Source organism: Hordeum vulgare, chromosome 3H (assembly GCF_904849725.1).
Source record: "Hordeum vulgare subsp. vulgare chromosome 3H, MorexV3_pseudomolecules_assembly, whole genome shotgun sequence".
In the NCBI taxonomy this organism is placed as follows: domain Eukaryota; kingdom Viridiplantae; phylum Streptophyta; class Magnoliopsida; order Poales; family Poaceae; genus Hordeum; species Hordeum vulgare.
The window spans coordinates 540140763-540212851 of record NC_058520.1 but is presented as its reverse complement, the minus strand read 5'-3'; positions in this window follow the sequence as shown (position 1 = coordinate 540212851).

Here is a 72089-nt window from a genome sequence, read left to right as displayed (position 1 = left end):
TGTTATCGCTCAGTTTCCTTAGTATCTTAGGACGAGGATGTTCGAAATTGCTTCAATACTATATGTGGCGCAAAGAGTGTGGCGGAACCCAGTACTAGGGAGCGGGATCACATGTACTACTATAAGCAGTATCGTTGTAATTACGAGGGTGTGAGGTAAATGAGTTTCTGAGCTTTTTGTGGTTATCTGTTGAAAGCACAATTGATCCCTAAGGTTGTTTTGGTAATTAATCACAACATATGCATCATTGGACTAATGAATTTGTCGTTGTTTTCTCACAACATATGCGAGGGGGTAGCTAATCGAGGTGAGAGCAAAGCTGTTGTGGAAGATCCAGGACGGGATAGGTTAGTATCACGCGGTGGTTTACCAAGGTTCGGGGCTCTCCAGAGAGATAATACCCCTACCCCTGCATGTCTGTATATGAGGTGTGTTTGCAATAGAGAGTTGCTCCTAGAGTTGTATGGGAGAGGAGAGTCATGGGCTTCTTGCCTCATACATGAGTGGGTGAGGGGATCCCTTGCGTGGTGGGCATGAGGCCGCTTATATGGGCATGAGTGTGTGGGTGTGTGGCTTGGGATGTAAGCTACAGTGGGTAGCTTACATGCCAAGCTGCTTGAGATGTAAGCTACAATGGGTAGCTTATATGCCAAGCTATATGTAGCTTGTGAGCTAGGCTATGATTGTCCCCTAGGGCGCTTTATATATCAACGCCCAGAGGAAAAGCTACACTGTAGGTGATACTGCATTGCGCGTGTACAACACACTGCTACTCCTCAACGGTGCACCGCCGAAGGGTATGGTCGTCTCCTCCGCGCGTGTCCGATGGGGCGTCGTAGCTAGCTCTAGGCAGCCGGTTGGCTGGAGCAGCCGACCACGGGTGCGAGTCGGAGGAGCCGACCTGGGCGTGCGGGCATGTTGGGGAACGTCGCATGGGAAACAAAAAATTTCCTACGCGCATGAAGACCTATCATGGTGATGTCCATCTACGAGAGGGGATATTCGATCTACGTACCCTTGTAGATCGCACAGCAGAAGCGTTAGTAAACGCGGTTGATGTAATGGAACGTCCTCACGTCCCTCGATCCGCCCCGCGAACCATCCCGCGATCAGTCCCACGATCTAGTGCCGAACGGACGGCACCTCCGCGTTCAGCACACGTACAACTCGACGATGATCTCGGCCTTCTTGATCCAGCAAGAGAGACGGAGAGGTAGATGAGTTCTCCGGCAGCGTGACGGCGCTCCGGAGGTTGGTGGTGATCTAATCTCAGCAGGGCTCCGCCCGAGCTCCGCAGAAACGCAATCTAGAGGTAAAACCGTGGAGATATGTGGTCGGGCTGCCGTGGCAAAGTTGTCTCAAATCAGCCCTAAAACCTCCGTATATATAGGGGGAAGAGGGGGAGCCTTGCCTTGGGGTCCAAGGACCTTCAAGAGGTTCGGCCGAGCCAAGGGGGGGAGTCCTCTCCTTCCAAACCGAATCCAACTAGGTTTGGAAGGAGGAGTCCTTCCCCCTTTTCCCACCTCCTCTTTTTTTTCTCTTTGATTTTCTTCCTATGGCGCATAAGGCCTTCTTAGGCTGTCCCACCAGCCCACTAAGGGCTGGTGCGCCACCCCCAAGGCCTATGGGCTTCCCCGGGGTGGGTTGCCCCCCCGGTGAACACCCGGAACCCATTCGTCATTCCCGGTACATTCCCGGTAACTCCGAAAACCTTCCGGTAATCAAATGAGGTCATCCTATATATCAATCTTCGTTTCCGGACCAGTTCGGAAACCCTCGTGACGTCCGTGATCTCATCCGGGACTGCGAACAACATTCGGTAACCAACCATATAACTCAAATACGCATAAAACAACATCGAACTTAAGTGTGCAGACCCTGCGGGTTCGAGAACTATGTAGACATGACACGAGTGACTCCTCGGTCAATATCCAATAGCGGGACCTGGATGCCCATATTGGATCCCACATATTCTACGAAGATCTTATCGTTTGAACCTCAGTGCCAAGGATTCATATAACCCGTATGTCATTCCCTTTGTCCTTCGGTACGTTACTTGCCCGAGATTCAATCGTCAGTATCCGCATACCTATTTCAATCTCGTTTACCGACAAGTCTCTTTACTCGTTCCGTAATACAAGATCCCGCAACTTGCACTAAGTCACAATGCTTGCAAGGCTTGTGTGTGATGTTGTATTACCGAGTGGGCCCCGAGATACCTCTCCGTCACACGGAGTGACAAATCCCAGTCTCGATCCATACTAACTCAACGAACACCTTCGGAGATACCTGTAGAGCATCTTTATAGTCACCCAGTTACGTTGCGACGTTTGATACACACAAAGCATTCCTCCGGTGTTAGTGAGTTATATGATCTCATGGTCACAGGAACAAATACTTGACACGCAGAAAACAGTAGCAACAAAATGACACGATCAATATGCTACGCCTATTAGTTTGGGTCTAGTCCATCACGTGATTCTCCTAATGACGTGATCCAGTTATCAAGCAACAACACCTTGTTCATAATCAGAAGACCCTGACTATCTTTGATCAACTGGCTAGCCAACTAGAGGCTTCCTAGGGACAGTGTTTTGTCTATGTATCCACACATGTATATAAGTCTTCATTCAATACAATTATAGCATGGATAATAAACGATTATCTTGATACAGGAATTATAATAATAACTATATTTATTATTACCTCTAGGGCATAATTCCAACAGTCTCCCACTTGCACTAGAGTCATTAATCTAGCCCTCACATCATCATGCGAATTACATTGTAATAAATCTAACACCCATACAGTTCTGGTGTTGATCATGCTTTGCCCGTGGAAGAGGTTTAGTCAGCGGGTCTGCTACATTCAGATCCGTGTGCACTTTGTATATATTTACGTCCTCCCCTTCGACGTAGTCGCGGATGAGGTTGAAGCGTCGTTTGATGTGTCTGGACTTCTTGTGAAACCGTGGTTCCTTTGCTAGGGCAATGGCACCCGTGTTGTCATAGAACAAGGTTATTGGATTCAGTGCGCTTGGCACTACTCCAAGATCCGACATGAACTGCTTCATCCAGACACCCTCCTTAGCCGCCTCCGAGGTAGCCATGTACTCCGCTTCACATGTAGAATCTGCTACGACGCTTTGCTTGGAACTGCACCAGCTTACCGCACCCCCATTAAGAATAAATACATATCCGGTCAGCGACTTAGAGTCGTCCGGATCTGTGTCAAAGCTTGCATCGACGTAACCCTTTACGGCGAGCTCTTCGTCACCTCATACACGAGAAACATCTCCTTAGTCCTTTTCAGGTACTTCAGGATATTCTTGACCGCCGTCCAATGATCCACTCCTGGATTACTCTGGAACCTGCCTACCATACTTATGGCCAGGCTAACGTCCGGTCCAGTGCACAGCATTGCATACATGATAGAACCTATGGCTGAAGCATAGGGGACGGTGCTCATATGCTCTCTATCCTCATCAGTTGCTGGGCACTGAGTCTTACTCAATCTCGTACCTTGTAAAACTGGCAAGAACCCTTTCTTGGACTGTTCCATTTTGAACCTCTTCAAAAGTTTATCAAGGTATGTGCTTTGTGAAAGTCCTATCAGGTGTTTTGATCTATCCCTGTAGATCTTAATGCCTAGAATGTAAGCAGCTTCTCCTAGGTCCTTCATAGAGAAACTTTTATTCAAGTAATCCTTTATGCTCTCCAAAAACTCTACGTTGTTTCCAATCAGCAATATGTCATCCACATATAATATTAGAAACGCCACAGAGCTCCCACTCACTTTCTTGTAAATACAAGATTCTCCAACCACTTGTATAAACCCAAATGCTTTGATCACCTCATCAAAGCGTTTGTTCCAACTCCGAGATGCTTGCACCAGTCCATAAATGGATCGCTGGAGCTTGCACACCTTGTTAGCATTCTTAGGATCGACAAAACCTTCGGGTTGCATCATATACAACTCTTCCTTAAGGAAACCGTTAAGGAACGCCGTTTTGACATCCATCTGCCAGATTTCATAATCGAAAAATGCAGGTATTGCTAACATGATTCTGACGGACTTAAGCATCGCTACGGGTGAGAATGTCTCATCGTAGTCAACTCCTTGAACTTGTGAAAAACCCTTTGCCACAAGTCGAGCTTTATAAACGGTCACATTGCCGTCAGCGTCCGTCTTCTTCTTAAAGATCCATTTGTTCTGAATAGCCTTGCGGCCCTCAGGTAGTACTTCCAAAGTCCATACTTTGTTCTCATACATGGATCCTATCTCGAACTTCATGGCCTCTAGCCATTTGTTGGAATCTGGGCCCACCATTGCTTCTTCATAATTTGCAGGTTCATTGTTGTCTAACAACATGATTGACATGATGGGATTACCGTATCACTCAGGAGCAGCACGTGGTCTCGTCGACCTGCGTGGTTCGACAGGAACTTGAACCGGAGTTTCATGATCATCATCATTAACTTCCTCCTCAACCGGCGTCACAATGACAGAGGTTTCCCCTTGCCCTGCGCCACCATCTAGAGGGATGAGAGGTTCGACAACCTCATCAAGTTCTATCTTCCTCCCACTCAATTCTCTCGAGAGAAACTCCTTCTCGAGAAAAGCTCCATTTTTCGCAACAAACACTTTGCCCTCGGATTTGAGATAGAAGGTGTACCCAACTGTCTCTTTTGGGTAACCTATGAAGATGCACTTTTCCACTTTGGGTTCCAGCTTTTCAGGCTGAAGCTTTTTGACATAAGCATCACATCCCCAAACTTTAAGAAACGACAACTTTGGCCTTTTGCCATACCACAGTTCGTATGGTGTCGTCTCAACGGATTTTGATGGTGCCCTATTTAAAGTGAATGCAGCTGTGTCTAATGCATAACCCCAAAACGATAACGGCAAATCGGTAAGAGACATCATAGATCGCACCATCTCTAATAAAGTACGATTACGACGTTCGGACACACCATTACGCTGTGGTGTTCCAGGCGGTGTCAACTGTGAAACAATTCCACATTGTCTTAAGTGAGCACCAAACTCGAAACTCAGATATTCACCCCCACAATCAGACCGTAGGAACTTGATCTTCTTGTTACGATGATTTTCAACTTCACTCTGAAATTGCTTGAACTTTTCAAATGTTTTAGAGTTGTGCTTCATTAAGTAGACATAACCATATCTACTCAAATCGTCAGTGAAGGTGAGAAAATAACGATATCCGCCGCGTGCCTCTACGCTCATCGGACCGCACACATCGGTATGTATGATTTCCAATAAGTCACTTGCACGCTCCATTGTTCCGGAGAACTGAGTTTTAGTCATCTTGCCCATGAGGCATGGTTCGCACGTGTCAAGTGAATCAAAGTCAAGTGACTCCAAAAGTCCATCGGCATGGAGTTTCTTCATGCGCTTTACACCAATATGACCTAAGCGTCAGTGCCACAAAAGTATGGCGCTATCATTGTTAACTCTAACTCTTTTGGTCTCAATGTTATGTATGTGTGTATCACTATCAAGATTCAATATGAGCAATCCTCTCACATTGGGTGCATGACCATAAAAGATGTTACTCATAGAAATAGAACAACCATTATTCTCTGACTTAAAAGAGTAACCGTCTCACAATAAACAAGATCCAGATATAATGTTCATGCTCAACGCAGGCACTAAATAACAATGATTCAAGTTCATAACTAATCCTGATGGAAACTGAAATGAAACTGTGCCGACGGCGGTTGCATCAACCTTGGAACCATTTCCTACGCGCATCGTCACTTCATCTTTCGCCAGCCTTCGTCTATTCCGCAGTTCCTGTTTCGAGTTGCAAATATGAGCAACAGAACCGGTATCGAATACCCAGGCACTACTACGAGAGCCGGTTAAGTACACATCAATAACATGTATATCAAATATACCTGATTTTTCTTTGGCCGCCTTCTTATCAGCCAAATACTTGGGGCAGTTGCGCTTCCAGTGACCCATACCCTTGCAATAGTAACACTCTGTTTCAGGCTTAGGTCCAGCTTTGGGTTTCTTCGTCGGATTGGCAACAGGCTTGCCGCTCTTCTTTGAATTACCCTTCTTGCCTTTGCCGTTTCTCTTGAAACTAGTGGTCTTATTCACCATCAACACTTGATGCTCTTTACGGATTTTAGACTCTGCGACTTTCAGCATCGCAAACAACTCGCCGGGAGACTTGTTCATCCCTTGCATGTTGTAGTTCAACACAAAGCCTTTATAGCTTGGCAGCATTGATTGAAGGATTCTGTCAGTGATAGCCTCTTGCGGGAGTTCAACCCCAGCTCAGCTAGACGGTTTGAGTACCCAGACATTTTGAGCACATGTTCACTGACAGATGAGTTCTCCTCCATCTTGCAAGCATAGAATTTATCGGAGGTCTCATACCTCTCGATCCGGGCGTTCTTCTGAAAGATGAACTTCAACTCCTGGAACATCTCAAATGCTCCATGACGCTCAAAGTGACGTTGAAGTCCCGGTTCTAAGCCATACAAGACTGCACATTGAACTACTGAGTAGTCCTCCTTACGTGTTAACCAAGCGTTCTTAACATCCTGGTCAGCCGTAGCGGTTGGTTCATCTCCTAGCGCAGCATTAAGGACATAATCCTTCTTCCCAGCTTGTAAGATTAGCTTAAGATTACGAGCCCAGTCTACAAAGTTGCTTCCATCATCTTTCAACTTAGCTTTCTCTAGGAACGTATTAAAATTCAGGGTGACTCTCGCGTGAGCCATGATCTACAACACAAATATATTCAAAGTGGACTTAGACTATGTTCAAGATAATTAGAGTTTAACTTAATCAAATTACTCGCTAAACTCCCACTCAAAAAGTACATCTCTCTAGTCATTTGAGTGGTTCATGATCCACTTACACTAGCTCAAGTCCGATCATCACGTGAGTTGAGTATAGTTTCAGTGGTAAGCATCCCTATGCTAATCATATCATCTATATGATTCATGATCGACCTTTCGGTCTCATGTGTTCCGAGGCCATGTCTGCACATGCTAGGCTCGTCAATCTTAACCCGAGTGTTCCGCGTGTGCAACTGTTTTGCACCCGTTGTATGTGAACGTTGAGTCTATCACACCCGATCATCACGTGGTGTCTCGAAACGACGAACTGTAGCAACGGTGCACAGTCGGGGAGAACACAATTTCGTCTTGAAATTTTAGTGAGAGATCACCTCATAATGCTACCATCGTTCTAAGCAAAATAAGGTGCATAAAAGGATTAACATCACATGCAATTTATAAGTGACATGATATGGCCATCATCACGTGCTCCTTGATCTCCATCACTAAAGCACCGACACGATCTTCTTGTCACCGGCGCCACACCATGATCTCCATCAACATGTCGCCATCGGGGTTGTCGTGCTACTCATGCTATTACTACTAAAGCTACATCCTAGCAAAATAGTAAACGCATCTGCAAGCACAAACGTTAGTTTAAAGACAACCCTATGGCTCCTGCCGGTTGCCGTACCATCGACGTGCAAGTCGATATTATCTATTACAAGCATACCCTGCAAAAACAAATATATCATATCATGTGTTTGGCCATATCACATCACAAGCATACCTTGCAAAAACAAGTTAGACGTCCTCTAATTTTGTTGTTGCATGTTTTACGTGGTGACCATGGGTATCTAGTAGGATCGCATCTTACTTACGCAAACACCACAAAGGATATATATGAATTGCTATTTAACCTTATACAAGGACCTCCTCGGTCAAATCCGATTCAACTAAAGTTGGAGAAAACTGACACTTGCCAGTCATCTTTGAGCAACGGGGTTACTTGTAGCGATGAAACTAGTCTCTCGTAAGCGTACGAGTAATGTCGGTCCAAGCCGCTTCAATCCAACAATACCGCGGAATCAAGAAAAGACTAAGGAGGGCAGCAAAGCGCACATCACCGCCCACAAAAACTTTTGTGTTCTACTCAAGAAGACATCTACGCATGAACCTAGCTCATGATGCCACTGTTGGGGAACGTCGCATGGGAAACAAAAATTTTCCTACGCGCACGAAGACCTATCATGGTGATGTCCATCTACGACAGGGGATATTCGATCTACGTACCCTTGTAGATCGCACAGCAGAAGCGTTAGTGAACGCGGTTGATGTAGTGGAACGTCCTCACGTCCCTCGATCCGCCCCGCGAACCGTCCCATGATCAGTCCCACGATCTAGTGCCGAACGGACGACACCTCCGCGTTCAGCACACGTACAGCTCGACGATGATCTCGGCCTTCTTGATCCAGCAAGAGAGACGGAGAGGTAGATGAGTTCTCCGGCAGCGTGACAGCGCTCCGGAGGTTGGTGGTGATCATCTAATCTGAGCAGGGCTCCGCCCGAGCTCCGCAGAAACGCAATCTAGAGGTAAAACCGTGGAGATATGTGGTCGGGCTGCTGTGGCAAAGTTGTCTCAAATCAGCCCTAAAACCTCCGTATATATAGGGGGACGAGGGGGAGCCTTGCCTTGGGGTCCAAGGACCCTCAAGGGGTTCGGACGAGCCAAGGGGGGGAGTCCTCCCCTTCCAAACCGAATCCAACTAGGTTTGGAAGGAGGAGTCCTTCCCCCTTTTCCCAGCTCCTCCTGTTTTTTCTTTTTTCTTTGATTTTCTTCCTATGGCGCATAGGGCCTTCTTGGGCTGTCCCACCAGTCCACTAAGGGCTGGTGCGCCACCCCCAAGGCCTATGGGCTTCCCCGGGGTGGGTTGCCCCCCCGGTGAATACCCGGAACCCATTCGTCATTCCCGGTACATTCCCGGTAACTCCGAAAACCTTTCGGTAATCAAATGAGGTCATCCTATATATCAATCTTCATTTCCAGACCATTCCGGAAACCCTCGTGACGTCCGTGATCTCATTCGGGACTCCGAACAACATTCAGTAACCAACCATATAACTCAAATACGCATAAAACAACGTCGAACCTTAAGTGTGCAGACCCTGCGGGTTCGAGAACTATGTAGACATGACCCGAGTGACTCCTCGGTCAATATCCAATAGCGGGACCTGGATGCCCATATTGGATCCCACATATTCTACGAAGATCTTATCATTCGAACCTCAGTGCCAAGGATTCATATAATCCCGTATGTCATTCCCTTTGTCCTTCGGTATGTTACTTGCCCGAGATTCTATCGTGAGTATCCGCATACCTATTTCAATCTCGTTTACCGGCAAGTCTCTTTACTCGTTCCGTAATACAAGATCCCGCAACTTACACTAAGTCACATTGCTTGCAAGGCTTGTGTGTGATGTTGTATTACCGAGTGGGTCCCGAGATACCTCTCCGTCACACGGAGTGACAAATCCCTGTCTCGATCCATACTAACTCAACGAACATCTTCGGAGATACCTGTAGAGCATCTTTATAGTCACCCAGTTACGTTGCGACGTTTGATACACACAAAGCATTCCTCCGGTGTCAGTGAGTTATATGATCTCATGGTCATAGGAACAAATACTTGACACGCAGAAAACAGTAGCAACAAAATGACACGATCAATATGCTACGTCTATTAGTTTGGGTCTGGTCCATCACGTGATTCTCCTAATGACGTGATCCAGTTATCAAGCAACAACACCTTGTTCATAATCAGAAGACCCTGACTATCTTTGATCAACTGGTTAGCCAACTAGAGGCTTGCTAGGGACGGTGTTTTGTCTATGTATCCACACATGTATATAAGTCTTCATTCAATACAATTATAGCATGGATAATAAACGATTATCTTGATACAGGAATTATAATAATAACTATATTTATTATTGCCTCTAGGGCATAATTCCAACAGGGCACCCCATACGACTCGTAGCCTTTGGGGTACCCAGGGGTCATCCCCGACAGTAGCCTCCGAGCCTTCAGGCGACTCTAAGAGTCGGCGTAGGGTTTTCATATTAGTTGTTGATGATGGTAGGCTTCGGGCCACAGCCCGCATGGCTTGCTTCAAGTGGGGCCCTATGTGGTGAGGGCGCGAGTTCGCGAGCTGATGGGCGTGGGGCGCTGCCGGGCGTAGACGCGGAGTCCGCTGGCTCGCTGTTTCTAGCGAGGGTGCGTCAGCGCGCCCGCTGGGTGTAGCCTCCGGGCGACTCGAAGAGTCGGGCGAAGGGTTTTTGCTCTTGGTGAACACACGATAGCGTTGAGGTTGTCGGGTGCGGAGACGAAGTCCATCGAATGACGGGAGCGGGGCCCTGCCGGACATGGACGTGGAGTCCGCCAGCCGATGGGCGCGAGGCGCTGCCGGAAATGGATACACGGTCCGCCAACTGCTGGGCACGAGGCATTGTCGGGGGCGGATGCATGGTCCGACGGCTGATGGGCGCGACGCGCTGTCGGGGACGAACGCGGAGTCCGCCGGCTGGTGCGCGCAAGGCGCTGCCAGGGATGGACTCAGAGTCCACCGGCTGGTGCGCGCGAGGCGTTACCGGGCACGGACTTGGAGTTCGCCTGATGGAGTGCGCGAGGTGCTTGCCGGGCGCGGACGCGGAGTCCGTCGGCTCGCGTGCACGAGACGCTGTCGAGGACGGACGCGTGGTCCATCGGCTGATGGGTGTGAGACACTGCCAGGGGCGGACACGGAGTCCGCAGACTGGTGCATGCGAGGCGCTGCCGGGGGCGGACGCGGAGTCCGCCGGCTGGTGCGCGCGAGTCGCTGTCAGACGCATACTTGGAGTCCACCGACACATGCGCGCGGGACGCTGATGCGGACGGACGCGGAGTCCGCCGGCTGGTGCTTTCAAATCCATGCCGGCCGCGGACTTGGAGTCCGTCGGTTGATGGACGCGAGGCGCTGCCAGATGCGGATGCGGAATTCGTCGGCTGGTGCGCGTGACGCTGCCAGGTGCAGACCCGTGGTCCGCCTGCTGCTGGGCGCGAGGCGTTGTCGCAGGGGCGATTTTACCGTACCGGCACCCTGGCACGTGCCCGCGCTCGACCCTGCCGATATCCTCTACTTTTATGAGCAGTCGAGTCGTCACAATCACAACGATTGCTGAAAACATACAGAAATACGATAGAAAATACATGAGCTTCACGAACTGGCTTAGTTTAGACGCCCCCCTTTCCTTTTTGGGCTAACTCACGCAAAACTAGGAACATGGGGAATGTCTTCCTTATTTTCTCCATGGGCCACAACAGGGTCAGCCCATGCATCTCCGTGCCTCAATGTCTCGAAAAACAAATTCTCTCTGGCTAAAAAAAACTCGTGCATCTCTTTCGATCCGGCCAGACGGAAAACGAATGTCAATCTATAATCTGCATCTATAGCGTGTTTGGCTGCCTTTTTCGTAGGCAACAAATTTATGATTATAATTCAAATATTAAGGACATGGTGAGAAGAGCATATATCTCTCCCTAATAATAAAGCAAATAGGGTTTATGGTCGTCCGTCATGGAAATTACCCCTAAAGTTTGCATAAATTACCCACCATGCCACCGGTAAGTAATAGAAAACGTTTCACAAAGCAAAAAATCTTGAACTGGGCCGGGCCATGTAAAAACTTCCTATATTACGCTCTGCACGCTGGGAAAATATCCAGCACACCGTATGGGCCGGCCCATGCACAAGCGCCTGCTTTTAGTTCCATTTATTTATTTATTTTCAGTTCCGTTTTATTTTTTTATTTTAAATAATTTAGAACTTCAAATAATCTTTAAAATTTTAATAAACTGGAAATTATAATTCAACATATTTAAAAAATAAAATGCTTGTGACTTCAAAAACTGCCCGGAGTTTTGTATAAAATGCTCGCATATACGATAAAATGTTGCAATTTTAGAAAAATATTTGTACAATAAGAAAAGTCCGTGATTTCAAATACAATTCCATGTATTCAAAATTATTAAAGGCATTTAACAAAATGCTTTCTAATTGAAAATATGTTAATGCATTTAAGAAATGTCCTAAAATTTTAAAAATAGCAAATGCCTATTTTTATAGTTTCTTTTTTTATTTAAAATTTTCCATTCCATTTTTGTTTATTTCTAATTTAAATAATTTAGAATTACATAAACTTTTCCATATTAAAAAATGCTGACGAAAACATAATGTCCATGAATTTAATAAATATATTACTGATTTATAACAATGTCCATGAATTTAATAAATATATTACTGATTCATAAAAATGCTTGTTTATTTAGAAAAACTTCATGCATTTCAAAAAATGTTTGTGAATTTAAAATAAAATCCTCCAACATAAAAAATTATGTTCGCCTGACCAATTCAAAAGAAAATATTTAAACCGTTCAAAATATAAAAATTATTCATGATTTTTAGTAAATGTTTGCAAATTGTAAAAAATGTTCTCGATTTTAAAATTGTTCCCATATTTGTAAAATTGTTCCCGAAAGATCTAATGTATGTAGTTAAACATTAATGCTTCTAAGTCTTTGTGACAATATAACTGTGTGAATTTTGAAGAATTAACTGTTGGATGGATCGAATTATTATTGTATGTTTTCTATTTTTTTTATTGAAATTCAGAATAAATCTTTGAGTTACCAAGATTTTTGACAACCATGATATATATTTTTTGAAAATGGAAAGATTGCTTCAACTTGTGAATAAATTTAAAAGAAGAAACATTTTCTTGCATTTGTGTATAAAATTTCAAAATCAAACGATGATATGTGAATATAATGTGGTCACCATCATTAAAGATTATGTTTTTTTTTCGTGACAACGCACGGGCCATTTTGCTAGTATGTATTAAAGGGTCTAACACAACTACTAGGCCCAACAACTAAGATAAACCAAAGTAAATTTTAGTTACGATGTGCCCAGGCTTTGACAATTTTCTAGCTCCGCCACTGCGTTGTCGGGGGCGGACACAAGGTCTGCCGGTTGATGGACATGATCCAAGTTGTTGGAGTGGTGACGTCCGGATCTACGGAGTCGGACGAATTCGGGACAGAGCCAAATGTTAACGGATGAAGCTTGGAGGGGCGGAGCCGGAAGTGACCGACTAGCCCGATTCCCTGAGGTAGCGGACCAGTCTGCAGCCGGACGGCTGACCTAGAAGTCGGCTGGCAGCAGCCCAGCAGCCGGGCAGCCGGCTGGCAGCAGGCCGAGCTGCCGACCCAGCATCCGGCCAAGACATGCCAAAAGCCGGTGATGCATGTGGCCACGCATGGAGTCAGCATGCAGCCGGACGGCCATGCATGTGGCTGCGTATGCCCCTTGGGCATGCATGCATGCACTTACGATATGCACGTGTGAATTTTTCTTTTCTTCTTCTCAGATAGGTAGGACAACCGTCAGACGGAGCAGCCGGCCGGTGCACACAGCGGCGCGCGCGGGGAGCAGGCAGTCTGGAGGCGCCAGCATGGCGGGTGAGGACGACAGGCACGGTGCACGCGCAGACTCTTGGAGGCCGGGCGGGCAAAATTGATAAAAATGACTCGTGAAGCGAAAGAACTCACGAATTAACTCGAAAGCAAAAAAGTTCACGCGTCTGACGTTTTCGTGTGGCGTCCGACAGCTAGACGCCACACTACACTGTGTGACGTCTAAGTCGTCGGTGCCACACTCCCGGCCACCTGGCACAGCGGGTCCACCCCTCAGGTAGTGCGACCTGTAAAGTGTGGCGTCGAAGGCTTAGGCGCCACGCTGCGACTTATCCGGCCGCGGCCCAGCCCCCTCCTCATTTCCCTCCCATTCGTTTTTCAAACCGGCGGCTAGCTCTTCTCCTCATCCGAATCTCCTCTTCTAAATGCTTCAGATCTGGTGATTTCTCCCGTGGATTGATTCCCCAAACTTGTCTACGAGGTAATCTCTTCCGTTTCCCATCTATCTTTCTAAATATTATTGCTTATTTTTCAGATTTGGGTTAGTTAGGTTGAGAGTCATATTTTGATTGGATTTGAAATGTACATGAGGAGTTAGTCCTATTTTATTAATCCTAGATGAGTAGTTGTGTTCTATGAATATTCCTATGAGTAGATGGCGTGGATTTTATGAGGATATGAGTAATATGAGTATTTTTTTAAAGATGAGTAGATTCATATAAGTATTTTTTTAGTAATATGTAGATGAGTGGATGAGTAGATGAGTAGATTCATATGAGTATTTTTTTGAAGATGAGTACATTCATAAGTTTATTTTTTTGTAATGTGTAGGATGGTGTGACTTTTGAATGATGTCTATGACGTTGAACACCGGGCCTATTTGATGTCGGAGAAGGAAATGGTAAGTAGATCATATGTTAAAAAATCATGTATTTATTTAATAAGATGAAACTGTAATGATATCACTCCTATGTGTTTGCAGGAGCTTATGCCCTTGAATATTCGGTCTCACAGAGCATCGACTATAATGAAGTACGATGAGCGGTACACACCATATATCGAGATGACAGGACTCCTTTCATTCATTCAGCTTGTGAGTCGATCAACGCCCAACCTGAATGATGCGGCAATCACTGCACTTATTGATTGGTGGAGGCCGGAGACCCATAGTTTTCACCTCCGGACCGGAGAGATGACAGTGACTCTTCAAGATGTTTCCATGATCACCGCACTTCCGATCGAGGGGAAGCCTCTTTATATGAGCACTGACTCCGAGGGATGGCGGCACCAAATGGATGCCCTTATTGGTATGTCACCTCCAGAGCCGGAGGTAGAAGATGGAGGGAAGAAAGATAGAGTCCCGGCTAGGGCTCCTTTCACTTGGATTGCCGCCAACTTTGCTCATTGTCCTCAGGACGCAAATGACGAGGTGATCCAGACATATGCTCGTGTGTACATGTGGTATGTGATATGTAGGACTATATTCGCTGACGGCACTGACAAGAATGCTCCATGGATGTGGCTGAAGGCATTGACTGTTTTCGACAACAAGTTCAGTTGGGGCTCGGCCGCACTGGCCTACTTGTACCGGCACGTAATAAATTGTTAATAGTAAGTTCAGTTTTATACTTTTCTGCTAAACTGATCCATGTTTGTTGTTACTTGTAGTTGGATGATGCTTGTCGCAGGTCCACAAAGGACGGTGGAGTTGGTGGTTGTATGCTCTTACTTTTGGTATGGAGCTGGGAACGCCTTCCTATTGGACGCCATAAAGCCGCAACGTGGAAGACCTGGGATGACCACGACAACCCTGTACGGCTTCCTACCTGGTCTTACAAGTGGGACGTGGTATCAGAGGTGGCGAGCGATGTGAATCTATTGTACAAGCAATACACCAATGAGATGGATTCGCTTACCGCCGAGCAGGTAACCATCTCATAGTTGACTCCCAGCTTTTGTTGTGAGTAAAATGAATTGTGCCTTTTATGCTGTGCTGTAGGTGGAATGGCAACCATATGGTGTCGGGCCAAGCTTTGGTGATGCACACAAATTCCAGCTCAATCCAATATGCCAGTAGGAAAAACATCTTTGGCTAATGCGTTGTCCCCTTATATGCAATTGGGCGGTTGAGTTTCATCTCCCGCATCGTGTGATGCATCAATTTGGGTTGTTTCAGCCACATCCGCCGGAGTGGGTGGACACCGATACACAGCTTCACAGGTAACAAAGCATGCACAATAAAGAACTATGTTTGAGTTTAGTGTTGAGCGAGCTACTGATGGGTTTTGTAAAAGGCTGGTTGGATAGGAGGAGGCGGCGAAAGATCAAGGATTGGCACAAGCATCATAAGAACTATGTCATCATGTTCGAGCAAAGTGTGCACGCAGCTACGAGTACGCAAGGAACCCAGCCCCGCGAGCATTGTCCGCTTGCATTCAACAACTACGTAAGATGGTTTCAGTAGAGTACTTGTGTCGAGATTTGTTCGTCGGCTTACGAGGAGGACATATTGGAAGAACCCACTGAGTACGATGCACTTGCCCATGGCGAATACAACAAGCTAATTCGTGAAGGGTACCAAACTTCTTTCGCCCCTGTCCCGAACTTTGTGGTAAGTGTGTCCCCCTATGTTAAGTATGAATTCTAGTACACATATGCACTTGCCTTACATGTCATTTTCTTGTGATCATAGCGCAAAGAGGTCAAGAAACAAGCTGATGAAACCGAAGCTATTCTAGACAAGACACCTGGAGGAAAAAAAAGGAGAATCTGCACTTCGACTTTTCATAAAGGTGTTGTGTCATTATTCAGATTTTGCCGACGAATGCAACATACGGTACCTTATATCTGTCATTTATCTTTCAATCTAACAGAAACAGGGCAAGAAGTTGCGGCGCCTATCCAACATTTTAGGTTGCCGTGACCCTGAATATGTTTCACCTTCGAGATCCGGTTCATCCCAAAGAAATAATCTAGACGATTCAACTCCTTCGGGAGCTCATATGGACGATGGTGACATTACCTCGACAGCTCATTTAGAGGATGATGTTGACACTCCAGAGGTATGACATAGCCATCATACATTGTGCACTTTCAACCTTCATATGTATGACGATATCGTTTTCGCATCATAGGTTGAGGACGAAATGACGTTGAAGGCTTTCCAACGCTCCGCTTACATGTTGAAGCCTAGGAAGGAATTTAAGCGGTACTCACCGGATGATTATGCGCACAAAGGAAAGAACCCGGTCGCCGGGGGCTCTTGTTTGTCAAGGATGAAAAGCATGGACGATGAGGATGACGATGACAATGACGATGAGTTGAATGAACCGGAGCCTCTTGTGAGAAGAAAGAAGCTAGCTTCTAAGAGGGGACGAGGCCCCAAGATGTGAACCGGAGCCATTTGCACTTGTGGATGTTGTGAACCATTTGCACTTGTGGGTGTTGTGAACCATTTGCACTATTTGTGGGTGTTGTGAACCATTTGCACTATTTGTGTTTTAATTCTATGAATTATGTGCTTCTATATGAGTGTCTTAAGTTCTGTTAATTTCTTTGCATCAATGTGCTGTGGAAAACAAGTGTGCAGAAGTGCTATGGAAAATGTTGTGAAATAAGTGTGCAGAAGTGTTGTGGAATACAAGAGATGCTGGCAGTAGAGCATGTTTGGCGCCTAAGACTAAGGCCATTGTGATTGGTCAAAGTATGGTTCAAACCTAGGAGCCCATGTATGCTTCATGGTCATGATCGAGAACTCGGACTCCCTCACGGTTAGTGGATGGTTTACGTCCACATTCCTAGTGCGGGCTGCCGTGTACAAATGCAAGCATGCGAGATGAAGCAACGTTGGTCTCCCACAAGAGCAATCACACAATGATAAACATACCTTGAACGCCCTGTTTCCGTGTTGCTGGCCATCGTTTGTCGTTCCTCTGGGCTCATTCACTTGGTATGTCCAATCCTCGTTGTTGTACAACGTAGCCCTTTCGGAGTCAGCCTTACGTGATTGAAATACCATCCATTTGTCAACCTTTGGTGGGAACTGGTACTTGTACTTTGTCTTGTTCTCTCCCGCAATCTGATCATCCGTTTCTTGCGAGTACTTTAGAAAGTATGCTCTCAACTTGTCGAGTGTGTATTGAACTATTGCCGTCACCGGCAACGCACGGACACCCTTCAGCACCCGGTTGAAGCATTCTGCCATGTTACTTGTCATTTGACCATATCTTCGGCCATCTTCGTCATAAGCTCGTGCCCACTTGGGCCGAAGTTAAATGGGCCTGTTGAGAAACTCAAGCCCTGTTGGGGAACGTCGCATGGGAAACAAAAAATTTCCTACGCGCACAAAGACCAATCATGGTGATGTCCATCTACGAGAGGGGATGAGTGATCTACGTACCCTTGTAGACCGTACATCAGAAGCGTTAGTGAACGCGGTTGATGTAGTGGAACGTCCTCACGTCCCTCGATCCGCCCCGCGAACAATCCCGCGATCAGTCCCACGATCTAGTACCGAACGGACGGCACCTCCGCGTTCAGCACACGTACAGCTCGACGATGATCTTGGCCTTGTTGATCCAGCAAGAGAGACAGAGAGGTAGAAGAGTTCTCTGGCAGCGTGACGGCGCTCCGGAGGTTGGTGATGACCTTGTCTCAGCAGGGCTCCGCCCGAGCTCCGTAGAAACGCGATCTAGAGGAAAAACCGTGGAGGTATGTGGTCGGGCTGCCGTGGAAAAGTCGTCTCAAATCAGCCCTAAAACCTCCGTATATATAGGTGGGAGGGAGGGGGCCTTGCCTTGGGGCTCAAGGAGCCCCAAGGGGGTCGGCCGAGTCCAAGGGGGAAGGTTCCCCCCCCCAAACCGAGTTGGACTTGGTTTGGTGGGAGGGAGTCCTTCCTTCCCTTCCCACCTCCTCTTTTTTTTTCTTTCTCTTTGATTTTCTTCTCTAGGTGCATAGGGCCCTCTTGGGCTGTCCAACCAGCCCACTAAGGGCTGGTGTGCCACCCACGAGGCCTATGGGCTTCCCCGGGGTGGGTTGCCCCCCCGGTGAACTCCCGGAACCCATTCGTCATTCCCGGTACATTCCCGGTAACTCCGAAAACCTTCCGGTAATCAAATGAGGTCATCCTATATATCAATCTTCGTTTCCGGACCATTCCGGAAACCCTCGTGACGTCCGTGATCTCATCCGGGACTCCGAACAACATTCGGTAACCAACCATATAACTCAAATACGCATAAAACAACGTCGAACCTTAAGTGTGCAGACCCTGCGGGTTCGAGAACTATGTAGACATGACCCGAGAGACTCCTTGGTCAATATCCAATAGCGGGACCTGGATGCCCATATTGGATCCTACATATTCTACGAAGATCTTATCGTTTGAACCTCAGTGCCAAGGATTCATATAATCCCGTATGTCATTCCCTTTGTCCTTCGGTATGTTACTTGCCCGAGATTCGATCGTCAATATCCGCATACCTATTTCAATCTCGTTTACCGGCAAGTCTCTTTACTCGTTCCGTAATACAAGATCCCGCAACTTACACTAAGTCACATTGCTTGCAAGGCTTGTGTGTGATGTTGTATTACCGAGTGGGTCCCGAGATACCTCTCCGTCACACGGAGTGACAAATCCTAGTCTTGATCCATACTAACTCAACTAACACCTTCGGAGATACCTGTAGAGCATCTTTATAGTCACCCAGTTACATTGCGACGTTTGATACACACAAAGCATTCCTCCGGTGTCAGTGAGTTATATGATCTCATGGTCATAGGAATAAATACTTGACACGCAGAAAACAGTAGCAACAAAATGACACGATCAACATGCTACGTCTATTAGTTTGGGTCTAGTCCATCACGTGATTCTCCTAATGACGTGATCCAGTTATCAAGCAACAACACCTTGTTCATAATCAGAAGACCCTGACTATCTTTGATCAACTGGCTAGCCAACTAGAGGCTTGCTAGGGACGGTGTTTGGTCTATGTATCCACACATGTAAATGAGTCTTCATTCAATACAATTATAGCATGGATAATAAACGATTATCTTGATACAGGAATTATAATAATAACTATATTTATTATTGCCTCTAGGGCATAATTCCAACAGTCTCCCACTTGCACTAGAGTCAATAATCTAGCCCTCACATCATCATGTGAATTACATTGTAATAAATCTAACACCCATACAGTTCTGGTGTTGATCATGCTTTGGCCGTGGAAGAGGTTTAGTCAGCGGGTCTGCTACATTCAGATCCGTGTGCACTTTGCATATATTTACGTCCTCTCCCTCGACGTAGTCGCGGATGAGGTTGAAGCGTCGTTATATGTGTCTGGTCTTCTTGTGAAACCGTGGTTCCTTTGCTAAGGCAATGGCACCCGTGTTATCACAGAACAAGGTTATTGGATTCAGTGCGCTTGGCACCACTCCAAGATCCGTCATGAACTGCTTCATCCAGACACCCTCCTTAGCCGCCTCCGAGGCAGCCATGTACTCCGCTTCACATGTAGAATCTGCTACGACGCTTTGCTTGGAACTGCACCAGCTTACCGCACCCCCATTAAGAATAAATACGTATCCAGTTTGCGACTTAGAGTCGTCCGGATCTGTGTCAAAGCTTGCATCGACGTAACCTTTTACGGCGAGCTCTTCGTCACCTCCATACACGAGAAACATCTCCTTAGTCCTTTTCAGGTACTTCGGGATATTCTTGACCGCTGTCCAGTGATCCACTCCTGGATTACTCTGGAACCTACCTACCATACTTATGGCCAGGCTAACATCCGGTCTAGTACACAGCATTGCATACATGATAGAACCTATGGCTGAAGCATAGGGGACGGAGCGCATATGCTCTCTATCTTCATCGGTTGCTGGGCACTGAGTCTTACTCAATCTCGCACCTTGTAAAACTGGCAAGAACCCTTTCTTGGACTGTTCCATTTTGAACCTCTTCAAAACTTTATCAAGGTATGTGCTTTGTGAAAGTCCTATCAGGCGTTTTGATCTATCCCTATAGATCTTAATGCCTAGAATGTAAGCAGCTTCTCCTAGGTCCTTCATAGAGAAACTCTTATTCAAGTAATCCTTTATGCTCTCTAAAAACTCCACGTTGTTTCCAATCAGCAATATGTCATCCACATATAATATTAGAAACGCCACAGAGCTCCCACTCACTTTCTTGTAAATACAAGATTCTCCAACCACTTGTATAAACCCAAATGCTTTGATCACCTCATCAAAACGTTTGTTCCAACTCCGAGATGCTTGCACCAGTCCATAAATGGATCGCTGGAGCTTGCACACCTTGTTAGCATTCTTAAGATCGACAAAACCTTCAGGTTGTATCATATACAACTCTTCCTTAAGGAAATTGTTAAGGAACGCCGTTTTGACATCCATCTGCCAGATTTCATAATCGAAAAATGCAGCTATTGCTAACATGATTCTGACGGACTTAAGCATCGCTACAGGTGAGAATGTCTCATCGTAGTCAACTCCTTGAACTTGTGAAAAACCCTTTGCCACAAGTCGAGCTTTATAAACGGTCACATTGCCGTCAGCGTCCGTCTTCCTCTTAAAGATCAATTTGTTCTGAATAGCCTTGCGGCCTTCAGGTAGTACCTCCAAAGTCCACACTTTGTTCTCATACATGGATCCTATCTCGGACTTCATGGCTTCTAGCCATTTGTTGGAATCTGGGCCCACCATTGCTTCTTCACAATTTGCAGGTTCATTGTTGTCTAACAACATGATTGATAAGACGGGATTACCGTACCACTCTGGAGCAGCACGTGGTCTCGTCGACCTGCGTGGTTCGACAAAAACTTGAACTAGAGTTTCATGATCATCATCATTAACTTCCTCCTCAACCGGCGTCGCAACGACAGAGGTTTCCCCTTGCCCTGCGCCACCATCAAGAGGGACGAGAGGTTCGACAACCTCGTCAAGTTCTATCTTCCTCCCACTCAATTCTCTCGAGAGAAACTCCTTCTCGAGAAAAGCTCCGTTTTTAGCAACAAACACTTTGCCCTCGGATTTGAGATAGAAGGTGTACCCAACTGTCACTTTTGGGTAACCTATGAAGACGCACTTTTCCTCTTTGGGTTCCAACTTTTCAGGCTGAATCTTTTTGACATAAGCATCACATCCCCAAACTTTAAGAATCGACAACTTTGGCCTTTTGCCATACCACATTTCGTATGGTGTCGTCTTAACGGATTTTGATGGTGCCCTATTTAAAGTGAATGCAGCTGTTTCTAATGCATAGCCCCAAAATGACAACGGCAAATTAGTAAGAGACATCATAGATCGCACCATCTCTAATAGAGTACGATTATGACGTTCGGACACACCATTACACTGTGGTGTTCCAGGCGGTGTTAACTGTGAAACAATTCCACATTGTCTTAAGTGAGCACCAAACTCGAAACTCAGATATTCACCCCCACGATCAGACCGTAGGAACTTGATCTTCTTGTTACGATGATGTTCCACTTCACTCTGAAATTGCTTGAACTTTTCAAATGTTTCAAACTTGTGCTTCATCAAGTAGACATAACCATATCTACTCAAATCATCAGTGAAGGTGAGAAAATAACGATATCCGCTGCGTGCCTCCACGCTCATCGGGCCACACACATCGGTATGTATGATTTCCAACAAGTCACTTGCACGCTCCATTGTTCCGGAGAACGGAGTCTTAGTCATCTTGCCCATGAGGCATGGTTCGCACGTGTCAAGTGAATCAAAATCAAGTGACTCCAAAAGTCCATCAGCATGGAGTTTCTTCATGCGCTTTACACCAATATGACCCAAGCGGCAGTGCCACAAAAATATGGCGCTATCATTGTTAACTCTAACTCTTTTGGTCTCAATGTTATGTATATGCGTATCGCTATCAAGATTCAATATGAACAATCCTCTCACATTCGGTGCATGACCATAAAAGATGTTACTCATAGAAATAGAACAACCATTATTCTCTGACTTAACAGAGTAACCGTCTCGCAATAAACAAGATCCAGATATAATGTTCATGCTCAACGCAGGCACTAAATAACAATGATTTAAGTTCATCACTAATCCTGATGGTAATTGAAGTGAAACTGTGCCGACGGCGATTGCATCAACCTTGGAACCATTTCCTATGCGCATCGTCACTTCATGTTTCGCCAGCCTTCGTCTATTCCGCAGTTCCTGTTTCGAGTTGCAAATATGAGCAACAGAACCGGTATCGAATACCCAGGCACTACTACGAGAGCCGGTTACGTACACATCAATAACATGTATATCAAATATACCTGATTTTTCTTTGGCCGCCTTCTTATCTGCCAGATACTTGGGGCAATTGCGCTTCCAGTGACCCATACCCTTGCAATAGTAACACTCCGTTTCAGGCTTAGGTCCAGCTTTAAGTTTCTTCGTCAGATTGGCAACAGGCTTGCCGCTCTTCTTCGAATTATCCTTCTTGCCTTTGCCGTTTCTCTTGAAACTAGTGGTCTTATTCACCATCAACACTTGATGCTCTTTACGGAGTTCAGACTCTGCGACTTTCAGCATCGCAAACAACTCGCCGGGAGACTTGTTCATCCCTTGCATGTTGTAGTTCAACACAAAGCCTTTATAGCTTGGCGGCAGTGATTGAAGGATTCTGTCAGTGATAGCCTCTTGCGGGAGTTCAATCCCCAGCTCAGCTAGACGGTTTGAGTACCCAGACATTTTGAGCACATGTTCACTGACAGACGAGTTTTCCTCCATCTTGCAAGCATAGAATTTATCGGAGGTCTCATACCTCTCGATCCGGGCGTTCTTCTGAAAGATAAACTTCAACTCTTGGAACATCTCAAATGCTCCATGACGCTCAAAGCGACGTTGAAGTCCCGGTTCTAAGCCATACAAGACTGCACATTGAACTATTGAGTAGTCCTCCTTACGTGCTAACCAAGCGTTCTTAACATCCTGATCAGCCGTAGCGGGTGGTTCATCTCCTAGCGCAGCATTAAGGACATAATCCTTCTTCCCAGCTTGTAAGATTAGCTTAAGATTACGAGCCCAGTCTACAAAGTTGCTTCCATCATCTTTCAACTTAGATTTCTCTAGGAACGTATTAAAATTCAGGGTGACTGTCGCGTGAGCCATGATCTACAACACAAATATATTCAAAGTGGACTTAGACTATGTTCAAGATAATTAGTGTTTAACTTAATCAAATTATTTGCTAAACTCCCACTCAAAAAGTACATCTCTCTAGTCATTTGAGTGGTTCATGATCCACTTACACTAGCTCAAGTCCGATCATCACGTGAGTTGAGTATAGTTTCAGTGGTAAGCATCCCTATGCTAATCATATCATCTATATGATTCATGATCGACCTTTCGGTCTCATGTGTTCCGAGGCCATGTCTGCACATGCTAGGCTCGTCAAGCTTAACCCGAGTGTTCCGCGTGCGCAACTGTTTTGCACCCGTTGTATGTGAACGTTGAGTCTATCACACCCGATCATCACGTGGTGTCTCGAAACGACGAACTGTAGCAACGGTGCACAGTCGGGGAGAACACAATTTCGTCTTGAAATTTTAGTGAGATATCACCTTATAATGCTACCGTCGTTCTAAGCAAAATAAGGTGCATAAAAGGATTAACATCACATGCAATTCATAAGTGACATGATATGGCCATCATCACGTGCTTCTTGATCTCCATCACCAAAGCACCGGCACGATCTTCTTGTCACCAGCGCCACACCATGATCTCCATCAACGTGTTGCCATCGGGGTTGCCGTGCTACTCATGCTATTACTACTAAAGCTACATCCTAGCAAAATAGTAAACGCATCTGCAAGCACAAACGTTAGTATAAAGACAACCCTATGGCTCCTGCCGGTTGCCGTACCATCGACGTGCAAGTCGATATTTTCTATTACAACATGATCATCTCATACATCCAATATATCACATCACATCGTTGGCCATATAACATCACAAGCATACCCTGCAAAAACAAGTTAGACGTCCTCTAATTTTGTTGTTGCATGTTTTACGTGGTGACCATGGGTATCTAGTAGGATCGCATCTTACTTACGCAAACACCACAACGGAGATATATGAGTTGCTATTTAACCTCATCCAAGGACCTCCTCGGTCAAATCCGATTCAACTAAAGTTGGAGAAACCGACACTTGCCAGTCATCTTTGAGCAACGGGGTTACTCGTAGCGATGAAACCAGTCTCTCGTAAGCGTACGAGTAATGTCGGTCCAAGCCTCTTCAATCCAACAATACCGCGGAATCAAGAAAATACTAAGGAGGGCAGCAAAACGCACATCACCGCCCACAAATACTTTTGTGTTCTACTCGAGAAGACATCTACGCATGAACCTAGCTCATGATGCCACTGTTGGGGAACGTCGCATGGGAAACAAAAATTTTCCTACGCGCACGAAGACCTATCATGGTGATGTCCATCTACGAGAGGGGATGAGTGATCTACGTACCCTTGTAGACCGTACAGCAGAAGCGTTAGTGAACGCGGTTGATGTAGTGGAACGTCCTCACGTCCCTCGATCCGCCCCGCGAACAATCCCGCGATCAGTCCCACGATCTAGTACCGAACGGACGGCACCTCCGCGTTCAGCACACGTACAGCTCGACGATGATCTCGGCCTTGTTGATCCAGCAAGAGAGACGGAGAGGTAGAAGAGTTCTCCGGCAGCGTGACGGCGCTCCGGAGGTTGGTGATGACCTTGTCTCAGGAGGGCTCCGCCCGAGCTCCGCAGAAACGCGATCTAGAGGAAAAACCGTGGAGGTATGTGGTCAGGCTGCCGTGGAAAAGTCGTCTCAAATCAGCCCTAAAACCTCCGTATATATAGGTGAGAGGGAGGGGGCCTTGCCTTGGGGCTCAAGGAGCCCCAAGGGGGTAGGCCGAGTCCAAGGGGGAAGGTCCCCCCCCCCAAACCGAGTTGGACTTGGTTTGGTGGGAGGGAGTCCTTCCTTCCCTTCCCACCTCCTCTTTTTTTTTCTTTCTCTTTGATTTTTCTTCTCTAGGCGCATAGGGCCCTCTTGGGCTGTCCCACCAGCCCACTAAGGGCTGGTGTGCCACCCTCGAGGCCTATGGGCTTCCCCGGGGTGGGTTGCCCCCCGGTGAACTCCCGGAACCCATTCGTCATTCCCGGTACATTTCCGGTAACTCCGAAAACCTTCCGGTAATCAAATGAGGTCATCCTATATATCAATCTTTGTTTCCGTACCATTCCGGAAACCCTCGCGACGTCCGTGATCTCATCTAGGACTCCGAAAAACATTCGGTAACCAACCATATAACTCAAATACGCATAAAACAACGTCGAACCTTAAGTGTGCAGACCCTGCGGGTTCGAGAACTATGTAGACATGACCCGAGAGACTCCTCGGTCAATATCCAGTAGCGGGACCTGGATGCCCATATTGGATCCTACATATTCTACGAAGATCTTATCGTTTGAACCTCAGTGCCAAGGATTCATATAATCCCGTATGTCATTCCCTTTGTGCTTCGGTATGTTACTTGCCCGAGATTCGATCGTCAGTATCCGCATACCTATTTCAATCTCGTTTACTCGCAAGTCTCTTTACTGTTCCGTAATACAAGATCCCGCAACTTACACTAAGTCACATTGCTTGCAAGGCTTGTGTGTGATGTTGTATTACCGAGTGGGCCCCGAGATACCTCTCCGTCACACGGAGTGACAAATCCCAGTCTTGATCCATACTAACTCAACTAACACCTTCGGAGATACCTGTAGAGCATCTTTATAGTCACCCAGTTACGTTGCGACGTTTGATACACACAAAGCATTCCTCCGGTGTCAGTGAGTTATATGATCTCATGGTCATAGGAATAAATACTTGACACGCAGAAAACAGTAGCAACAAAATGACACGATCAACATGCTACGTCTATTAGTTTGGGTCTAGTCCATCGGGTGATTCTCCTAATGACGTGATGCAGTTATCAAGCAACAACACCTTGTTCATAATCAGAAGACACTGACTATCTTTGATCAACTGGCTAGCCAACTAGAGGCTTGCTAGGGACGGTGTTTTGTCTATGTATCCACACATGTAAATGAGTCTTCATTCAATACAATTATAGCATGGATAATAAACGATTATCTTGATACAGGAATTATAATAATAACTATATTTATTATTGCCTCTAGGGCGTAATTCCAACAAGCCCACCTGCATCAAGTTTTTTGTTTGCAAGCAAAGCGTTGTACAATCTTGCAAATCGTTTGTCCGAAAATGCTTGACAACAATCTTGAAGATCATCCGCCAACTCCTTGCTACCACAGGACCGGTAGAAGTTTGCACAAAAATGCCTCATGCACCATCGATGATGCAAAGGAGCATGGCCGGGAATGACAATGTCAACCGCGTTAAGTATGCCTTGATGGCGATCCGATATGACACATATTTCCCTTTCAAACGGTAATACTTTGGTTCTCAAAATATGCAAGAACCATTCCCAATTAACATTGTTCTCTGCCTCAACCAAAGCAAAAGCCAAAGGCATCAATCGATTATTGTCATCACTTGCTATTGCAACCAACAAAGTGCCCTTGAATTGTCCGGTCGAAAACATGCCATCCATGGAGATGATCGGCCGACAGTGCTGAAAAGCCCTCACACATTGCTCAAATGCCCAAAATGCACGGCCAAATACGCGGACCCTATTTCCATTGAGAATCCTTGTTTTCTCCCCATACGGCTCGGCCACATGAACCATGCCCGGGTTAGTGGCGGCTATAGCTCCCAACAACCTAGGTAGTCGGTTGTATGCTTGCTCCCAATCACCATAGAACATCTTGAATGTGGCTTGCTTCGCTTTCCATGTCTTCCCGTATTTCACCTCATAGTGAAAGAGGGCTTCCACAAGGTCGTGTACGCTTTTTATGCTCATTGTAGGAAGAGAGGAGATGGAGTTAGAAAGCCTATAAGCGATGAACTCGGAGGTGAGTTGTCTATGGCTTTGCGACGAAAGCTTGCCATCAATCCTCTTGCCTCGACACGTATGAGGCATACAACTAACAATGTTCCATCCTGGCCCTCCTTTCCATGGTCTTGCACGGACAATCCAAGGACACCCTGTATCCTCACATGCAACCGTGTAACGCAACTTCATGTTTGAATGAACAACTTTTGTGTGGCCTATACTGCGTAACAGAATATTCATCTAACCACATCTTCAGTTCAAGGAATGTTTGGAACTTTGACCCCGCCAAAATAATATTCTTCCCATTTTTGTCCCGGTGATAAGGTGGCCTAACTCCAAACAATATGCCTTCGCCTCCATCAACCACGGCTTCATCCGCAAGGCTAAGATCCTCGAACAATGGTGTCCGGTGATCCCGCCCTAATACCTTCGTGAAAGCTTCAACCTCCTTTGTCGTGAACCCTTCCTCTTCAACTTCTTCATCGGGACCCTCATCGTGCGACTCGGATGCATAGCCACGCGAGTACGGAATAGAATGGTCCATTGTCTCTTGCAAATTATATTTGTCCAAATCACCAAGGTTGTTGTCATGAAGAACAGTACCATCATTCTCATCATCATCGTGCTCATCATTATCCTCTAGCAATGGTTCTTGTTGGATACAAGATTGTTGTGCTGAAAGAGGTTCAATATTGGCCTCTTCGTTGATGTGTGGAGGACTAGCTTCAACAATCGGAGAGGCAACCCGGTTCAAATCCAACTGCAAGTTAGGAACATTTGTTTTGATGGAAAATAACTCTAGAGCCTTGTCTAGTGATTCGGCCACCGTATCCTTGTATGCAAGCCAATGTTGCTCGGAGTTGACACGCATGGTCTTGCAACGAATGTGCATTCCGAATCCCACATTATGCCTACCATCAAACTCAACTACATCACTAGGGTCCATCCAATTCAAATCCTTTCGGACTTGTTCCAACAATTCAGCATAGCTAGGACAGAAATCGAACACCATGTCAAGCTCATCCGGGTCTGAATCAATATTGCCTTTTAAAAAAGGGATCCTTGTCCACGTGAGGAACATAAACACATGTTCTTCCCATCCCTAAACAACACAACATACAATATTTTTTATAAGCAATCATCCAAATACTACAATATCTACTTAATAAAAATAAACCATATTCCTAACTTCCAAACATCCATAACACTAACCCTAACCCAATCCTTACACTAAGACAACCATAATGCAAACATCCAAACAACCCTAATCCTAACCCTAGCCTAACCCTAAAACAACCATAATGCAAACATCCAAACAACCCTAATCCTAACCCCATCATACCCCTTATCCTAACATACAAACAAATACAACAATATTATATGCATCCCACATTTCATGAAAAAGTAGGGTTTCCTCAAATTTGCATCAAAATGACCAAAAGAGATTTTTGTTTGGATGAGAATGAGGGGATAGGGGGGGATTACCTTAGGGGAGGGATTGGACAACAAATGCCCGGTACAAACCTTCAGATCTGGTAATTTGGAGAGGAAATTGACGAAGGGGCGACTTGAACACAAAGTTGTGAAGTGAAGTGAAGGGAGGGGAATGAGGAGGGGGAGGGGGCTGGCCCATGGTTGGATAGTCGCAGTGTGGCGCCTAAGCCTTCGGCGCCACACTTTACAGGGTGCGACGCCTGAGGCTTAGGCGTCGCACTACCTGGGGGGTGGGCCCGCTCTACCAGGTGGCCGGGAGTGTGGCGCTGCTGCCTCTTGAGCTTGCGTTGGTTTTTCCCTTGAAGAGGAAAGGGTGATGCAGCACAGGACCAGTAAGTATTTCCCTCAGTTTGAGAACCAAGGTATCAATCGAGTAGGAGAATCGCACCAAGTCCAGAGTACGTGCGCAAACACAAAAGAGCTTGCACCCAACGCTATAAAGGGGTTGTCAATCCCTTCAAGATTGATTGCAAAGTGAGATCTGAAGGCGGAAAGTGCAACGAAGTAAAAGTGTAAGGCTGAAAATATGGTGTGAAGTAGACCCGGGGGCCATAGTGTTCACTAGAGGCTTCTCTCAAAATAGCAAATAATATGGTGGGTGAACAAATTACTATCTAGCAATTGATAGAACCGCGCAAACTCATGATGATATCTAAGGCAATGATCATACATATAGGCATCACGTCCGAGACAAGTAGACCGATACTTTCTGCATCTACTACTATTACTCCACACATCGACCGCTATCCAGCATGCATCTAGTGTATTGAATTCATGACAAACAGAGTAACGCCTTAAGCAAGATGATATGATGTAGAGGGATAAACTCAAACCAATAATGAAAACCCCATCTTTTTACCCTTGATGGCAACAACACGATGCATGCCTCACTGCCCCTTCTGTCACTGGGAGAGGTCACCGCACGGTATGAACCCAAAACCAAGCACTTCTCCCATTGCAAGAACCATAGATCAAGTTGGCCAAACAAGACCCATAACTCGAAGAGAATTACAAGGATATGAAATCATGCATATAAGAGATCAGAAGTAACTCAAGTAAGATTCATAGATAATCTGATCATAAATCCACAATTCATCGGATCTCGACAAACACACCGCAAAAGAAGATTACATCGAATAGATCTCCACGAAGATCATGGATAACTTTGTATTAAAGATCCAAGAGAGAGAAGAAGATATCTAGCTACTAGCTATGGACCCGAAGGTCTATGGTGAACTACTCACGCATCATCAGAGAAGTCATGGTGTTGATGAAGAAGCCCTCCGTATCCGAATCCCCCTCCGGCAGGGCACCAGAACGTGCCCCAGATGGGATCTTGCGGAGACAGAAGCTTGCGGCGGCGGAAAAGTATTTTCGTGGATCTCTCCCGCAGTTTTGGAATTTTTCTGAATTTATAGGCAGAAGAGGTAGGGAAGACGAGCCAGAGGGGGCCCACAAGCCTGCTAGGCGCGGGCCCCCTGGCCGCGCCTAGGGGGCTTGTGGGGTCCCTTGGTGGCCCCTGTCTTGGTTCTCAAGTCCCGTGCGTATCTTCTATTCCGGAAAAAAAATCTTTTTGGAAGTTTTATTCCGTTTGGACACCGTTTAAATTCCTCCTGTGAAAAGGGTGAAAAACACGGAAAAAACAGGAACTGGCACTTGGCACTGAGTTAATAAGTTAGTCCCCAAAAAGATATAAAAGGCATACAAAACATCCAAAGTTTGACAAGATAATAGCATGAAACCATCAAAAATTATAGATACGTTGGAGACGTATAAAGCATCCCCAAGCTTAACTCTTGCTTGTCCTCGAGTAGGGAAGTGATAAAGACTGAATTTTTGATGTGGAATGCTACCTAGCATAGTTGTCCTTTGTAACTTCTTTCATGTGAAATGAATGTTCAGATTCGTAAGATTCAAAACAATAGTTTGCTATTGACATGAAAACAATAATACTTCAAGCAAACTAGCAAGGTAGTCATGAACTTTTGAAATAACCAGGCCAAAGAAAGTTATCCCTACAAAATCATATAGTCTGGCTATGCTCCATCATCCTCACACAACTAATTTAAATCATGCACAACCCCGGTATTGGCCAAGTAATTGTTTTCGCATTCTTACTTTCTCAAACCTTTTTCAACTCTCACGCAATACATGAGCGTGAGCCATGGATATAGCACTGTAGGTGGAATAGAGTGTGGTGGTGGTTGTGAGACAAATAGGAGGAGATGGTAACATTGACTCGGTGTATTAAAGAGCTATGGAGATGCCCATTAATAGATATCAATGTGAATGAGTAGGGATTGCCATACAAAGGATGCATTAGAGCTATAAGTATGTGAAAGCTCAAAAGGAGAACTAGTGGGTGTGCATCCAACTTGCTTGCTCACGAAGACCTAGGGCAATTTTGAGGAAGCCCATCATTGGAATATACAAGCCAAGTTATAAAATAAAGATTCCCACTAGTATATGGTGGTGACAAAACGAGAGGCTCTCAATCCTGAAGAACACGGTGCTTATTATGAAGCACAAGTGTGGAAAAGAAATAGCAGCATTGTCCCTTCTCTCTTTCTCTCTCTTTTTTTTGGGCTCTTGGGCCTCTTTTTCTCTCCTTTTTCTATTGTGGGCAACTTTGGCCTCTTTTTTTATATTTCCTCACATGGGACAATGCTCTAATAATGACGATCATCACACTTTTATTTACTCACGGCTCAAAGCTCAGAACGATGATGACTCTATAGAAAATGCCTCCGGCAGTGTACCGGGATGTACAACGATCTAGCTTGGCGTGTGACGTTGAAACATCTCGCTAGCTATCTTACGATAATGAAATGGCAATATGAGAGTGACAGCACAAGTCACGAGATAGAACCGTGGGAGTTGCATGGCAATATATCTCGGAATGGCTATGAAAATCCCATAGTAGGTAAGGTATGGTGGCCATTTTGAGGAAGGCATATGGTGGGTTTGTGCACCGGCAAAAATTGCGCGGTACTAGAGAGGCTAGCAATGGTGGAAGGTGAAAGTGTATCTATACCATGGACTCACATTAGTCATGAAGAACTCACATACTTGTTGCGAAAGTTTTTATTAGTAATCGAAACAAAGTGCTAAACGCATACTCCTAGGGGAAGGGTTGGTATGTGTTAACCATCGCGCGATCTCGACCGCAACACAAAGGATGACAATCAATAGATCAATTATGCTCCGACTTCCTAACATAGCGGTTCACCATACGTGCATGTTAAGGGAATCACTAAGTTCAACACAAGTATTTCTAGATTCACAACACCCTACTAACATAACTCTTAATATTACCAAATCCACGTCTCAAAACTAATTGAGAGGAATCAAATTTCTCTTTCTACTCAATGTACATGAAGATGGAAGTTTTTGTATCCTCTTTGGGTACCTATCACCTTTGGGACTACTTTCATAGCACAAACCAACTACCAAGTCACGCACCGCCGTGCTATAAAAGATCTAAGTGAAGCACATAGAGCAAAATTGTCTAGCTCAAAAGATATAAGTGAAGCACGTATAGCATTGTAGCAAATTCACGATGAGTGCATGTCTCTCTCAAAAGGTGTGCAGCAAGGATGATTGTGACACAACAAAAATAAAAGACTCCTATGATACAAGACGCTCCAAGCAAAACACATATCATGTGGTGCGTAAAAATATAGCTCCAAGTAATGTTACCGATGGATTGAAGACGAAAGAGGGGATGCCTTCCCGGGGCATCCCCAAGCTTAGGCTTTTTGGTGTCCTTGAATTTGGCTTGGGATGCCTTGGGAATCCCCAATCTTGAGCTCTTTCCACTCTTTATCCCTTTTTCCATGAGAACATCACCCAAAAATTGAAAACTTCACAACACAAAACTTAAACAGAAACTCGTGATATCATTAGCACAAGAAAACAAACTACCACCTCTTTAGATACTGTAGCAAACATGATTTCTGTTTATATTGGTGTTAGACTACTGTATTCTCACTTTTCCATCGCTAGTACCCCCGATACTATCCATAGTTCCATCAAAACAAGTAACGAACTCAACAAAAACAGAATATATCAAAAACAGACTAGTCTGTAGCAATCTGTATACTTCGTATAGGTATCTTACCTCAAAAATTCTGAAAAATTCTGAATGCGTGAGAAAAAGGAATATAAACCAGCAGCAAAAAGAATCAACTCAAAATATCTTTCTGAATAAAAATAAAAAATAATCTCGTGAGCGAAAAGTTTCTGTCTTTTTCCAGCAGGATCAAACAACCATCACCAAGATTAGTCATAAAGGTTTTGCTTGGCTCAAACACAAAAAAACACAAAAGACACAATCATAACAGAATTATGATGGTGTGGACACAACAAAACAGAAAGAAAAAGATAAATTCATTGGGTTGCCTCCCAACAAGCGCTATTGTTTAACGCCCTTAGCTAGACATAAGGCGATAGAATCACGTATCGTCGTCTTTGGTGCTCAAACCATAAGTAGCCCTCATCATAGATTCATAAGGCAATCTTATTTTATTTCTAGGAAAATGCTCCATGCCCTTGTTTAAAGGAAAATGAAATCTAATATTCCCTTCCTTCATATCGATGATAGCACCGATAGTCCTTAGGAAAGGTCTACCAAGAATGATAGGGCATGTAGGATTGCAATCAATGTCAACCACAATGAAATCCACGGGTACATAGTTCCTATTTGCAATAATAAGAACATCATTGATACTTCCCATGGGTTTCTTGACAGTAGAATCCGCAAGATGCAAATTAAGAGAACACTCCTCAATCACATTAAAACCCACAACATCACATAAAGACTTTGGAATCGCGGAAACACTAGCACCCAAATCACACAAAATATTGCATTCATAGTTTTTGATTTATATTTTGATAGTAGGGTCCCACTCATCATGAAGCTTTCTAGGGATAGAAACTTCCAATTCAAGTTTCTCTTCAAGAGATTTTATCATATCATCGATGATATGATCGGTAAAGGCCTTGTTTTGGCTATAAGCGTGTGGAGAGTTTAGCATGGATTGCATCAAGGAAATGCATTCAATCAAGGAGAAACTATCATAATTGAATTCCTTGAAATCCAAAGTAGTAGTTTCATTACTACTCAAGGTTTTAATATCTTCTACTCCACTTTCAATGCTTTTAGCATCAAGATAGATGGACTCCGAATCATTGGGGCATTTTTCAACCAAAGTGGATTCATATCCAGCCCCATCATCATTAGGTTTGACACAAGAAAACAAAGATTTAATGGGAGTCACACCAAGCACTTTAATATCTTCGTGATTCTCATCACAAATTTCAGGTTTAGCAGCCATTTTACTGACTAAAGTAGCATGTTTATCAGAAATCTGACCTACCAATTTTTCAAGACGAGCAAACTGAGAATTTAGCGCAAGGAATTCTTTGGCCATATCATCAACTTCTTTATTCTTAAAAGCCAAAAAAGAATTTTCCTCCTTCAGTTCCCTACGAAAGTAACTGTTGTAATTAAACTGTGTAGACAGGAAGCCTTTAAAACTAGTTTCAATCTTTTCCAACCTCGCACAGTAAGCATCAAAATCCCTTGGTTGGGCCATACAGGTCTTAGCAGGCAGACAAGCGGACAGAAAGCAAGCAAGATAAAAGGGCGAACGAAAAAGGCAAACAAAAAAAGCCAAATGTTTTTGTAAATTTTTGTTTTTCAGAAGTGGGGGAGAGGAAAACGAGAGGCAAAAAAGTGAATGCAAGAGATGAGTTTGTAACACTTACTTGGATGAGTTCTTGACTTGATCCTCCCCGGCAACGGCGCGAGAAATCCTTCTGCTGCCTCTTGAGCTTGCGTTGGTTTTTTCATTGAAGAGGAAAGGGTGATGCAGCACAGGACCAGTAAGTATTTCCCTCAGTTTGAGAACCAAGGTATCAATCCAGTAGGAGAATCGCGCCAAGTCTAGAGTACCTGCACAAACACAAAAGAGCTTGCACCCAATGCTATAAAGGGGTTGTCAATCCCTTCAAGATTGATTGCAAAGTGAGATCTGAAGGTGGAAAGTGCAACAAAGTAAAATTGTAAGGCTGAAAATATGGTGTGAAGTAGACCCGGGGGCCATAGTGTTCACTAGAGGCTTCTCTCAAAATACAAATAATACGATGGGTGAACAAATAACTGTCGAGCAATTGATAGAACCGTGCAAAGTCATGACGATATCTAAGGCAATGATCATACATATAGGCATCACGTCCGAGACAAGTAGACCGATACTTTCTGCATCTACTACTATTACTCCACACATCGACCGCTATCCAACATGCATCTAGTGTATTAAGTTCATGACAAACAGAGTAACGCCTTAAGCAAGATGACATGATGTAGAGGGATAAACTCAAACCAATGATAAAAACCCATCTTTTTACCCTTGATGGCGACAACACGATGCGTGCCTCACTGCCCCTTCTGTCACTGGGAGAGGTCACCGCACGGTATGAACCCAAAACCAAGCACTTCTCCCATTACAAGAATCATAGATCAAGTTGGCCAAATAAAACCCACAACTCGAAGAGAATTACAAGCAGAGTTGTCAGAATCGTGATTCTGAATCGAATCGGAACTCCATTGCTAGGATCGTGAATCGTAGAATCACAACTATCAAGATCGTAGAAACTTAGATTCTATGAGCAAAATCGTAGAATCGGAGGGGTTAGTTTGGATTGTAAGATCTTAAGATTCTAAGACTTGAGTCACGATTCTGACAACTTTGATTACAAGGATATGAAATCATGCATATAAAAGATCACAAGAAACTCAAATAAGATTCATAGATAATCTGATCATAAATCCACAAGTCATCGGATCTTGACAAACACACCGCAAAAGAAGATTACATCGGATAGATCTCCATGAAGATCATGGAGAACTTTGTATTGAAGATCCAAGAGAGAAGAAGCCATCTAGTTACTAGCTATGGACCCAAAGGTCTATGGTGAACTACTCACGCATCATCGGAGAGGTCATGGTGTTGATGAAGAAGCCCTCTGTATCCGAATCCCCCTCCGGCAGGGCACCAGAACGTGCCCCATATGGGATCTTGCGGAGACAGAAGCTTGCAGCGGCGGAAAAGTATTTTCGTGGATCTCTCTCGCAGTTTTGGAATTTTTCTCAATTTATAGGCGGAAGAGGTAGGGCAGACGAGCCACAGGGGGCCCACAAGCCTGCTAGGCGCGGGCCGCCTGGCCGCGCCTAGGGGGCTTGTGGGGTCCCCTGGTGGCCTGTGCCTTGGTTGTCAAGTCTCGTGCGTATCTTCTGTTCCGGAAAAAATCTTTTCGAAAGTTTTATTCCGTTTGGACACCGTTTAAAATCCTCCTCTGAAAAGGGTCAAAAACACGAAAAAACAGGAACTGACACTTGGCACTGAGTTAATAAGTTAGTCCCAAAAAAGATATAAAAGGATACAAAACATTCAAAGTTTAACAAGATAATAGCATGGAACCATCAAAAATTATAGATACGTTGGAGACGTATCACCTTTCGCCCTTCAGGTAATACTTCCAAAGTCAACACTTTGTTTTCATACATAGATCCTATCTCAAATTTCATGGCCTTTAACCATTTGTTGGAATTCGGGCCCACCATTACTTCTCCGTAGCTCGTATGTTCATTGTTGTCTAACAACATGATTGATAAGACATGATTCTCGTACCACTCAGGAGAAGTACGTGCCCTTGTCGACCTACGAGGTTCGATAGCAACTTGATCTGAAGTTTCATGATCATCATTATTAGCGTCCTCTTCAAATGGTGTAGCTTTGACAAAAACTTCTTTCTATCATGCGCCACTATGTGGTTGAAGCAAAGTTTCTACAACCTCATCAAGTTCTATCGTCCTCCCACTCAATTCTTTCGAGATAAACTCTTTCTCAAGAAAAGCTCCGTTCTTAGCGACAAACACTTTGCCCTCAGATCTAAGATAGAAGGTGTACCCAAGTGTCTCTTTTGGGTAACCTATGAAGATGCACTTTTCCTCTTTGGGTTCCAGCTTTTCAGGCTGAAATTTTTTGACATAAGCATCACATCCCCAAACTTTAAGAAACGACAACTTTGGCTTCTTGCCATACAATAGTTCATATGGTGTCGTCTCAACAGATTTTGATGGTGCCCTAGTTAAAGTGAATGCAACTGTCTCCAATGCATAGCCCCAACATGATAACGACAAATCGGTAAGAAGCATCATAGAACGCACCATATCTAATAAAGTACGATTATGATGTTCGGGCACACCATTATGTTGTGGTGTTCGAGGCGCTGTCAACTGTGAAACAATTCCACATTGTCTTAAGTGATCACCAAACTCGTAACTCACCTCCTCGGTCAGATCGTAGGAATTTGACCTTCTTATTACAATGATTTTCAACTTCACTATGAAATTGCTTGAACTTTTCAAACGTTTTAGACTTGTGCTTCATCAAGTAAATATAACCATATCTACTCAAATCATCAGTGAAGGTGAGAAAATAACAATATCCACCGCAGGCCTCTATGCTCATTGGTCTGCATACATCAGTATGTATGATCTCCAACAAGTCACTTGCATGCTCCATTGTTTCGAAGAACGGAGTCTTAGCCATCTTGCACATGAGGCATGGTTCACATGTGTCAAGTGATTAAAAATCAAGTGACTCCAAAAGTCCATCAGCATGGAGTTTCTTCATGCGTTTTACACCAATATGACCTAAGCGGCAGTGCCACAAGAAAGTGGCGCTATCATTATCAACTCTACATATTTTGGTCTCAGTGTTATGTATATGAGTATCATCACTATCGAGATTCAACATGAATAAACCCCTCACATTGGGTGCATGACCATAAAAGATATTACTCATATAAATAGAACAACCATTATTCTCTGACTTAAATGAGTAACCATCTCGCAATAAACAAGATGCAGATATAATGTTCATGTTTAACGCATGCACTAAATAACATTTATTTAGGTTCATCACTAATCCCGGTGGTAACTGAAGTGAGATCGTGCCGACGATGATCACATCAACCTTGGAACCATTTCCCACGCGCATCGTCACTTCATCCTTCGTTTATTCCATAGTTCATGTTTCGAGTTGCAAATGTGAGCAACAGAACCGGTATCAAATACCCAGGCACTACTATGAGAGTTGGTGAGGTACACATCAATAACATGTTTATCAAATATACCTTGTTTTGCGTTGGCCGCCTTCTTATTGGCCAGATACTTGGGGCAGTTTTGCTTCGAGTGACCAATCCCCTTGCAATGATAACACTCAGTCTCCGGCTTGGATCCAGACTTGCTTTCTTCGCCGAAGGGGCAACAACTTTGCCACTCTTCTTGGAGTTACCTTCTTTCCCTTGTCGTTTTTCTTGAAACTGGTGGACTTATTGACCATCAACACATGATGTTCTTTCTGGATTTCTGACTCTACGACTTTCAGCATCACAAACAGCTCAGTGAGTGACTTATTCATTCCTTGCATGTTATAGTTCAACAAAAAGCCTTTGTAGCTAGGTGGCAGTGATTGAAGAACTCTGTCAGTGATAGCCTCTCGCAGGAGACCAATTCCCAGCTCAGCCAGACGGTTAGTGTACCCAGACATTTTGAGCACATGTTCACCAACAAACCTGTTGTCCTCCATTTTGCGAGCATAGAACTTATCGGAGGCCTCATACCTCTCGATCCGGGCATTCTTCTCAAAGATAAAATTCAACTCCTCAAACATATCATATGCTCCATGACATTCAAAACATCTTTGAAGTCCCGGTTCTAAGCCATACAAAACTGCACATTGAACTAAAGAGTGGTCATCCTTGCGCGTTTGCCAGATGTTCATAACTTCTCGCAATGCCGGTTGGGGTGGTTCATCACCTAGCAGTGCATCAAGGACATATGAATTTTGGGCAGCATGGAGGGTAAGCCTCACATTACGGGCCTGCTATGGCAACAAAAGACCTTCCCCGGCAACGGCGTCAGAAATCCTTCTGCTGCTCGCTACGCGTATAGGGATTTCCTTGGCAAATATGCAAAAGATTCCCCCGCGGCCTTGGAGCCTTGCGTTGGTGTTCCCTTGAAGAGGAAAGGGTGATGTAGCACTGCGGCGGTAAGTATTTCCCTCAGTTTGAGAACCAAGGTATCAATCCAGTAGGAGGATCGTGTCAAGTCCCAAGTACATGCACAAACACAAAGAGCTTGCACCCAACGCTATGAAGGGGTTGTCAATCGCTTATAGATTGTTTGCAAAGTGAGAACTCAAAGCAAAAAGTAAACAAAGCAAAGTAAAAGTGAAAGCTGAGATGATAGTTGTGAGTAGACCCGGGGGCCGTAGTGTTCACTAGTGGCTTCTCTCATGAAAGCAAGTAGACGGTGGGTGAACGAATTACTGTCGAGCAATTGATAGAACCGCGCAAAGTCATGACGTTATCTATGGCAATGATCATACATATAGGCATAACGTCCAAAACAAGTAGACCGATACTTTCTGCATCTACTACTATTACTCCACACGTCGACCGCTATCCAACATGCATCTAGTGTATTGAGTTCAAAAGAACAGAGTAACGCCTTAAGCAAGATGACATGATGTAGATGGACAATCTCAAATCTATGATGAAAGCCCATCTTGTTACCCTTGATGGCAACAACATGATGCGTGCCTTGCTGCCCCTTCTATCACTGGGAAAGGTCACCGCACGGTATGAACCCAAAACCAAGCACTTCTCCCATTGCAAGAATCATAGATCTAGTTGGCCAAACAAAACCCAAGACTCGGAGAGACTTACAAGGATATCAAATCATGCATATAATAAATAAGCAAAGACTCAAATCTAATTCATAGATAATCTGATCACAAATCCACAATTCATCGGATCTGGACAAACACACCGGCAAAGAGGATTACATCGGATAGATCTCCATGAAGATCATGGAGAACTTTGTATTGAAGATCCAAGAGAGAGAAGAAGCCATCTAGATACTAACTACGGACCCGTAGGTCTGAAGTAGACTACTCACGAGTCATTGGAGAGGCGATTATGTTAATGTAGAAGCTCTCCATCTCCAAAGTCCCCTCCGACAGGGCACCGGGAAGGGTCTCCGGATGAGATCTCGCGGAAACGGAAGCTTGCGGCGGCGGAAAAGTGGTTTCGTGGACGCCTTGATTTTTTCTGGGATTTTAGGGAATATATAGGCCAAAGAGCTAGGGCAGGGGAGCTCCAGGGAGGCCACAAGCCTGGTGGTCGCGCCACCCTGGTCGCGGCCACAGGGCTCGTGGGCTCCCTGTGGGCCTCCTGCCTTGGCCCTCAAGTCCCCCGATCTTCTTCTGTTCTGGAACAATTTATTTCGGGGATTTTATTCCGTTTGGACTCCGTTCCAAAATCAGATCTGAAAAGAGTCAAAAACACAGAAAAAAAGGAATTGACACTTGGCACTGAATTAATAAGTTAGTCCCAAAAAAGATATAAAAGGTATATAAAACATCCAAAGTTGACAAGTTAACAGCATGAAACCAACACAAATTATAGATACGTTTGAGACGTATCAAGCATCCCCAAGCTTAACTCTTGCTCGTCCTCGAGTAGGGAAGTGATAAACAATGAATTTTTGATACTTTCATGCTACCTAGCATAGATGTCCTTTGTAACTCCTCTTATGTGACGTGAATGTTGAGATACTTTAGATTCAAAACAATAGTTTGCTATTGACATAGAGACAATAATACTTCAAGCAAACTAGCAAGGTAATCATGAACTTTCAAAATAACAAGGCCAAAAGAAAGTTATCCCTACAAAATCATATAGTCTGGCTATGCTCTATCATCCTTGCACAACGAATTTAAATCATGCACAACCTCGGTATTAGCCAAGTAATTGTTTTCACACCTTTACTTTCTCAAACTTTTTCAACTCTCACGCAATACATGAGCGTGAGCCATGGTTCTAGCACTATAAGTGGAATGGGGTGTGGTGGAGGTTGCAAGGCAAACAAGGAGAAGATGGTCACATTGACTAGGCATATCAATGAGCTATGGAGATGCTCATCAATAGATATCAATGTGAATGAGTAGGGATTGCCATACAAATGATGCACTAGAGCTAAGAGTATGTGAAAGCTCTTAAAGAAAACTAGTGGGTGTGCATCCAACTTGTTTGCTCACGAAGACCTAAGGCAATTTTGAGGAAGCCTATCATTGGAATATACAAGCCAAGTTATATAATGAAAATTTCCCACTAGCTATATGGTGGTGACAAAACGAGAGACTCTCAATCATGAAGATCATGGTGCTTAATAAGCACAAGTGTGGAAAGATAGTAGCACCGTCCCTTCTCTCTTTTTCTCTCATTTTTTGGTGGGCTCTTTGGCCTCTTTTTATTTATTTATTTTTGTGGGCATCTTTGGCCTCTTTTTGTAAATGGGCTTCGCTGGCCTCTTTTATTTCCTCACATGGGACAATGCTCCATCAATGATGATCATCACACTTACAACTCAAAACTTAGAGCAATGATGACTCTATATGGAATGCCTTCGGTAGTGTACCGTGACAATGATCTAGGATGGCATAGACATCAATGGAAACATCATGCTAGCTATCTTATGATCATGCAATGGCAATGTAGAAGTGGTGGCACATGTCATGGTGGTAGTTGCATCGCAATATATCTCAGAATGGCTTTGAAAATGCCATAGTAGGTAGGTATGGTGACTGTTTCGAGGGAGGCTATATGGTGGGTTTTGTGCACCGGCGAAAGTTGCACGACACTAAAGAAGATAGTGATGGTGGAAGATGAAAGTGCATCTAAACCATGGACTCAACATTAGTCATGAAGAACTCATATACTTGTTGCAAAAGTTTTAGTAGTAATCGAAACAAAGCATTCAACGCATACTCCTAGGGGAAGGGTTGGTAGGTATAAACCATCGCGCGATCCCGACCGCCACACAAAGGATGACAATCAATAGACTAATCATGCTCAGGCTTCATCACATAGCGGTTCACCATACGTGCATGCTACGGGAATCACTAACTTCAACACAAGTATTTCTAGATCCACAACACCTTACTAGTATAACTTCAATATTACAACAACCACAACTCAAAACTAATTGAGATGAATCAAACTTCTCTAACTACTCAATGCACATGAAGGTGGAAGTTTTCATATCCCTTTGGATAACTACCCCTTTTGAGACTACTTTCATAGCATAGATCAACTACCACGCCACACGCTTCCGTGCTCTAAAAGATAGAAGTGAAACACAAAGCAAAATCAACTAGCTCAAAAGATATATTTGAAACACATGTGAGCTGAATTGTCTAACCAAAGGATATAAGTGAAGCACGACAAAATCACGGTGAGTGCATGTCTCTCTCTAGGTGTGTAGCAAGGAAGATTGTGACACAACAAAAATAAAAAGACTCCTACGATACAAGACGCTCCAAGCAAAACACATAACATGTGGTGAATAAAAATATAGCCCCAAGTAACGTTACCGATGGATTGAAGACGAAAGAGGGGATGCCTTCCCGGTGCATCCCCAAGCTTAGGCTTTTTCGGCATCCTTGAATCAACTTGGGGTCCCTTGAGCATCCCCAAGCTTGAGTTCTTGCCACTCTTTATCTCTTTGTCCATAAGAACTTCACCAAAACTTGAAAACTTCACACACGAAACTTAAACAGAAACTCGTGATATCATTAGTATAAGAAAGCAAATCAACACTTCCTTAGGTACTGTAGCAAACTTAAATTCTACTTATGTTGATGTTGGGTTAATGTATTTTCAGTCTTCCATGGCTAATACCCCCCGATACTATCCATAGTTTCATCAAAATAAGCAACCAACTCAACAAAAACAGAATCTGTTAACAGCAGACCAGTTTGTAGCAATCTGTATACTTTGTATACTTATGATACTTCAAAAATTCTGAAAAATTACGACAGTCTGAAGAATTTGAGTAGCAAACAGAAGCAAAAGAATCAACTCAAAAGCTCTCACAGAAAAAAATGAAAATTCTTTTCGTGAGCAGAAAGTTTCTGTCTTTTCCAGCATGATCAAACGACCATCCCCAAGACTAATCATAACGGTTTCATTTGGCACAAACGCAAAAGAAACACAAAAAACACAATCATAACAGAATTATGAAAGTGTGGAAAACACAAAACAGAAAGAAAAAGGATAGATTTGTTGGGTTGCCTCCCAACAAGCGCTATTATTTAACACCCTTAGGTAGGCATAAGGTGATGGAATCACGTATAGCCATCTTTGGTGCTCAAACCATAAGTAGCCCCCATCATAGATTCATAAGTCAATCTTATTTTCTTTCTAGGAAAATGCTCCATGCCCTTCTTTAGAGGAAATTGAAAACTAATATTCCCTTCCTTCATATCGATGATAGCACCAATAGTCCTTAGGAAAGGTCTACCAAGAATAATGGGACATGAAGGATTGCAGTCTATGTCAAGTACAATGAAATCCACGGGTACATAGTTCTTATTTGCAACAATAAGAACATCATTGATCCTGCCCATGGGTTTCTTGACACTAAAATCCGCAAGATGCAAATTAAGAGAACACTCTTCAATGTCATGAAAACCAAGAATATCACATAAAGACTTTGGAATCGCGGAAACACTAGCACCCAAATCACACATAGCATTACATTCATAGTTTTTGATTTTGATTTTGATAGTAGGTTCCCACTCATCATGAAGTTTTTTAGGTATAGAGACTTCTAATTCGAGTTTTTCTTCAAGAGATTTCATCATAGCATCTACGATATGTGCGGTAAAGGCTTTGCTTTGGCTATAAGCATGTGGAGAGTTTGCAATGGATTGCAGCAAGGAAATGCATTCAAATAAGGAGCAACTATCATAATTGAATTCCATGAAATCCAAAGTGGGAGTTTCATTACTACCCAATATTTTGATTTCTTCTACTCCACTCTCCACACCTTTATCATCAAGATAGGTGGACTCCGAATCATTGGGGCGTTTTTCAACCAAAGTGGATTCATATCCATCCCCTTCATCATTAGGTTTGACACGCGAAAACAAAGATTCAAGAGGATTCACGCCAAGCACTTTAAGATCTTCGTGATTTGCATCACTAGAACACACCCTTTTAAACCATTCATGCTTAGCGCGAATTTGGGCGGTTCTTTCTTTGCTCTCATTCATGGAGACACACATAGCTTTTAAAGTTTCGTCCAAGTTAACCTTGGGAGGATCACATCTAACTTTCAAAGCATCAATATCACAAGACATCCTATCAATGCTCTTAGCCAAATCGTCTATTTTGAGTAGTTTTTCCTCTATGGACGCACTAAAAATCTTTTGAGAGTTGATGAACTCTTTGATATTACTCTCTAAATCAGAGGGTAATTTGTTATGATTTCCATAAGTGTTGTTGTAGGAATTGCCATAGTTGTTAGAGGAGTTACTACAAAAAGGCCTAGGAACATAGTTTCCTCTAAAAGCATTGTTGTTGCCAAAATTGTTCCTACCAACAAAATTAACGTCCAAACTAGCGTTGCTACTCTCAATCAAGGAAGATAGTGGCATGTCATTAGGATCAAAAGGAGCATTTCTACTAGCAACCAAATTCATCAGCTCGTCCATCTTAGCACTAAGCGAGTTAATTTCTTCTATAGCGTGTACCTTTCTGCTAGCAGGTGACCTTTCAGTGTGCCACTTAGAGTAGTTGGTCATGATATTGTCTAGGAGTTTTGTAGGTTCTCCTAACGTGATTTCCATGAACGTTCCACCTGAGGCGGAGTCCAAGATATTTCGAGAAGCAAAATTCAAACCAGCGTAAAAGATTTGTATAATCATCCACAAACTCAATCCATGAGCGGGACAATTTCTAATCATTAACTTCATTCTCTCCCAAGATTGTGCAACGTGTTCATGATAAAGTTGCTTGAAATTCATGATATCGTTACGGAGAGAGATAATCTTGGATATGTAAGCATCTTTGCACTTATTCCAAGAATCGATACTATTTTTAGGCAAAGAAGAAAACCAAGTTTTTGCACGATCTCGCAAAGAGAACGGAAAAAGCTTCAATTTAACAACATCATTATTCACATCTTTCTTCTTTTGCATATCACAAAGTTCAATGAAAGTATTGAGATGGGATGCGGCATCTTCACTAGGAAGGCCAGAAAATTACTCTTTCATAACAAGATTCACCACGGCAACGTTGATTTCATATGATTCCGCACTAGTGGTGGGAGCAATCGGAGTACTAATAAAATCATTATTATTAGTATTCGAGAAGTCGCAAAGTTTGTTGTTTTCAGCCATGATGACTTCAACAAACAAACAAGAACACAAGCAAGCAAGAAAACTGGCAAATGAAAATGGCAAAAGGCAAATGAAAACGGCAAAGGAGAAAGGCAAATGAAAACGGCAAATGTGAAGTGGGGGAGAGGAAAACGAGAGGCAACTGGCAAAAAAGGTAAATGCAAGAGATGAGTTTGTGACACTTACTTGGATCGATCTTGACTTGATCTCTCCCCGACAACGGCATTAGAAATCCTTCTGCTACAACAACAAAAGACCTTCCCCGGCAACGGCGTCAGAAATTCTTCTGCTGCTGGCTACGCCTATAGGGATTTCCTTGGCAAATATGCAAAGGATTCCCCCGCGGCCTTGGACCCTTGCGTTGGTGTTCCCTTGAAGAGGAAAGGGTGATGTTGCACTGCGGTGGTAAATATTTCCCTCAGTTTGAGAACCAAGGTATCAATCCAGTAGGAGGATCGCGTCAAGTCACAAGTACCTGCACAAACACAAAGAGCTTGCACCCAACGCTATGAAGGGGTTGTCAATCCCTTATAGATTGTTTGAAAAGTGAGAACTGGAAGCAAAAAGTAAACAAAGCAAAGTAAAAGTGAAAGCAGAGATGATAGTTGTGAGTAGACCCGCGGGCCGTAGTGTTCACTAGTGGCTTCTCTCATGAAAGCAAGTAGACGGTGGGTGAACGAATTACTGTCGAGCAATTGATAGAACCGCGCAAAGTCATGACGTTATCTATGGCAGTGATCATACATATAGGCATAACGTCCAAAACAAGTAGACCGATACTTTCTGCATCTACTTCTATTACTCCACACGTCAACCGCCATCTAGCATGCATCTAGTGCATTGAGTTCAAAAGAACAAAGTAACGCCTTAAGCAAGATGACATGATGTAGATGGACAATCTCAAATCTATGATGAAAGCCCATCTTGTTACCCTTGATGGCAACAACATGATGCGTGCCTTGCTGCCCCTTCTGTCACTGGGAAAGGTCACCGCATGGTATGAACCCAAAACCAAGCACTTCTCCCATTGCAAGAATCATAGATCTAGTTGGCCAAACAAAACCCAAGACTCGGAGAGACTTACAAGGATATCAAATCATGCATATAAGAAATCAGCAAAGACTCAAATATAATTCATAGATAATCTGATCACAAATCCACAATTCATCGGATCTGGACAAACACACCGCCAAAGAGGATTACATCGGATAGATCTCCATGAAGATCATGGAGAACTTTGTATTGAAGATCCAAGAGAGAGAATAAGCCATCTAGCTACTAACTACGGACCCGTAGGTCTGAAGTAGACTACTCACGAGTCATAGGAGAGGCGATGATGTTGATGTAGAAGCCCTCCAGCTCCAAAGTCCCCTCCGGTAGGGCACCGGGAAGGGTCTCCATATGAGATCTCGCGGAAATGGAAGCTTGCGGCGGCAGAAAAGTGGTTTTGTGGATGCCCTGATTTTTTCTGGGATTTTAGGGAATATATAGGCCAAAGAGCTAGGGCAGGGGAGCTCCACAGAGGCCACAAGCCTGGTGGCCACGGGCCCCCCCTGGCCGCGGCCACAGGGCTTGTGGGCTCCCTGTGGGCCTCCTGCCTTGGCCCTCAAGTCCCCCGATCTTCTTCTGTTCTGGAACAATTTATTTCGAGGATTTTATTCCGTTTGGACTCCGTTCCAAAATCAGATTTGAAAAGAGTCAAAAACACAGAAAAAACAGGAACTGGCACTTGGCACTGAATTAATAAGTTAGTCCCAAAATGATATAAAAGGTATATAAAACATCCAAAGTTGACAAGATAACAACATGAAACCAACAAAAATTATAGATACGTTTGAGACGTATCAGGGCCTAGTCAACAAAGTTGCTTCCATCATCTTTGAGCTTAGCTTTCTCTAGGAATGCATTAAAATTCAGGGTTGCTACTGCGCGAGTCGTTGATCTACAACATAAAATTTTGCAAAGATTACTTAGACTATGTTCAAGATAATTGAGTTTAACTAATCATATTACTAATAAACTCCCACTCAAATTTACATCCCTCTAGTCATTCGAGTGTCACATGGTCCAAATTCACTAACTCAAGTCCGATCATCACGTGAGTTGAGTTAGCTTCAATGTCTCGTCTCTTGTATTTCGAGGCCGTGTCTGTACATGCTAGGCTCGTCAAGTTTAACCCGAGCGTTCCGCGTGTGCAACTGTTTTGCACCCGTTGTATGTGAAGGTAGAGTCTATCACACCCGATCATCACGTGGTGTCTCAAAATGACGAACTGTCGCAACGGTGCAGGGAGAACACAATTTTATCTTGAAATTTTAGTGAGGGGTCACCTTATAATGCTACCGTCGTCTTAAGCAAAATAAGGAGCAAAAAAGGATTAACATCACATGCAGTGACATGATATGGCCATGAATTTGTGCTTCTTGATCTCCATCACCAAAGCACCGACATGATCTCCATCGTCACCGATGCCACACCATGATCTGCATCACTGTGCTGCCATCGAGGTTGTCGCGCTAACTATGTTGGTACTACTAAGGCTTCTAACTAGCGATATAGCAAAGCATCACCAAGCGCAAAATAATTATAAAAAACCTATGGCTCCTGCCGGTTGTCGTAGCATCGACGTGCAAGTCGATATTTAACTATTACAACATGATCATCCCATACATCAAATATATCATATCATGTCTTTGGCCATATCACATCACATGCATACCCTGCAAAAACAAACTAGACGTCCTCTAATTTGTTGTTGCAAATTTAACGTGGCTGCTATGGGTATCTAGTATGATCGCATCTTACTTACACAAAGCCATAACAGTGATATGCAAGTTGCTATTTAACCTTTTCCAAGGACCGCCTCAGTCAAATCCGATTCAACTAAAGTTGAAGAAACAGACACCCGCCAATCATCTTTATGCAACAAGTTGCATGTTAGTCGATGGAACTGGTCTCTCGTAAGTGTATGAGTAATGTTGGTTCGTGCCGCTTCAATCCAACAATACCACTGAATCAAGAAAATACTAAGGAGGGCAGCAAATTGAACATCAACGCCCACAACCTCTTTTGTGTTCTACTCGAGATATCATCTACGCATAGACCTAGCTCATGATGCCACTCTTGGGGAATGTTGCATGGGAAACAAAAAAATTCCTATGCACATGCAAGACCTATCCATGGTGATGATCATCTAAGAGAGGGGAGATCGGATCCACATACCCTTGTAGATCGCTAAGCGGGAAGTGTTAAGAAATGCGGTTGATGTAGTCGAACATCTTCGCGATCCAAATCGCAAGCGTCCCACGAACTCCGTCCCGATCTAGCGCCGAACGGACGACACCTCCGCGTTCAGCACACGTGCATCTCGATGACGATCTCCACCTTCTTGATCCAGCAAGATAGACAAAGAGGTAGCTGAATTTTCCTACAACACAACGGCATGGCGGTGATACTGGTGGAGCTACTCCGGCAGGGCTTCAACGTACCGTATCGAACTAGCTACGGGGTGTCATGAAGTGGTGGAGGGAGAGACGGCTGCGCTATGGCTTGAGGTGCCAAAAGCCTCCCTCACCTCCACTATATATAGGAGGGAGAGGAGGGGTGGCGCCCTAGGGCAAAGCCCTAGGGTTCGGCCGGCGCAAGAGTAGACGGAGGAGTCCTCCTCCAATACAACTTGGAAGGAGGAGTCCTCCTTCCCCAATTCGGTTTGGCCCACCCTCCTTCCCTTTTTTTGAGACAACCAGCAAAGCTTTATTGACTCGTCACAATGTTTACACGAACAGATTGCAGGTCTCCCGGATGGCCTAACCAGACATGGCGGCCACCTCTCAAGTTAAGAGCATGCTTCGCTAAGTTGTGAGCTTCGAAGTAGGAGCTCCTACGTTCGTGAACGGATTTACAAGAGTTGAAGGAAGAAGAAATATCTAAAATATCTTGAACTATAGCACCGTAGGTAGACGAAGTTCGATTGCGAATATCCTTCACCACTACTTCACAATCTGAATCCACTTCAATGCTTTGGATGTATAGATCCTTTGCCAGCGAAAGAGCTTCACGAATAGCCAAAGCTTCCAGGGTAGGAGGATCTGAGATGTATCTGAAGACTGCCGCTGAAGCTCCCACGAAAGTTCCCCCTTGATCCCTTGAAATGACTCCAACAAACCCAAACCCGTGTCTCGAGACAGCTCCATCCGCATTGAGTTTAGCAAACCCCGGTGGCGAAGAGATCCAATGATTAGTCTGTTGTGGCTGAATATTGTTCCTAACCGGAAGCTGATTGTGGTTGATCTCTGTCAGCTCCTGAAGGTACGACTTGATGAAACTGTGTACCCCCTCCTGGTGACTGGAAAATATCCTCATGACTAGCTTTCCTATGAGCTCCCCAGATTGCCCATAGGGTTACAACCACGCGGACAAAATCAGACTCTGTCAATATTTCATGTAGAGCAAAAATCTAGTCCTTGGCGCTCTCCTCCAGGTGAATGCTCATTACCTCCAAAATATGTTCTGGAGCTAGCACCCAAACACTGCCAGCCATCGGACAGGTTAGGAGTGCATGTCGCCAGGTATCCTGGGCACCACAAAGAGGACAAGTATCTATAGTCGCCATTTTCCGGTGCTGCAGGAGAACTCCACAAGGAATAGATTGTCTAGCCAATCTCCAAAGAAACACTCGAAGTTTGGAGGGAACCTTGATGTGCCACATAGAATTCCACTAGTCATTTTTGGATTCAATCAACGACGTACCCACTTGCTCGTCAACCCAGCCTTCCGTGCTAATCTTTGTGCACATGATCATCCTATAAGCTGATCGAACGGAGAATTTTCCCTTACTGTCAGCATACCAAGCCCAAAAATATGGCACAGATCAAGTGCACAATGGAATCCTCAGATTTTCCTCCGCATCAAAATGTGTGAATACTTGTCTTACTAGATTTTCATTCCATGAAGTAGTTGAATGATCTATGAGTTGAGCAACGAAAGTCGGTGGCTCATGAACAAGAGAGGTGATAGGACTTTTGAAACTGTCACACAGAATCCAGTTATGGGCCCAAATATCGGTGGTCGCCCCATTGCTAATCCTCCTAATAACTCCATGTGCTAGGATATCTCGACCCAAATCTAAGAGGGGTGGCCTCCCAACTCTACATTGAACAAGCTGGAATTAGGAAAATAAACTACTTTCAAGATCCTTGCACTGAGGGAAGTGTCATTGGTCAGTACACGCGAGGCTTGCCTTGCAAGAAGAGTCAAATTAAAAATCTCTAGATCACGAAACCCCAATCCCCCGAGATACTTTGGTAGGGTCATTATATCCCATGCGACCCAGCAAGGTTTTCTTTTCCCTTATTTTGAACCCCACCAAAATTGTCGAATGATCGAGGTAATACTGTCACATAAACCCCTTGGGAGCCGAAAGCAAGACATGGAGAATACTGGAATAGCTCGTGCAACGGATTTTATCAAGACTTCCTTCCCGGTTGCCGAAAGTAATTTCTCCATCCACCCCTTGATATTTTCCCAAACACAATCACGAAGATATTTGAAGGTGCCATTCTTGGAATGGCCAACATCTGTAGGAATTTCCAAGTAGCACTTGCTTAGGGTTTCATTGTGCACCTGCAAGGAGTTCTTCACCGCATCTCTCATCTGACTCAAGCATCCTTTGCTAAATAATATTGAAGATTTAGCACGATTTATTTTTGGCCCCGATGCACTGCAATATGTTTCCAATAGGTTTGACACCGCCATTGTTTCCTCGACATTGGCCTTGAAAAGCAAGAGGCTGTCATCCGCAAATAAGAGGTGACTAATGGTGGGAGCCGAAGGGGCCACCTTAATATCTAATATGGTAGATTACTGAGAACTGGATTTCAGGAGGCACGAGAGGCGCTATGCTGCAATCAAGAACAAATACGGGAATATTGGGTCTCCGTGTCAGATCCCTCGGGAGGGTTTGAAAGTTTCAAGTTTCCCTTCGTTTAACATCACTGAGAATGAAACTGATGCAACCATGCTCATAACAATATCAATCCATTGCCTAGCAAAACCAAGTTTGATCATGATAGCCTTTAGATAGGGCCACTCTAACCTGTCATAGGCTTTCATCATATCAAGTTTCAGGGCGCAAAAACTGTTTGCCTTTTTTTTAGTGTAAAAAACTGTTTGCCTTTGATTTTGTACGCTTCATAAAATGTAGGCACTCATAGGAGGACATGATATTATCGGTAATCAATCTACCTAGGACAAAAGCTGATTGCTCTTCCAGATGATGCCAGACAGGATGATTTTCAGCCTATTAGCGATTACTTTGGAAGCAATCTTATACAAGACATTGCATAGACTAATAGGTATGAACTGAGATAGGTTTGTAGGGTTTGTTACCTTATAAGAACCAGAATTGTATCATTTATACATTCAAGGCTCTCCTCCCTTTTGGCAATCCTCAGGAAAATCTGTGTAACTTCATCCCCACAAATATCCCAATTCCGCTCATAGAAATGAGCTGGGAATCCATCAGGCCCCGGTGCTTTCGTGGGGAACATTTGGAATAAGTCAATCTTGACCTCATCTGTCGTCTATGGGGCGCACAACGATGCATTCATCTCCTATGTGACCTTCGGCGGCACATGAGCTAGTACCTCCTCAATGTGCTGGACCCCCTCCGATGCATAGAGTTGCTGATAGAAAGAATTAGCCAACACCTTTAATTCTCCCGGGTCACTTACTTCCACACCCAGCGAATTCTGTAGAGATTTGATCATGTTATTTTTACTTCGAAGACTAGCACGGAGGTGGAAGAACCTGGTGTTCCTATCCCCAGTTGTTAACCATTCCACTCGGGCACGTTGCCTCCACCTAATTTCTTCATGACGATACATCTCTACCAGTCTCTCATTGTTTTTTATTTCCACGTGCGATGGCCCCGTCCTCAACGGATCACTACGAAGTTCATCCAACATCTGTTTCAGGTTCTTGATCTCCTTCCGAACACTGCCGAATGTAGTACTACCCCGTTTTTAGACTTCCACACAGATTCTGAAGCTTTGCTCGCATTTCTTGTACTGAAGCACATGGCGCCCCGGGGTCCTAGGAGGCATGGACTACATCCATGAGTCCTTCATGTGTCTCCCACATAAGCTCATACTTAAAAGTACAATTAAATCGTGGTTGATGAGTGTTTCTCAATTCCAGTAGCAGCGGGGCGTGGTCAGAAGTCGCAGTTGTCAGATGTGACAGTGACGCTACCCAAAACCTTGCTAGCCATTCGACTGACACCAATGCCCTGTCAAGCCGACATCTCGTATAGCTTCCACACGCCACCTTCTTTTCAAATGTCCAAGACCGGCCTTTGTAGCCAAGATCTAGCAACCTGCAGATATCAGTTGTGTCTCGGAACCCTTGAATTTTAGCATTGCTCCGTTGGCCCACTCCGACGTGCTCCTCTGGACGTAAAACTTCGTTAAAGTCCCCTATACATAACCAAGGAAGGTTGCTGAGGGTGCTGATGTTTTTTAGTATCGTACATGCTTGGTGGCGCAAATGTGTTTGAGCTTCTCCATAGAAACAAGCAGGTCTTGTCCCTCCTCCGGTACAGAGACATCAAATGATAAACGGAATAGCCCAGAACTTCAACCTTTATTGAACTATTCCAAAAAAAATACCAATTCCTCCACTTCTACCATTACTGTCAACTACATAAGCCTTATCAAAACCGATAGAACTAGCCATAGATTCTACCCTAGCACCCTCAACTTGGGTTTCTACAATACACAATAGGGTAGGGGTAAATTTCTTCACGAAGTCATGAAGCTCACGAACTACAGTGGCTTTACCCGCACCATGGCAGTTCTAGCAGAAGACACTCATTGGGCCCGGCGGCGCTCCCCATCGGAACCCGCCAAATGTTTGTCTTGGTGCATCCCTGTTTCACTGCTACCTGAAATCCTGGCTAGTTCGGTTCCCGCTTTAGCTCTTTTTGTATCCTGCTTGGCCCTTGGGCTTGTCTGAATTGAAGGTGGGGGAGGGATACAAGAGAGCTCTTCCCTCTTAATATAGGAACCGGTGTAGAGTCTGACGTACTCTTTGTTTGCTTCGAAGCTCTTTTATTACCGTTGGCATCCTCCATCACCGCTTCCTGGTCTGCCTCCCGATCCTCCATCTCATAAATGTCAGTATCACCTCTTGTTGCACTACCTCCAGCACGGCCTCCCCGATGCCCTCCTCTTCTACCACGGCCACCACCAGGTCCCTGGCCTGTACAAATAGCCCAGGTAGCCCTTAGATCTTTGAAGATGAGTGCGGACATCGGATGGATACCATTGCCATGCTCTTTGAAAAGATGTCCAAGCATCCCACAAACAGAACACCGGTCTGGGAGTTTTTCATATTTAACTCTATAAATTTGGCGCTTACCACCTCGAATAAGTGAGACATCGCTCTTTAGAGGCTTCATGACGTTAATCCGAACCCACACGCGGCGGAAGTTGCCCGCAAAGTCCTAAGACTGTGGCTCCCCAAACAGTACTTCGTCGACTTTAGCATCTAGTGATGGAACGAGATGGGCATATAGTGGAGGCACATCGTGAATCTGAACCCAAATCTCGACAGTGTCAAGAGGGGTTGTCGAGGGTTTGGCCAAGGCATCGTAGGGCTTGATTATGACTGCATCTCCTCAGAAGTGCCAAGGTCCTTCTTGAGTAACTCGCTCCCAATCCCCTAAGCACGAGAATTGGACTATAAACAGATTGTCCTCTAATGGTTTGAAAACCACCTCCTGCGCGAGATCCCATGCCGCTCGCATATTCCGAAAGAACCAGTACTGGGAGAAGGTTTTGGCCGAGTTCACCCTAGCCAACTCCATCGGCGCCTCCTTCTCATCGAAGATCACATTGTCGAGGTCCTCTTCTCTCAGACCCAATTCCTTCATTAGCAGTAGCACATCATCGATCTGCATCGCCTATCCTGAAGCTTCGTTCGACGCCATTATTGACAACTCTAACCCGAAAAAGAAAAGATCAGGTTGTGGTAAAAACCCTAAACCTCAGCCTCGCTTCTAGCACACCCAGGCAGAGCGTTGCCCTAACAGGGATAGGTTGGGAGTGAGAACAGCGGAGGTAGGGAGCGATGGTTCTCAACAGCGACGAAAGTCACCACCAAGAGGAGACAAAACCCTAATGTGAGGGGAACGCTAGTCCACCCTCCTTTCCTTTTCTCCCTTGGCCGAAATAGACCTGTTTGGGCTGGCCACCATCCAACTAGTGGCTGGTGCGCCACCCTTTGGCCTATTTCGTTCTCTCCCGGGTGGGTGGCCCCTCCCGGTAGACCTCCTGAACCCATTCGTCAGTCCCGATACTTTATCGGTAATGCTCGAAAACCTTCCGGAAGCCAAATGGATACTTCCTATATACCAATCTTTGTCTTTGGACCATTCCGGAAACCCTCGTGATGTACGAGATCTCATCCGGGACTTCGAACAACATTTAGTTACCAACATGAATAATTCAACTATACCGAAACATCACAGAACCTTAAGTGTGCAGACCCTACGGGTTCGAGAACTATGTAGGCATGACCGAGACACTCTCCGGTCAATATCCAATAGCAAGACCTGGATGCGCATATTGGATCCTACATATTCTATGGAGATCTTTATCGGTTGAACCTCTATGTCAAGGATTCTATTAATCACGTATAACATTCCCTTTGTCATTCGGTATGTTACTTGCCCGAGATTCGATCATCGGTATATCCATACCTATTTCAATCTCGTTACCGACAAGTCTCTTTACTCGTTCCCTAATACAAGATCTCGTGACTAACTCCTTAGTCACATTGCTTGCAAGGCTTGTTGTGATGTTGTATTACCGAGTGGGCCCCGAGATACCTCTGCGTCATACAGAGTGACAAATCCCAGTCTTGATCCATGCTAACTCAATGGACACCTTCGGAGATACATGTAGAGCACCTTTATAGTCACCCAGTTACGTTGCGACGCTTGATACACACAAGGTATTCCTTCGATGTCAGTGAGTTAGATGATCTCCTGGTCATAGGAATGTATACTGGACATGCACAAAACAGTAGCAATAAAACAACATGATCACATGCTACATTCATAGTTTGGGTCTTGTCCATCACATCATTCTCCTAATGATGTGATCCCGTTATCAAATGACAACACTTGTCTATGTCTAGGAAACCTTAACCATCTTTGATCAACGGGCTAGTCAACTAGAGGCTTACTAGGGACAGTATTTTGTCTATGTATCCACAAATGTATTTGCATTTCCATTCAATAAAATTCTGGCATGGATAATAAACGATTATCTTGAAACAGGAAATATAATAATAACTATTTTATTATTGCCTCTAGGGCATATTTTTACCACATATTTCCTCGCGAGTCGATGGAGAATTCGAAGTCTCCGAACCTTATTCCCTAACCGGGGAGGGAACCTCCAATCTGGCCAGGCCGGCTAGTTGAGTCCGCGCGCAGCGTGATGTTGCCGAGCGCGGGGACTGATACGTCTCAAACGTATCTATAATTTTTGATGGTTTCACGCTGTTATCTTGTCTTCTTTGGTTGTTTTATGTACCTTTTATATCTTTTTTGGTACTAACTTATTAATTCAGTGCCAAGTGCCAGTTCCTATTTTTTCCGTCTTTTTTACTCTTTTCAGATCTGATTTTGGAACGGAGTCCAAACGGAAGAAAAACCCCGAAATGATTTTTTCCCGAACGGAAGAAGATCAGGGGGCCTTTGGGCCAAGCCAGGTGGGCTCCAGGGAGCCCACAAGCCCCCACTCCGCCACCAGGGGGGAGGGGGCGGTGGGCAGGCTTGTGGCCTCCCTGGCCGCCCCCTGACCTAGATCTTTGGCCTATATATTCCCAAATATTCCCCAAAAAATCGGGGGAGCCTCGAAAATACTTTTTCGCCGCCGCAAGCTTCCGTTTCCGCGAGATATCATCTGGAGACCCTTCCCGGCACCCTGCTGGAGGGGACTTTGCAGTTGGAGGGCTTCTTCATCATCATCATCGCCCCTCCAATGACTCGTGAATACTTCACTTCAGACCTACGGGTCCGTAGTTAGTAGCTAGATGGCTTCTTCTCCCTCTTGGATCTTCAATACAAAGTTCTCCATGATCTTCATGGAGATCTATTCGATGTAATCTTCTTTGGCGGTGTGTTTGTCAAGATTCGATGAATTGTGGATTTGTGTTCAGATTATCTGTGATATATATTTGAGTCTTTGCTGATTTCTTATATGCATGATTTGATATCCTTGTAAGTCTCTCCGAGTCTTGGGTTTTGTTTGGCCAACTAGAACTATGATTCTTGCAATGGGAGAAGTGCTTGGTTTTGGGTTCTACCATGTGGTGACCTTTCCAAGTGACAGTAGGGGCAGCAAGGCACACATCAAGTAGTTGCCATCAAGGGTAAAAAGATGGGGGGTTTTATCATTGGTTTGAGATTATCCCTCTACATCATGTCATCTTGCTTAAGGCGTTACTCTGTTCTTATGGACTTAATACACTAGATGCATGCTGGATAGCGGTCGACGTGTGGAGTAATAGTAGTAGATGCACACAATATCGGTCTAGTTGTTTTGGACGTGATGCCTATAGAAATAATCATTGCATAGATATCGTCACGACTTTGCGCGGTTCTGTCAATTGCTCGACAGTAATTTGTTCACCCACCGTCTACTTGCTTTCATGAGAGAAGACACTAGTAAACACTACGACCCCTGGGTCTATTCACATCCATCGTTTACACCTCTTCTTTTACTTTTCTTTGTTACTTTGTTGCTTTCAGTTCTCACTTGGCAAACAATCTATAAGGGATTGACAACACCTTCATAGCGTTGGGAGCAAGTTTTTGTGTTTGTGCACGATCTTGAGATACTCCTCCACTGGATTGATACCTTGGTTCTCAAACTGAGAGAAATACTTACCACCGCTACGCTACATCACCCTTTCCACTTCGATGGAACACCAATGCAAGGCTCCAAGGCCACGGGGGAAATCCTTTGCATACTTGCCTAGGAAGTTCCTTAAGGCGTAGCCGCAGCAGAAAGATCAAGCCAAGTATTCTCCCGTCGACGTGCCTATTTCTGGCGCCGTTGGAAGGTCTTTTGTTAAAGTAGCAGAATTATTTCTGGCGCCGTTGCCGGGGAGGAGAAATCAAGATCTATCCAAGTAGACTCACAAACTCTTCTCTTGCATTTACTTTTGTTGCTAGTTGCCTCTCGTTTTCCTCTCCCCCACCTCACATTTGCCGTTTTCATTTGCCTTTCTCTTTTGTCGTTTTCTTTTGCCCGTTTTACTCTCTCTTCCTGCTCGTTTGTGTGTGAGATAGTCCATCAATGGCTAGACCCACCACTCCTAATGACACCCCTGAAAATGAAGTTCTCAATTTCATGCAGAATGAGGAAGAAAATTTGAAGGACGCTTGGTACAGGATTTGCAATGCTCAAAGTAGATGTACTCGTAAGCAATCCACTACCGTCCTCCTTCGCAGTTTCTATGTTGGAATTTCTCCTTGGAATAGGTATATCCTTGATACCATTGTAGGCGGGAACTTTTTGGGGAGCCATGCTATTGACTCCTACAGAGCTATCATGAATTTGGTAGGCTCACCCCCGCTTATGGTTAATGGAACTATCTTGACCTTGGAACACGTGATGCAAAGGCTTGACGCTATTGAATTTTTTTTGCCACAGTTGAACTTATTGAGGGTTTGGATAGAAAGATCCACAATCAAATTACTCAGTACGGATCCAAAGTGGGAAACTTTTTGAAAAAAATTAAAGGAGAAGGAACTTATAGTTAATGATTCTTCTAGAATTGGCAAATTAGAAGATGTCATAACCAACTTGGGTTCCGCTTTTGCCGCTGTGCAAAATACTCCAAATCTTACTCTTAAAAAGACCGTCAAGCCTGTTTTTGTTCCTAAAGCTAGTGGTGAGTCATCTAATAAAGATGAAAATCTCAAGAAGATAAATGATCACACTACTTATGGTTTGAGCACCAAAGCTGACTATACGTGATTCCATCACTTTTTGCCTAGCTAAGGGCGTTAAACAAAAGTGCTTGTTGGGAGGCAACCCAACAAATCTATCATGTTTCTTTCTGTTTTTGTGTTTTCCACACTCTCATAGTTCTGTTATGATTGTGTTTTTGTGTTTCTTTTTGCGTTTGTGCCAAGCAAAACCGTTATGATTAGTCTTGGGGATGATCGTTTGGTCATGCTGGAAAAGACAGAAACTTTCTGCTCACGAAAAGAATTTTCAATTTTTCTGTAAGAGCTTTTGAGTTGGTTCTTTTTGCCACTGATTGCTATGCAAATTCTTCAGACTGTCGTAATTTTTCAGAATTTTTGAAGTACAGAGGTATACGATATATACAGATTACTACAGACTTGTCTGCTGTTAACAGATTTTGTTTTTGTTGTGTTGGTTTCTTATTTTGATGAAACTATGGATAGTATCGGGGGGGTATTAGCCATGGAAGATTGAAAGTACAGTAACCCAACATCAGCACAAGTAGGATTTAAGTTTTCTACAGTACCTAAGGAAGTGGTGGTTTGCTTTCTTGTACTAATGTTATCACGAGTTTCTGTTTAAGTTTCGTGTTGTGAAGTTTTCAAGTTTTGGGTGAAGTTCTTATGGACTAAGAGATAAAGAGTGGCAAGAGCTCAAGCTTGGGGATGCCCAAGGCACCCCAAGAGATTCAAGGCTGCCGTAAAATCCTAATCTTGGGGATGCCCCGGGAAGGCATCCCCTCTTTCGTCTTCAATCCATCGGTAACGTTACTTGGGGCTATATTTTTATTCACCACATGTTATGTGTTTTTGCTTGGAGCGTCTTTTATCATAGGAGTCTTTTATTTTTTTGTGTCACAATCATCCTTGCTGCACACCTAGAGAGAGACACGCACTCACCGTGATTTTGTCGAGCTTCACTTATATCTTTTGGTAGACAATTCAGCTCACATGTGCTTCACTTATATCTTTTGAGCTAGATACTTTTGCTCTATGTGCTTCACTTATATCTTTTAGAGCACAGCGGTGCGTGGCTTGGTAGTTGATCTATGCTTTGAAAGTAGTCTCAAAAGGGGTAGTTATCCAAAGGGATACGAAAACTTCCACCTTCATGTGCATTGAATAGTTAGAGAAGTTTGATTCATCTCAATTAGTTTTGAGTTGTGGTTATGGTAATTTTGAAGTCATGCTAATAAGGTGTTGTGGATCTAGAAATACTTTTGTTGAAGTTAGTGATTCCCGTAGCATGCACGTATGGTGAACTACTATGTGATGAAATCTGAGCATGATTAGTATATTGATTGTCATCCTTTGCGTGGTGGTCGGGATCGTGCGATGGTTTATACCTACCAACCCTTCCCCTAGGAGTATGCGTTGAATGCTTTGTTTCGATTACTAATAAAACTTTTGCAACAAGTATATGAGTTCTTCATGACTAATGTTGAGTCCATGGTTTATATGCACTTTCACCTTCCACCATCACCATCTTCTTAGTGCCGTGCAACTTTCGCTGGTGCACAAAACCCACCATTAGCCTCCCTCAAAACAACCACCATACCTACCTACTATGGCTTTTTCAAAGTCATTCCGAGATATATTGCCATGCAACTACCACCATGACATGTGCCACCACGTCTACATTTCCATTGCATGATCGTAAAATAACTAGCATGATGTTTCCATTGGTGTCTGTGCCATGCTAGATCATTGCCACGGTACACTACCGAAGGCATTCCATATAGAGTCATCGTTGCTCTAAGTTTTGAGTTGAAAGTGTGATGATCATCATTAATGGAGCATTGTCCCATGTGAGGAAATAAAAGAGGCCAAAGAAGCCCACTAAAAAAAAGAGGCCAAAGAGCCCACCAAAAAAATATGAGAGAAAAAGAGAGAAGGGACAATGCTACCACTTTTTCCACACTTGTGCATATTAAGCACCATGATCTTCAGGATTGAGAGTCTCTCGTTTTGTCACCACCATATAGCTAGTGGGAAATTTTCATTATATAACTTGGCTTGTATATTCCAATGACAGGCTTCCTCAAAATTGCCTTAGGTCTTCGTGAGCAAGCAAGTTGGATTCACACCCACTAGTTTTCTATAAGAGCTTTCACATACTCATAGCTCTAGTGCATCAATTGTATGGCAATCGCTACTCATTCACATTGATATCTATTGATGAGCATCTCCACAGCTCATTGATATGCCTAGTTAATGTGACTATCTTCTCCTTTTTGTCTTGCAACCTCCACTACACTCCACACCATTTATAGTGTTATAACCATGGCTCACGCTCATGTATTGTGTGAGAGTTGAAAAGGTTTGAGAAAGTAAAGGTGTGAAACAATTACTTGGCCAATACCGGGTTTGTACATGATTTAAATTCACTGTGCAATGATGATAGAGCATAACCAGACTATATGCTTTTGTAGGGATAACTTTCTTTTGGCCTTGTTATTTTGAAAGTTCATGATTACTTTGCTAGTTTGCTTGAATTATTATTGTTTCCACGTCAATAGAAAACTATTGTTTTGAATCTAATGGATCTGAACATTCACATCACATAAGAGGAATTACAAAGGACACCTATGCTAGGTAGCATGAAAGCATCAAAAATTCATTCTTATCACTTCCCTACTCGAGGACGAGCAGGAGTTAAGCTTGGGGATGCTTGATACGTCTCAAACGTATCTATAATTTTTTACGGTTTCACACTGTTATCTTGTCTTCTTTGGTTGTTTTATGTACCTTTTATATCTTTTTTGGGACTAACTTATTAATTCAGTGCCAAGTGCGAGTTCCTGTTTTTTCTGTGTTTTTGACACTTTTCAGATCTGATTTTGGAACGGAGTCCAAACGGAAGAAAAACCCCGAAATGATTTTTTCCCGAACGGAAGAAGATGAGGGGGCCTTTGGGCCAAGCCAGGTGGGCTCCAGGGAGCCCACAAGCCCCCACGCCGCCACCAGGGGAGGCGGCGGTGGGGAGGCTTGTGGCCTCCCTGGCCGCCCTCAGACCTAGATCTTTGGCCTATATATTCCCAAATATTCCGCAAAAAATCGGGGGAGCCTCGAAAATACTTTTCCGCCGCCGCAAGCATACGTTTCCGCGAGATCTCATCTGGAGACCCTTCCCGGCACCCTGCTGGAGGGGACTTTGCAGTTGGAGGGCTTCATCATCATCATCATCGCCCCTCCAATGACTCGTGAGTAGTTCACTTCAGACCTACGGGTCCGTAGTTAGTAGCTAGATGGCTTCTTCTCCCTCTTGGATCTTCAATACAAAGTTCTCCATGATCTTCATGGAGATCTATTCGATGTAATCTTCTTTGGCGGTGTGTTTGTCAAGATCCGATGAATTGTGGATTTGTGTTCAGATTATCTGTGATATATATTTGAGTCTTTGCTGATTTCTTATATGCATGATTTGATATCCTTGTAAGTCTCTCCGAGTCTTGGGTTTTGTTTGGCCAACTAGAACTATGATTCTTGCAATGGGAGAAGTGCTTGGTTTTGGGTTCTACCATGTGGTGACCTTTCCAAGTGACAGTAGGGGCAGCAAGGCACACATCAAGTAGTTGCCATCAAGGGTAAAAAGATGGGGGTTTTTATCATTGGTTTGAGATTATCCCTCTACATCATGTCATCTTGCTTAAGGCGTTACTCTGTTCTTATGGACTTAATACACTAGATGCATGCTGGATAGCGGTCGACGTGTGGAGTAATAGTAGTAGATGCACACAATATCGGTCTAGTTGTTTTGGACGTGATGCCTATAGAAATAATCATTGCATAGATATCGTCACGACTTTGCGCGGTTCTGTCAATTGCTCGACAGTAATTTGTTCACCCACCGTCTACTTGCTTTCATGAGAGAAGACACTAGTAAACACTACGACCCCCGGGTCTATTCACATCCATCGTTTACACCTCTTCTTTTACTTTTCTTTGTTACTTTGTTGCTTTCAGTTCTCACTTGGCAAACAATCTATAAGGGATTGACAACACCTTCATAGCGTTGGGAGCAAGTTTTTGTGTTTGTGCACGATCTTGAGATACTCCTCCACTGGATTGATACCTTGGTTCTCAAACTGAGAGAAATACTTACCACCGCTACGCTACATCTGTTGGAAATATGCCCTAGAGGCAATAATAAATTAGTTATTATTATATTTCTTTGTTCATGATAATCGTTTATTATCCATGCTATAATTGTATTGATTGGAAACACAATACATGTGTGGATACATAGACAAAACACTGTCCCTAGTAAGCCTCTAGTTGACTAGCTCGTTGATCAAAGATGGTCAAGGTTTCCTGACCATAGGCAAGTGTTGTCACTTGATAACGGGATCACATCATTAGGAGAATCATGTGATGGACTAGACCCAAACTAATGAACGTAGCATGTTGATCGTGTCATTTTGTTGCTACTGTTTTTCTGCGTGTCAAGTATTTATTCCTATGACCATGAGATCATATAACTCACTCACACCGGAGGAATGCCTTGTGTGTATCAAACATCACAACGTAACTGGGTGACTATAAAGGTGCTCTACAGGTGTCTCCGAAGGTGTCCGTTGAGTTAGTATGGATCAAGACTGGGATTTGTCACTCCGTGTGACGGAGAGGTATCTCGGGGCCCACTCGGTAATACAACATCACACACAAGCCTTGCAAGCAATGTGACTTAGTGTAGGTCACGGGATCTTGTATTACAGAACGAGTAAAGAAACTTGCCGGTAAACGAGATTGAAATAGGTATGCGGATACCGACGATCGAATCTCGGGCAAGTAACATACCGAAGGACAAAGGGAATGACATACGGGATTATATGAATCCTTGGCACTGAGGTTCAACCGATAAAGATCTTCGGAATATGTAGGATCCAATATGGGCATCCAGGTCCCGCTATTGGATATTGACCGAGGAGTCCCTCGGGTCATGTCTACATAGTTCCCGAACCCGTAGGGTCTGCACACTTAAGGTTCGACGATGTTTTATGCGTATTTGAGTTATATGGTTGGTTACCGACTGTTGTTCGGAGTCCCGGATGGGATCATGGATGTCACGAGGGTTTCCGGAATGGTCCGGAGACGAAGATTGATATATAGGATGACCTCATTTGGTTACCGGAAAGTTTTCGGGCATTACCGGAAAAGTTTCGGGCTCATCGGTAGTGTACCGGGAGTGCCGGGAGGGGTGCCGGGGACCATCGAGAGGGGCGTCACGCCCCAAGGGGTCTCATGGGCTATGGGAAGAGATAAACCAGCCCCTAGTGGGCTGGAATAAGTTCCCACTAAGGCCCGTAAGGTTTGAGAAGGGAAAAACACAAGGTGGAAAGTGTTTCCAAGTGGGAAGGTGGAATCATACTCCAAGTAGGATTGGAGTAGGACTCCTCCACCTCAAATTTCGGCCAAACCTTGAGGGTTTGAGGCTGCCTCCTCCCCTCCATCCCTCCTATATATACTGGGGTATTAGGGCTGATTTGAGACAACTTTTGCCACGGCAGCCCGACCACATACCTCCACGGTTTTTCCTCTAGATCGCGTTTCTGCGAAGCTCGGGCGGAGCCCTGCTGAGATTAGATCACCACCAACCTCCGGAGCGCCGTCACGCTGCCGCAGAACTCATCTACCTCTTCGTCTCTCTTGATGGATCAAGAAGGCCGAGATCATCGTCGAGCTGTACTTGTGTTGAACGCGGAGGTGCCGTCCGTTCGGCACTAGATCGGAGCGGATCGTGGGACGGATCGCGGGACGGTTCGCGGGGCGGATCGAGGGACGTGAGGACGTTCGACTACATCAACCGCGTTTATTAATGCTTCTGTTGTGCGATCTACAAGGGTACGTAGATCGGAAATCCCCTCTCGTAGATGGACATCACCATGATAGGTCTTCGTGCGCGTAGGAATTTTTTTGTTTCCCATGCGACATTCCCCATCAGTGGCATCATGAGCTAGGTTCATGCGTAGATGTCTTCTCGAGTATAACACAAAAGTTTTGTGGGCGGTGATGTGCGTTTTGCTGCCCTCCTTAGTCTTTTCTTGATTCCGCGGTATTGTCGGATCGAAGCGGCTCGGACCGACATTACTCGTACTCTTACGAGAGACTGGTTTCATCGCAACGAGTAACTCTGTTGCTCAAAGATGACCGGCGAGTGTCGGTTTCTACAACTTTAGTTGAATCGGATTTGACCGAGGAGGTCCTTGGATGAGGTTAAATAGCAATTCATATATCTCTGTTGTGATGTTTGCGTAAGTAAGATGCGATCCTACTAGATACCCATGGTCACCACGTTAAACATGCAACAACAATTAGAGGACGTCTAACTTGTTTTTGCAGGGTATGCTTGTGATGTGATATGGCCAACGATGTGATTTGATATATTAGATGTATGAGATGATCATGTTGTAATAGTTAATATCAACTTGCACGTCGATGGTACGGCAACCAGCAGGAGCCATAGGGTTGTCTTTAAACTAACGTTTGTGCTTGCAGATGCGTTTACTATATTGCTAGGACGTAGCTTTAGTAGTAATAGCATGAGTAGCACGACAACCCCGATGGCGACACGTTGATGGAGATCATGATGATGGAGATCATGGTGTAATGCCGGTTACAAGAAGATCGTGGCGGTGCTTTGGTGATGGAGATCAAGAAGCACGTGATGATGGCCATATCATGTCACATATGAATTGCATGTGATGTTAATCCTTTATGCACCTTATCTTGCTTAGAACGACGGTAGCATTATGAGGTGATTCTCACTAAAATTTCAAGACGAAATTGTGTTCTCCCTGACTTTGCACCGTTGCAACAGTTCTTCGTTTCGAGACACCACGTGATGATCGGGTGTGATAGACTCAACGTTCACATACAACGGGTGCAAAACAGTTGCACACGCGGAACACTCGGGTTAAGCTTGACGAGCCTAGCATGTGCAGACATGGCCTCGGAACACATGAGACTGAAAGGTCGAGCATGAATCGTATAGTTGATATGATTAGCATAGAGATGCTTACCACTGAAACTATTCTCGACTCACGTGATGATCGGACTTGAGATAGTGGATTTGGATCACCACTCAAATGACTAGAGAGATGTACTTTTTGAGTGGGAGTTCTTAAGTAATATGATTAATTGAACTAATTGGCATGAACATAGTCTAATGGTCTTTGCGAATTACGATGTAGCTTGCGCTATAGCTCTACTATTTTTATATGTTCCTAGAGAAAATTTAGTTGAAAGTTGATAGTAGCAAACTTTGCAGACTGAGTCTGTAAAACTGAGGATTGTCCTCATTGCTGCGCAGAAGGATTATGTCCTTAATGCACCACTCGGTGTGCTGCACCTCGAGCGTCGTCTGTGGATGTTGTGAACATGCGACATACACGTTTCTTATGACTACGCGATAGTTCAGTGCAAAATACTTAATGGCTTACAAGCAAGGCGCTGAAGACGTTTTGAAACGTCACGGAACATAAGAGATGTTCTAAAGAGATGAAATTGTGATTTCATGCTTGTGCCCTTGTTAAGAGGTATGAGACCTCCGACAAGATTCTTTATCCACAAAGTAAAGGAGAAAAGCTCAATCATTGAGCATGTGCTCAGATTGTCTAAGTACGACAATCACTTGAATCAAGTGGGAGTTAATCTTCTAGATAAGATAGTGATGGTTCTCCAAAGTCACTGTCACCAAGCTGTGAGAGCTTCGTGATGAACTACCACATATCAAGGATAGATACAATGATCCTTGAGCGATTCGCAATGTTTGACACTGCGAAAGTAGAAATCAAGAAGGAGCATCAATAGTTGATGGTTAGTAAAACCACTAAGTTTCGAGAAAGGCAAGGGCCAGAAGGGATACTTCGTGAAACGGCAAAACACTTGCTGCACTAATGAAGAGACCCAAGATTAAACCCAAACCCGAGACTAAGTGCTTTTGTTATGAGGGGAACGGTCACTGAAGCAGAGCTACCCTAGATGCTTGGTAGATAAGAAGGTTGGCAAAGTCGAAAGAAGTATATTTGATATACATGATGTTGATGTGTACTTTACTAGTACTCCTAGTAGCGCGAGGGTATTGGATACCGGTTCGGTTGCTAAGTGATTAGTAACACGAAATGAAAGCTACGACATAAACGGAGACTAGCTAAAGGCGAGGTGACGATACGTGTTGGAAGTGTTTCCAAGGTTGATATGATCAAACGTCGCACGCTGCCTCTACCATCGGGATTGGTGTTAAACCTAAATAATTGTTATTTGGTGCTTGCGTTAAGCATGAACATGATTGGATCGTGTTTATTGCAATACGATTATTCATTTAAAGAGAATAATGGTTACTCTATTTGCTAGAATAATCACCTTCAATGTTTTATTGAATCTCGATCGTAGTGTTACACATGTTCATGATATTGGTGCCAAAAGATACGAGGTAATGATGATAGAACCACTTAAGTGTGGCACTGCCGCTTGAGTCATGTTGGTATAAATTGCATGAAGAGGCTCCATGCTGATGGATCTTTATACTCACTTGATTTTGAATCACTAGTGACATGCAAATCATACCACATGAGCAAGGCCTTGTTTTCATTGAGATGAAACAAGATAGTAACTTGTTGGAAGTGATACATTTTGATGTATGCAGTCCAATGGGCGCTGAGGCACACGGTGGATATCATTATGTTCTTACTTCAATGACGATTTGAGTAGATACAAGAGTATTTACTTAATAAATCACAAGTCTGAAATATTGAAAAGTTCAATTCTGTTTCGGAGTGAAGTTCGTCGTAACAACAGGATAAACTGTTTACGATATGATCATAGAAATGAATATCTGAGTTACGAGTTTTGGTACGCAGTTAAGACAATGTGGAAATTGTTTCGCAGTTCATGCCACCTGGAACATCATAGTGTGATGATGTCTCTGAACGTCATACCCACGCACTATTTGGTATGGTGCATGCTATGATGTCTCTTATCGAATTACCACCATCGTTTATGGGTTATGCATTAGAGACAACCGCATTCACTTTAAATAGGGCACCGCGTATTTCCGTTGAGATGACACAGTATAGACTAAGGTTTAGAGAAATCTAAACTGTCGTTTCTTGAAAGTTTGGGGCTTCGACACTTATGTGAAAAAGTTTCAGTCCGATAAGCTCGAACCCAAAGCGGATAAATGCATCTTCATAGGATATCCAAAACAGTTGGGTACATCTCCTATCTCAAATCCGAAAGCAAAGTGTTTGTTTCTAGAAACGGATCCTTTCTCGAGGAAAGGTTTCTCTCGAAAGAATTGATTGGGAGGGTGGTAGAACTTGATGAGGTTATTGAACCATCACTTCAACCAGTGTTTAGCAGGGCGTAGGAAGTTGTTCCTGTGGCGCCTACACCAATTGAAGTGAAAGCTGATGATGGTGATCATCGAGCATCGGATCAAGTTACTACAAACCTCGTAGGTTGACAAGGTCACGTACTACTGCAGAGTGGTACGGTAACCCTATCTTGGAGGTCATGTTGTAGGACAACAATGAACCTACGAGTTATGGAGAAGCAATGGTGGGCCCGTATTCCGACAAATGGCTGGAGGCCATGAAATCCGAGAGAGGATCCATGTATGAGAACAAAGTGTAGACTTTGGAAGAACTATTTGATGGTCATAGGACTATTGAGTAAATATAGATTTTTAAAAGGAAGACAGACGTTGATGGTGATAAGTCACTATTAAGAAAAGCTCGACTTGTCGCAAAGATGTTTCCGACAAGATCAAACAGTTGACTATGATGAGACTCTCTCACTCGTAGCGATGCTAAAAGTCTGTTAGAATTATGTTAGTAGTTGCTGCATTATTTATGAAATATTGCACATAGGATGACAAAACATTGTTTCCTCGACGGTTTCCTTGAGCAAACATTGTATGTGATACAACCAGGAGGTTTTGTCGATCCTAAAGATACTAGCAAGTATGCAAGCTCCAGCGATCCTTCAATGGACTGGTGCAAGCATCTCGGAGTTGGAATATATATTTTGATGAGATGATCAAAGATTTTGGGTTTGTACAAGGTTTATGAGAAACTTGTATTTCCAAAGAAGTGAGTGGGAGCACTATAGCATTTCTGATAAAGTATATGTGGTTTACATATTGTGGATCAGAAGTAATGTAGAATTTCTGTAAAGCATACAAGGTTGTTTGAAAGGAGTTTTTCAAAGGAATACCTGGATTGAGCTACTTGAACGCTGAGCATCAAGATCTATGGAGATAGATCGAAACGCTTAATAGAAGTTTCAACAAGATGCATGCCTTGACAAGTTTTTGAAGGAGTTCAAAATAGATCAGCAAAGAAGGAGTTCTTGGTTGTGTTGTAAGGTGTGAATTTGAGTAAGACTCAAAACCCGACCCCGGCAGAATAAAGAGAATAGACGAAGGTCGTCTTCTATGCCTTGGTCGTAGAATCTGAAGTATGCCATGCTGAGTACCGCACCTAATGTGTGCCTTGCCTCAAGTCTGTTGAGAGGTACAGAGAGTGATCCATGATTGAATCACTAGTAGCGGTCAAAGTTATCCTTAGTAACTAATGGACTAAGAAATTTTTCTCGATTATGGAGGTGGTTAAAGAGTTCATCGTAAAGGGTTACGTCGATGCAAGCTTTGACACTAATCCAAATAACTATGAGTAGTGAAATGGATTCGTATAGTAGAGTAGTATTTGGAGTATTTCCGAATAGCACGTAGTAGCAGCATCTATAAGATGACATAAAGATTTGTAAAGAACACACGGATCTGAAAGTTTCAGAACCGTTGACTAAAACCTCTCTCACGAGCGAGACGTGATTAGACCCCAGAACTATATGGGTGTTAGATTCGTTAGAATCACATGGTGACGTGAACTCGATTATTGACTCTAGTGCAAGTGGGAGACTGTTGGAAATATGCCCTAGAGGCAATAATAAATTAGTTATTATTATATTTCTTTGTTCATGATAATCGTTTATTATCCATGCTATAATTGTATTGATTGGAAACACAATACATAGGTGGATACATAGACAAAACACTATCCCTAGTAAGCCTCTAGTTGACTAGCTCGTTGATCAAAGATGGTCAAGGTTTCCTGACCATAGGCAAGTGTTGTCACTAGATAACGGGATCACATCATTAGGAGAATCATGTGATGGACTAGACCCAAACTAATGAACGTAGCATGTTAATCGTGTCATTTTGTTGCTACTTTTTTTCTGTGTGTCAAGTATTTATTCCTATGACCATGAGATCATATAACTCACTCGCACCGGAGGAATGCCTTGTGTGTATCAAACATCACAACGTAAGTGGGTGACTATAAAGGTGATCTACAGGTGTCTCCGAAGGTGTCCGTTGAGTTAGTATGGATCAAGAATGGGATTTGTCACTCCGTGTGACGGAGAGGTATCTCGGGGCCCACTCGGTAATACAACATCACACACAAGCTTTGCAAGCAATGTGACTTAGTGTAAGTCACGGGATCTTGTATTACAGAACGAGTAAAGAGACTTGCCGGTAAACGAGATTGAAATAGGTATGCGGATACCGACGATCGAATCTCGGGCAAGTAACATACCGAAGGACAAAGGGAATGACATACGGGATTATATGAATCCTTGGCACTGAGGTTCAACCGATAAAGATCTTCGGAATATGTAGGATCCAATATGGGCATCCAGGTCCCGCTATTGGATATTGACCGAGGAGTCCCTCGGGTCATGTCTACATAGTTCTCGAACCCGCAGGGTCTGCACACTTAAGGTTCGACGATGTTTTATGCGTATTTGAGTTATATGGTTGGTTACCGACTGTTGTTCGGAGTCCCGGATGGGATCATGGATGTCACGAGGGTTTCCGGAATGGTCCGGAGACGAAGATTGATATATAGGATGACCTCATTTGGTTACCGGAAAGTTTTCGGGCATTACCAGAAAAGTTTCGGGCTCATCGGTAGTGTACCGGGAGTGCCGGGAGGGGTGCTGGGGACCATCGAGAGGGGCGTCACGCCCCAAGGGGTCTCACGGGCTATGGGAAGAGATAAACCAGCCCCTAGTGGGCTGGAATAAGTTCCCACTAAGGCCCATAAGGTTTGAGAAGGGAAAAACACAAGGTGGAAAGAGTTTCCAAGTGGGAAGGTGGTATCCTACTCCAAGTAGGATTGGAGTAGGACTCCTCCACCTCAAATTTCGGCCAAACCTTGAGGGTTTGAGGCTGCCTCCTCCCCTCCCTCCCTCCTATATATACTGGGGTATTAGGGCTGATTTGAGACAACTTTTGCCACGGCAGCCCGACCACATACCTCCACGGTTTTTCCTCTAGATCGCGTTTCTACGAAGCTCGGGCGGAGCCCTGCTGAGATTAGATCACCACCAACCTCCGGAGCGCCGTCACGCTGCCGGAGAACTCATCTACCTCTTCTTCTCTCTTGTTGGATCAAGAAGGCCGAGATCATCGTCGAGCTGTACGTGTGCTGAACGCGGAGGTGCCGTCCGTTCGGCACTAGATCGGAGCGGATCGTGGGGCGGATCGCGGGACGGTTCGCGGGGCGGATCGAGGGACGTCAGGACGTTCCACTACATCAACCGCGTTTATTAACGCTTCTGCTGTGCGATCTACAAGGGTACGTAGATCGGAAATCCCCTCTCGTAGATGGACATCACCATGATAGGTCTTCGTGCGCGTAGGAAATTTTTTGTTTCCCATGCGACGTTCCCCATCAACATCACCCTTTCCGCTTCGAGGGAACACCAACGCAAGGCTCCAAGGCCACGAGGGAAATCCTTTGCATACTTGCCTAGGAAGTCCCTTAAGACGTAGCCGCAGCACAAAGAGCAAGCCAAGTATTCTCCCGTCGACGTGCCTATTTTTGGCGCCGTTGGAAGGTCTTTTGTTGCAGTAGCAGGGACCTATAAGGGGGCAAAGATGTCGCCATCACAGATTCAATCGTTGATGGTCAAGAAAGACATCGATCCTTTCAGTGATCCAACGATGGAACTCTCAATGAAAGTACCAATGTCGGAGTCAAAACCGACAAATCTCGGCTAGGGGGTCCCGGGCAGTAGACCTAGGATCGATGGGTTGCAGGAGAGAAGGGGAGACAGTGTTTTCCCAGGTTCGGGCCCTCTTGAGGAGGTAAAACCCTACATCCTGCTTGATTATATTGATGGGGAACGGTGGTTATAGAGTTGATCTACCTCAAGATCATACGAGCTAAACCCTCGATGAGATAACATGCCTTTATGCATAAGAACCTCTGGTTTATATAGACACCAGGGCTCCTAGGGTTACATGTTACCGACCTTAGTCGGGAATAGGCGGGCCGAACTGGTCCTCCTGACTTGAAGTGCACGCCTAGTCTTTGGAGCTTTCCATCTTGATTACGAAGTTTTCAGATAATCCGGTCTTCAATGATGCGGCCCATATGGTCGACCCATAAGTGATAACCCGGCTGCATGAGGACTGATACGTCTCCATCGTATCTACTTTTTCAAACTCTTTTGCCCTTGTTTTGGACTCTAAATTGCATGATTTGAATGGAACTAACCTGGACTGATGGTGTTTTCAGCAGAATTGCCTTGGTGTTATTTTTGTGCAGAAATCAAAGTTCTCCAAACGTCCTGAAAATTTACGGGGAGCAGTTTTAGAAAATAAGAAAAATATTTGCGCCAAGTTCCACCTGAGGGGGGGCAGTGGGCCACAATCCCTGGCTCCGCCACCCCCTGGTGGTGGTGGGCAGGCTTGTGGGGCCCACACGGCTCTGCCGCCCCAACCTTAGGTCTATAAGTCCCCTTTCGTCCCACAAAAAATAAAAAGAGAAGTTTTCGCCGCGTTTACAATACGGAGGCGCCGCCACCACCTGTTCTTTATCTGGAGGCAGATCTGGAGTCTG